This window comes from Pinus tabuliformis, chromosome 9 (assembly GCF_031772625.1).
Source record: "Pinus tabuliformis cultivar Carrire ecotype Pingquan chromosome 9, CPIR1, whole genome shotgun sequence".
NCBI classification, from domain to species: domain Eukaryota; kingdom Viridiplantae; phylum Streptophyta; class Pinopsida; order Pinales; family Pinaceae; genus Pinus; species Pinus tabuliformis.
Window position 1 is genome coordinate 1,438,016,967 of NC_142307.1, and position 72,089 is coordinate 1,438,089,055.

General features: G+C 35.2%; 3 protein-coding genes and 2 long non-coding RNA genes across 5 annotated transcripts; all 5 read right to left on the reverse strand.

Annotated features, from left to right (window-relative positions):
• Positions 1 to 33,912: 33,912 nt before the first annotated feature.
• LOC149153970 (uncharacterized) lies at positions 33,913 to 34,537 on the reverse strand. The gene is made up of 2 exons (XR_016262928.1): positions 34,422 to 34,537; positions 33,913 to 34,249 (listed from the first exon to the last, which is right to left on the reverse strand). It is a non-coding gene; the product is annotated as an uncharacterized LOC149153970 (long non-coding RNA).
• On the reverse strand, positions 34,424 to 42,499 carry LOC149153971 (malate dehydrogenase, mitochondrial-like). Its single transcript, XM_089440880.1, has 2 exons — positions 42,282 to 42,499; positions 34,424 to 34,537 (listed from the first exon to the last, which is right to left on the reverse strand). The coding sequence occupies exons 1-2, from the start codon at positions 42,436 to 42,438 to the stop codon at positions 34,527 to 34,529; spliced, it is 168 nt and encodes a 55-aa protein (XP_089297006.1). The 5' UTR covers positions 42,439 to 42,499; the 3' UTR covers positions 34,424 to 34,526.
• Positions 36,608 to 38,486, reverse strand: LOC149153972 (malate dehydrogenase, mitochondrial-like). Its single transcript, XM_089439358.1, has 4 exons — positions 38,325 to 38,486; positions 37,318 to 37,486; positions 36,895 to 36,956; positions 36,608 to 36,739 (listed from the first exon to the last, which is right to left on the reverse strand). Exons 1-4 carry the CDS (start codon positions 38,484 to 38,486, stop codon positions 36,608 to 36,610), a joined length of 525 nt encoding a protein of 174 aa, XP_089295484.1.
• Positions 42,500 to 44,882: 2,383 nt separating the features above from the next.
• Positions 44,883 to 45,580, reverse strand: LOC149153973 (uncharacterized). The gene is made up of 2 exons (XR_016263236.1): positions 45,422 to 45,580; positions 44,883 to 45,249 (listed from the first exon to the last, which is right to left on the reverse strand). It is a non-coding gene; the product is annotated as an uncharacterized LOC149153973 (long non-coding RNA).
• Positions 45,581 to 46,423: 843 nt separating this feature from the next.
• On the reverse strand, positions 46,424 to 50,907 carry LOC149153974 (malate dehydrogenase, mitochondrial-like). Its single transcript, XM_089443996.1, has 5 exons — positions 50,483 to 50,907; positions 48,139 to 48,312; positions 47,134 to 47,302; positions 46,711 to 46,772; positions 46,424 to 46,555 (listed from the first exon to the last, which is right to left on the reverse strand). The coding sequence occupies exons 1-5, from the start codon at positions 50,750 to 50,752 to the stop codon at positions 46,424 to 46,426; spliced, it is 807 nt and encodes a 268-aa protein (XP_089300122.1). The 5' UTR covers positions 50,753 to 50,907.
• Between the last annotated feature and the right edge of the window lie 21,182 nt (positions 50,908 to 72,089).

Genomic DNA, 72,089 nt, shown 5'->3' on the forward strand with positions numbered 1-72,089 from the left:
CTTAAAACATAAAATGGCCAAGTTTTTGTTTCAAATTATAACATTAATTGACCATTGAACAGTATCCTTCCTGTGGAAACACTCCTTAGTAGATATTACGTTGATACCAATGGCAACATTTCCTTAATTTACCAGTCAAGGAAACCCCTCTGATGGGAATCCTAGTCCTTTTCCTTCTTTTGGAAATACTAGTGCTCCGTATATGGCGACATTGTCCCTTCCTAGATTGACCATTGGTCTGCCAATTTGGCTGTTTGTGACCTTGATGGTTCCAAGTGTTGAAACTTCTTTTCAACCGAGTTCTCCTCCACATGAACAACATCGACCTCATGTTGATCCTAAAGTTGACCCCTTCCCTTCTTCGCATATTTCTTCACCTTGTTATTCCTCTTCGCCTAGTGAAAGTCTAGATTCTAGTAAATAGGAAGCTAAGAAGAAGAAGAAGTAAAATAATCAAGGGGGCAACGAAGTAATCATTGCTATGGATGCAACTTATGTAGTAAAATCTTCCAACCAACCTCGAAAAGTAAAATTCCCTTACATGTTATGTAAGGGTGACCACCTTCTTGGAATTCTCATAGTATTCCCAAGGTCTTAGAAGTGTTGTCCACATGTTCACATCGACCTTTGTCTTCAGCCTTTGGCGATCATGTTGGTGACAAACCCTCAACTAGTAATAGTAAATCTCACGGGAAAACGGGAAAAGGAAAATTTCCCTGTAAGTTGTGTGAAGGTAATCATCCCATTTACCTTTTTCCTTTAATGGTTGAAGCTTCCAAAGAGTTGGAAAACCTTACATCTTGTCAACCTTTTCTTCCGGCTGAGTATCGAAAGCTTTCTCCTTATCCTTCAGTAGTTGATCTAGTGATTGATCAAAATTTACCTTTATTCAATCCCACTCTCTCTAAAAGTGAGTCTCATGAATCTTGTCTCAACCAACCATTGGTCAAGAAAATGGTAAACTTGGTCCCACCTTCAATTAATCATACCTTTCCGGTAGAGAGTAAACCTCAAACTACTCAAGCTCTTCTGCTTTCTTCAGTTTTGAATGAATTGGAGGGACATCCTCCTGTTCACGAGGTGCATAAGAGAATTTCTCCTGTTCCATCGAGTAAGAGGGTAGCTCTCATGTTCCTATGACACCCCCTCCAAGTAGTCTAGTCATTTCTTTTTATTGGAGTCGACTAGCATGGAATATTCTTCCGTCTTATGTGCCTTTCCAGATTATAGTACAGGCTTACCATATGGTCATACCTAGCACAATCATAGATGAGGGCACACCTATTAGCATCTTGTCCTCAACTGCTTGAAAAGCTTTGGGTTCTCCTCAGCTTATCCCCATCACCTAGAATTTTTTAGCTTTTAACAGAGGAACCAGTCCACCATTAGGGATCCTTCCTAAGTTACCTATTACTTTGGGAGGAAAGATTGTCTATATAGACATGATGGTTGTCCAAGGCTAGTTGGATTTTAATCTAATCCTTTGCCTTGACTTTTTTAATGTCATGGGAGCCCTTGTTTCTTCCCTCTTTCGAATGATGTGTTTCCCGCATGAAAGAAGCATTGTGATCATTGATCATCTTACATTCATTCATCCTGAATCAACTCCTGCTCGACCATCATCTTACATTCATTGGTCCTGAATCTTTTGCGTGTTGGGTTTGGGACATCCTCACTTAGTCAGTTGTCCTTCCGGGTTTGGGTAATCCATTTTTCCTCTCATCTGACTATTTTATTTCGTCATTATGACCCTTGGTCCTATGTTGAGTCTAATGTTGGCACACTCCAAATTCGTGTCGCTAATATGTTCAAGAGAGGTCCTATCTACAGTTTACTACCTATACATTGTCTAATCCTTTGCTACAGTCTTGGATTCTATTCATTTCATTCCACTTTATTCCTCGTTTCGTTTTGATTATGATGGAATCATTATGATCCTCTTCCAATGGGTCACTTCCTATATACTTTAGCTCACTATCCAAGAAGATGACTTAGAAACTCCCTTTCAATACCTTAGAGCTTGCATGCCTAAATGGAAATTTCTTTGCATCCGACAATAGGTTTTCATCATTGGCCTTCAATCGAATGATTCCACAGGTGTTCGACTTCATCTTCATTATCACATTCATGGATTGTACTATCATACGTTGAGAGCCATTGTCATTATGGGTGGTTCCTCTCATGCTTGTTAATGGTCCACAAAAATGGCCAGTAATCAGGTGGTTTTCTAACATGTTTAACTGTGACACATTCATTCACATGTTAGAATTTGTACTTTGATCGGGTCGAGATGGAGCGCAAGACCCTGAGTCTTGTCAGATATGACTGAGGATGCGTGGAGTTATATGCTATTCAGGATTGTACAAATGTTTTTGATATACAGATGGTTGTGACCATATTGCGAGACTTTATATTTATGATGATGATCCTTATATATTGGATGGTTGTGTCCATACCTTGGATCTTAGATTATAGATGATCCTTTTGTATTGGATGGTTGCACCCATACCATGGATCTTTTCATATAGACTTCATCATTCGGATGGTTGCGTCCATGCTGTGGATTCATGTCTTCATCTCAGATATCTATATGTATATCCGTCCTGGATTTGTAGGTCTCCTGCCAGTGCGTGTCCTTGTCCTTGCCAAAATCTCGTAAAGCATCTCATCCATCACTCATTCTACCTTCATGCTTTAGGGGGCATTTGTTACACAGTATTTTGTCACGCCTCTTGCACTTCCCTGTGACATACCGTGAGGTGCCTGGACCATGATCATTATATAGTATACTCATCCATGTATAAAGTTCAGATTCCTCCTTTAATTTTTCTTGGAAAATATCTGGAGCTTTCCTTGAATAAATAGCTCTTAAAACCCTAAAATTAGGGTCATCTCCCTTATGAATTTCAAAACCATGATGGTCACCTGTTGCACTTTGTTTGACTTGCGATGGCATCTATAGTATACCTAGGAGAGATAATATGGGGTATAGAGCAAGCTACCCAAGGGAATAATGTAATAATGGGATGTCCCATATTTACTAAATAAAGTGGTTAACCCGCATCATGTAAGGGACCACAAGTAGTTATCAATAATGTAATAAGTCCATTGTATTAGATATATGGTATTGAGAGGACCATGGTAATGACCCATGTTATTGTATGTATGAATCATATATAGAGGCTAGAGACTCCCCATTGAGTGATTTCAAATATTATTGTATTGGCAAGCATATGGCTTGTGGAGTGTTTTCCTTCCTTAAGGAGTGATTGTATGGTGTTGCCCTACCTCAAGGGTTGATATTAATAAATATCTAGAGTTTATATATTTTTTCTCTTGTATTGGCTCTTCAGTTTAATTGCAGTATTGGGTATATTCCTATTTTTATATTTTTTTAGGTAAGATATATTATAAGTGGTATCAAAGAGCTTTCTTGGGCAAAGCGGAATTATTTATTTATTTTTTATTTTTTGAGGAATTTTTTGGGGTGACGAGTTTGCAAATCATATCTGTAACTTTTGGTGCAAAATTTGAAAAAAAAATTGTGTATCTGGATTCTTTTTGAAACAATACCAAATTAAAAAAAAAACAAAATTTTCGAATCGGAGTCCGGATGAGGGAGATATCGCTGATTTAAAAATCAGGTGTGTTGCAGAAATTTTGTGATGAAAATTTGCGGACGGTGGATCTCCAGTTAACTTTTTGTCAACTTTATAGGGAAATTTAAGAAACTAATTACATATCTGAGATCCTCTTTAAAAATTACCCAATTTAAAAAAAAAAGACATCGGTTGAATCGAAGTCCGGATGAGGGAGATATCACTGATTTAAAATCAACTCCTTTTTCAAAAAAAAATTGTGACGACGGAAGAGTTACAATGCAAATTTGAACTCCATATTGCCTAGATCGGGATTTTTATCACACGAGAAGATGCAGAATGGTCGTTCCATTTCCGAAAATAGGTCATAATAAATATTCTGAGCAATATTGACTGGGTTGTGGCCATTGTAATTTTTCAACAAGTAAGTGAATTTTTTTTCAAAACCCTCTTCATAGCTTCTAACAATATGTTTTTTACAACAAACGTTGATGGGCTGACTATTGAAAAATTAATACAAGATCATAAGTGTGATAGACCATGGTTTTGGAAGGACTCCATAAGGTATTATTTGAGATATGAGACTACTGTGTGGTGGAAATCACTTGACAATGAGATTCTGAAGTAATGTTGTGCTCACAAAATTGAAAAACTATTTTTGGACAAATGGTCTCATACTGGAAAGAAGGAAACAAAAACATCTTGCAAAAATTTTATTTTTACAGGAAATAAGGAAACCAAGAAACTGAAAGGGTAATTTTCTGCTAGTATCTCCTTATTATAGGTTCATGTATTGATTTAGAAGGAGAAGATCATTGTGTCCAGAAATCATAGTTGCAAGCATAATTTTATCAATGTTAATTTGACAAAGGAATTGCAAGTTCTAGCAAAACACATTGAGAGCACACAGGTTGATAATGAGGATGTTCAAGTTTATAAAGATTTGAAGCTTTCTATGGATAAATATGTATTGCATTATGATTTTTATACTTTAGATATGGATAACATTGATGATGTTTTGGGATATCATTGGATGGAATCTATGGGTACTGTCAATCTTAATGTGCAAAATAAATTCATGAAGCTCTCGTATAAAAAGAAGAAAATTATATTGCAGGATCTTTCCATTAAGACCCAAGCAAAGACTATGGAGGCAGAAGCACAAAGCTCTAATGACACTGACACATCAGATGCTGAGCCTTTGATGGTCAACAACCAAACACAAACATCAAACCAGGTACCAAAAATACAGGTAGAGTCCAAGGAGGGTGAAGCAGAAAATGTTATGGGTACTAATACATCAGATGAGGAATCCGTGGTTGAAGTAATACTGGAATATAAGAAACAACAGCAGGCACCACAAAATGTACCAGATACCAATTAGGCTCCATTAGGTGGTGAGTTAAAGAAAGATACACCATTGGTTAAAACTTCAGCATGTCTAGTTGATTGTCCCTTCACTTGCTAGACCCACTCATTGGGCTAGAGTGATCATCTATGTCCACAGAGACGACTAACCTTGTCACACTACAACAAAACCAGCGATTTGCGCCAGATTTAGCGCCAGATTTTAGTGCATTTTTTTTGTAATTGTGATGAGCAACCTGGCGCTAAATCTGGCTCTATTTTACAATTTTTAAAGCGTCCTTTTTTGCACCTGATTTTGCATCCTTTTTCACGCTAGATTTTGCATCATTTTTTACACCAAACTATGCATCATTTATTGCGTCAAATTTTGAACCAAGATTTGCATCTTATTTTATGACAGGTTTTGCTTCTAGTTTTGTGTCATTTTTTGCATCTATTTTTCATTCTCTTTTGCTTCCTATTTTGTGTCATTCTTTGCTTCCATTTTTTCACCATCATTTGCATCAAGTTTACACTGTATTTTGAATCCAATTTAACGTCTTTTTATGCATCCATTTTGTGTCAGTTTTTGCATGTAATCTTACGCCAGGTTTTGTATCTAGTCTTACACTAGTTTTTGCTTCTATTTTTGCACCAGCTTTGGTGCCTATCTTTGCACCATGTGTTGAATTTGATTTAGCACCAAATTTTGCATCCATTTTTGTGCCCATTTTTGCATCTTTTTTTGGACCATTTTTTACATCCACATTTACGTTTGATTTGTCTCCATTTTTGCCATCTCATTTTGCACCATATTTTGCGTCATTTGTTTCATCCAATTTTGCATCATTTTTAACACCATCTCTTGAATCTAATGTTACATCATTTTGAGCATCCAAATTTGCATTTATATTTGCATCTTATGTTGATTCATGTGTTGTGTCCACCTTTGCATCTTATTTTGTGTCTAATGGTACATTCAATGTAGAGCCATTTTTTACGTCTAATTTTGTATTTGTTTTTGCACCAAGTTTTGCATCCAATTTTAAGCTATTTTATGCCCCTTTTTGCACCATTTTTTGTCTACTTGTGTCCAATATTGCACCATTATTTACACTGACTTTTTCATCCAATTTTGCATTTCTTTGGTGTCTAGTTTTACATCGTTTTCACCATCCAAATTTGCATCTTTTTTTGCCTCATTTTGTGTCCACATTTGCATATAATTTTGTGTCTGAGTTCGAGCCTAAATTTGCATGTGATTAGGAATCATTTTTTACATCCAATATGGCATCCTTGGTTTCACCTTTTTTCAGCCCCATTTTGCATCTTGTTTTATGTCTTTTCTTACATCTTTTTTTTTTCCTTTTTTGCACCCAAGTTTGCATCCCAAATTTACACCATTATTTGCATCATCATTTGGCATATTAATTTGTAACGTTTTTTGCTTCTTTTTAACGCTCAACTTTGCATCTTATTTTACATCTAGTTGTTGTCTTTTTTTGCATCTAATTTGGTGCCCATTTATGTGTCCTTGTTTTTGCCCAATTTGATATCCTTTTGTATGCCATGATTTGTTCCCTTCTTTGTGTCAACTATTGCACAATTTTTCACTTCTAATTTAAAACACTTTGTATGTCAATTGTTTGCATTTTGTATTAATTCCTAGTTTAACATCCAATTTTACTTTCAATTTTGCATCCATGGTTACATCCGCATTTGACTTCTTATATAGAGTATATTTTTCTTTACATATATGACCCCCTTTATAGATTCATAGTGAAATATATGATAGTTTCTAAATATCATTAAAGCAGATATCACAATTCAAAATCATTTGTAAAGAAATTTAAGAGAAATTGACAACATCCATCCAAAAAAATAACAATGTGCCATTAACAATTTTCAAAACATGTATAAAATAGCAACATAATACTAATAAAATCAGTATTATTTTTAATCAAAACAACTAAAATTCAAATATGATTAACAAATCAAAATATTTCATGAATATTGTTATGCTACGATAAATTAACAACATACATAAATCAAACTCATCGTATGATTACAAAATCAGAATGTCTCATTGATATAGGGTAAATTCACAACACCCATCTAAACATAACAATGTCATTCTACACAATAATTTCTTCATAAAAAACAATGCATGTGCATGCCTAGCTACCACCACCAAGATCATCCTCATAATCATCTTGACCATCCTCATTACTATGATCCACATCATCACCAACACCGCAACTATCATCATCATCTCCTCCTTCACCACCATCATCCTCATCCTCATCCTCATCCTCATCATCTCTTGATATATGTTGAACATAATTTGGATCATCGTCTTGGCAATCATTACCTATAGCATTCTGACAAAAAAAATCAATATTACATGTTAGTATTAATTACATAACACAACGCATGTTTTTGTTATACAATGTTAACCATAAAATGAGGTAAGATATAATATCTAATAGTACTAAAAAATAAAATGAAAATATGGTTTAAAAGTATATTGGAAATCCAACTAAGATTACATACCATAGAGTCCATCCAAACAACAAATTCAACCCATCAACACAAATATAACTTGTTAAGTTGAATTTATGGAATTAATTAACACAAATATATTAAACTACATGCAAAAGTTTGGTACACTTGCCTACCAAACTACTACCCTAAATTTGCCTATCAAGAACCTATGCCTTTGAAGTTTGGTACACTTGGGCTCCTCCCAACACTGTTGTTTTTATCTTCTAAATTTTTTGCACTTGGAGTACTTCCAAGTCTTCCAACATCTTCTTCAAAGGAAAATCAATAGCAAAATGATTCTGATAATAAAGGAAACAAACAACATTCTTAACACTAGATTTGGGCAATTTCAATTGCTTCATTGTCATCACATACTCTTCTTTTGCACCATCCATCTGCATATACGTATGGGCAAAGAATCTACCTGAAGTCTCAAAGACTCAATCTACTTTACTACCTCAGCCTACTTTTGTCAACCTGCTTAACTTGCCACCGAAGCTTGAAGCGCCCTTCTAAGTCATGGTTAAGAGAGGTTGAAGTATTCAACTTTTGTGCAAAAATGTAGTCTTGATTGATTGATTAAAAAAGGAACAAAGTTTTTGTTCCAACCTTTAAGTCACTCTTGTGGTTGATTTTGTCCCCAAACCTACTAATTTGCCTCAAGTTTGGTCAAACATAATGAACATTTGCACTGCTTTGATACGATTTGTCATGAACCTACAGTTTGCTAGAATTTTTCTACAAGAACCTAAGTTTCCCCAAGCCTGTTTTGACTCTTGAGGTTGTGTGACACTAGTTTTACTCAACCACAGTCAGTTGGCCAACATACACCTACAACAACCACACTACACACTTTAAGTTGAGGTCTAATCATAACTCTACTGTAAGCTACAATGTATCAAATGAAAATGAATCCAACTTAATCAAATTCATTAAAAAATAGGCACATGTCCCACCACAACCTTTAAAACATCCCAACAATACTTAACACTTAACCAACAAAATACATTGCAAGGAACATAACATTCATTCAAGTAAACATATTATAACAACACACAAAGTAGAGGTAGCATCCAAGGCAAGTGCCTTATTGTTATCATATAAAAAATGTCACAGATATATAACAACATAATTGCAACTTTATTCTAGATATACAATGAGTCAAAGAAAGTATTTCCTTAACTACTACCCAATAGACTTTCACAATCCAAACCCTTTAAAAAATTGAAAGATTGCCTCTTGTAATTCTTGTCTTCTTTTTCTTCTCACTCAGTTAGTGCAGTTTCACCCTACCATGCCAACCTTGAACTTAGCACGATAATCGAGCTCATTTACACTCTTGGTGAATTATCAATGGATGATGCCTTAGCAACTTTGAGGTGTCCACTACTTATACAAGACTTGTCTCACACTTGCATCCTTCTTTGGCATATTACAAACCTCTCTATGCTTAAGTGGACTCAAGTGTCCACATCACCAACTTCTATGATCAATGATGCATTTAACCCCCTTCATTACTTGATTTCAAATTGTCCAACATCTAATGGTGTTGTGCTTAAGTCACAACACACCTAACAAGTGTGCCCAAGGCACCCAAGCACACATGGCAAGGGTGCACCCAGTAAGCATGTCTAACATATGTGTGCCTATTAGTCTCTAACCCTTCTTGTCCATCCACTATCTGACATCCAATGGTGTTGTGTAGAAGGTGCCCAAGCACAACCAACAAAGGTACACCCAACAAGTGTGTCCAGTTGATGTGTGCCTGACGAATGTGTAGCCAATGGTGCCTAAGGGTGCACCCAGTAAGCATGTCTAACATATGTGTGCCTATTAGTATCTGCCCCTTCTTGTCCATCCACTATCTGACATCCAATGTTGTTGTGCTGAAGGTGCCCAAGCACAACCAACAAAGGTACACCCAACAAGTGTGTCCAGTTGATGTGTGCCTGACGAATGTGTGGCCAATGGTGCATTTTCCCACTTCATTCTTGTTCCATCAACTATCAAACATCTTTATCACGTTGGGCCCGAGATGCCACACACCCAAAAAATGTGCCTATCACACCCAAGTGTGCTTAGCAATGGTGCACATAAGAAGTTCATCTAGTGGATGTGTGCCAAATGAATGTGAACCCAACTAGTGCATTGTACAATTGTACTCTCGGATGCTTACGCCTTAGGGCACTTCTACCCATCCATTGCAACCCTAAAATAGCAAATCCCCAACTCTTGGAATCTACATGTATCCTAGGATCACAAGTCTATAAAATCTAATCAAGTTCTTTATGCCAATCTTGTTCATCATGCGTCATACTTGCAAATCACCAAGTTCCCTTCCGAGCTTCTCTTAGTAGGCCTAACTAATGGGAGCTACACAAATTTGCAACGTGCCAAGTTTGACAAAGGGCAATAGACATGTCCATGGTGCACCTTGCCATCAACAAGGGTACCTATAAATTAACTATTTTTAGCTATCAACCTTTTGTCATGTCCATCCGTGCCAATCAATAACCACAAAGGTTATTGTCTTGTCTTAGTAGCTCAAGTGGTTGGGAGAATAGTTTGTTCTCCTATCCACCCAGGTTCAATTCCAAGGGGCATGTTTCGCCTGTTGTGATAAGGCTAGAAGGTTAGGCACCCTCACTACAAAGGACATCTCAACCCTTGCTAAGTCATAAATTATTGGTATATCCAGTTTTTGCATTGTTGGATATACCATTGGTGTTATAATGGCAGCCAGTAAGTCGAAGGTTGATATGTCATTACATTATGAAACTTTATCGTTTGGATTACAAGATAAAAGACGCTACTTATAATTAGTACATCCCACTCAAACTATATGTTATGAAATGCATGTGACGGCTCTACGCCCATCATATGCATGTGAATTCAATGAAGGTTTTGTCAGTTCTGTTTTGTTGTTTTTTTAAATGGAAATGCATTGCACAAATAGTTGTCAACAATAAACAACAACTTTGCACGATAATATAATGTGTTGGAAACATTTAGGAAGTATGAAAGTATCCCTTTGATTAAGAAGTCAGAATTGGTACCTAGCATCATCTCCACACAAATATGTGAACATTGTTTTTACTAAAATGTAACAAGAGATTTGCATGGGACACCATTAGCAAACATAAATACAAGTACAATAGGAGATATTCTAGAAAGCTTTGCATGGGACACCATTAGCAAACATAAATACAAGTACAATAGGAGTTATTCTAGAAGGCTACAGTATGTATACCACTGTAAATTAAACAATGAAAACGGCACAACCAGAGTTAGTCTAGATATACACTATTATAAATTAAATAATGCAAATGTTATGTGGAGAGGGTTTTTTGTCTCACAAACAAGTGGGTCTCATACATCATTTTAGTGTCTAGCTAGGCCATGAGCTTGAAATAAATTATAAATATACAACTATCTAACTTTACAGCCAAAGGATGCCTCTTGTGGAAAGATTTCGAAAACCGTGTCCTTGGAAACCCTTCAAATATCAAATCTGGAATTCTCTCGATTTAGAAGATGGTCTAAAGTTAACAATCCTTCTTTTTTGGCACATATATCCTCCTAGGCTGATTCACATTCTTCCCCTTTAAACGAAGTGGATCTATCCCATTTCCCTTCTTAATACTCTGAACACCCTTTGGACCTTTCTGACCCAAGTCCTGGATGGGAAAGCTCCAATAAGAAAGGAATAAGTAAAACAGGGCACCCAATCAAGAAAATAGATTGTTAAAGAAGGATACCTCAAACTTCGACCCAAGTCCCGGATGGGAAAGCTCCAATAAGAAAGGAATAAGTAAAACATGGCACCTAATCAAGAAAATAGATTATTAAAGAAGGATACCTCAAACTTCTTGGAAGGAGCGGATCCTTCCTCTCTCTAGAAATCAAATGAAACAAGATCGAATTGAACTATTCCATCTCCAAACTTGACTTTTAATGTCTGGCCAAATGAGACACTTTTAACAGAGGAGAACCTGGTGAAACAAGGAATCAATGATCCTTCAAGATGTGACTATTGTTTTGTAAACAACGAAACCCCCTTTCCTACGTTCTTCTGTTATAGAAATGAGTCTCCCCTCCTCTATTACAGCATCTTCTAAAGAAGAACTGTTCAGTAACTGGTTTCTTTTATTGCTTGAAGGATTCAAAAACAAGCCAATTATAAAGGTAATTTGGAATATTATTCTCTTTCGAAGATACAGCTGATCAAAATGACAAGATATTCAATGAAAATAGGTATATCCCCAATACGTCTAAAGAATCAATGCCAACTTGATTAGAAAAATTCAAAAATTAGGCAGAGTGAATTAAGCCAACAAGAAAAAGGTTGGAAGAATAGTTATGATTTGGCAAATTGGGAAGAGAAAGGGAGGGAAACCAGCACCAAAAAAAGTACATGAATGTAATCCCATTTAAGTAATCTCCTGCAAATCTGATTATATTAATGATTGGATGCGAAGATTTTAACAATGCTCTTTGATGAACATCAAAAGGAGATCCAAGCCATTCGTTCATGGCATGGATAATCTTAACAACAAAAGGAAGATTATTTGAAAATTTAACTTGGGACATTGGAGTAGCAACCAACAACTATGTAGAATCCTTGGCATCACTCAAAAGGAATACTTATATTAAAACTTACAAAAGAACACCTCAGAAGATCTAACAGTACTTAGAGACTGACAAGTAGTAGTAGCTTCATAAATGGGAATTTCAAGTTCTTTGAATGTTGAGATAGAAAGAAACATAAACAGATTTAGAGAGACTCTAAGGAAATTCCACGTTTGGGAGGAAAAGCACCTTGTATTGGAAAAAAATATAAACATGTCCGAATTTTCCATGAAAATGAAACACAAAAAACAAGGAGCTGGAAGAGGTGTGGTGTCCTTGCTTCAACATATGACATTATGACTCAGCTAGCAGGCTATATTGGGAACGCTTTCCTTCTCTCCGTGCTTCCTCTGTTCTCAACTCTCTGTGAAGGATTGGCTTCCAGCATTAATTCCTTGCAAGTGAGACCAACAACTATTGAAGTTCTCACTCCCTACAAAGCAACTTCACAAGACCAAATCCCAGATTCAAAAGGCTCTCAACTTCAAGAGACCAAATCCTAGCTTCAAAAGGCTCTCAACTTCAAGAGACGAAATCCCAGCTTCAAGAGGCCTCTGTACAGAGATTATGCAACAGAAAAGTTCCATCGAATAACTCTGTTTTCTTATCCCAATATGCTAGAATCTATGGTCAACTTTCAAGGAAGTACCTCCCATCATAGTGGAGCGAAGGCTTTGATTCAAGCACTTCTTACTCTACTCCAAATGAAACTCCTCTGGAGGATACCCTGTTGGGGGTTCCTGTAAGGCAGACAAAGATATACTTCGACATATTAACAAGTGGTGAATAGTTTTGTCAATCACGGCAAAGCAGTATTGAGAAATTACAAACTATAAGGATGACTGTCTCAGGAAGTCGATTTCAATGCAGCTGTTTATGTAGCTAAGTGTCACTCTAAGTATGTTTTGCCTCTAAACAAGACTTCACAGTATGTAAACTATCTTTTGTAATATAAACATAAATTTTTCTTGTTTAAAAAATAAAAGAATGAATTCGTGTTCGCTTTTATATCCCAGAACACTATAGATGTTGGACCTAGATTTGCTAGCATAATTTTGGCTATACCTTTCATACTTTTTTCCAAATTCGAATCAGTCAACCTATGGTGTTGTTCAAGATCAACATAAAAACAATATCAAATTCCATTAAATATAGCATCGAGATGGGGAGAAAGGGAATACTGTGATTGTAAGTAGTAAATAATGAGAACGACCAAATTTTGTTTTATGCATAAGTCATTCCTCATGGAAGTAAAATTCCCAAATTTTGCTTTCCATTCTCTTGTTGTAGTCCTATTCACCAGTCATTCTTGATGGTATTAAGCCTTAGCAATAATAATCAGCACAATTTTGATAAATAAAGATGTTTTCTTCCTTTGTTCTTTATTCTAGTTCTGTTTCTGAATGAAACGAATTCCTATGCATTTCCTATGTTTGTGTGTAAGTGAGTGAAGCTTAGATGCAATAAAGCTGTTGAACTTGAGCAACAATGGAATGAAGGAAATTATATTCCAAAGCTTGAAACACAGGACTGAAGCATGGACAAGTGAAAAATACCAAAAAAATCCACCAACAAAGTGATCACTGGAAAGGAAAATATAATTATAGTATCTTTGGAGCCAATCAACCATCCACTGTCAACCTAATCTTCTATATGCTGTATTTGGATTTTCATTACTAATCTCTATGAATAAACTTGGCATAGCATGCTCACTACATCTTTTATCCATAACAAAAAAGAAAACTGAGAACTGAGAAATAATGCATAACTTCATATTCAGGGAATAGCTACTTCCTAAAAGAGATTCTGGAAATACAAACAACCTCATTAAACAAAGTGAAGGAAGCATCAGCTGATCCTGAACTCAATTATATGTCTCTATAAAATAGCATTAAGGAAACTATTTCTATAAAGCATTATGTGCAACTCAGCATGGACAAAGAATCAAGGTTTGACTTAAAATCAGGCAAGACTTAAGACTTAATTCAGGAAAGTTGGGCAAAAGAAAATAACTTGGACAAAACTTTTATTTTCTAGTTGTCAAGTTTTACCTGATTCTTGCCAAGCCCAAGTCAGATCCTAAGATAACTCTCAAGTTTTGTTTGAGTCTGAGTTAGACCCTGAGTTCTGACCAAGTTAAGCTTCAACTCCGTCTGATCTGCTCATATTTAGATCCCAGCAGAGTCAGACTAGCCAAGTTAACTCAGCTGAGTCTGGTAACTATGGATACAATTATCTTTACCAGCTAACGTAGCAATGGCCCAAACGTGATATGAAAAATAAATACAATGTGATAGAGTCATCACATTGTATGTTGGTTAAAAACACAGTAATAGTGAATTCCATGCATGCAGCCATTAGCCGTAAGAGAGAATATGGATGGCTAATTTATTCTCAATTGCTAGCGGGCAAAGACCAATGGAGGGAACAAAGATTGATAGTAAACAAACTTAATTCAAATAATGAGGATTAAGTCAAAGATTATAAAACAAATTGAATGGAAACACTAAAACCCTGTTGAACCCTGTTTTTTAAATTTTATTTGCTGATGATTAAAAATGCTGAAGCTTTTTTACTAAAAGACCAAACTTGACAGCTGAATACTGGAAGACAAAGTTTATGGAAATTTTTTATATTTTAAGCTAGTAGGACAATGTTCGCTGCTAAGGACAATACCCCAAGGGCCTAACCAATATTCTCTCGCCAGGCCATAAGACTGGTTTAGGGCAATGTACCTTGCAGATGATGCATCGCCTCTTATGAATCCTAAGTTGTACGAATGGTTGATGAACAGATAAATGCAAATTGGGAGACTGGGGGTTATCCATATAGACATTCTTAGTCTCTATTCAGAATTATCTTTGTGATATCCATATCCACAATCACTGCAATTCTTATTGCTACAGTGGCATGTCCCATTAATAGCCCTCTTACTCTTAACACAAGCTTTTAGGAGTAGAAAAATGAATTACTTCCACTAAATTTGTAACTTCAAATTTATTAGGCATTTACATTACTAATATGAGAAAGCAACTCTGATTACTATTACGAAAAAGCAACTCCTATCACTAATTTACAAAAGAGGGAAGAAAACCTGAACACCTAAACAATGGCAACCAAAATAACACTGACAAAAAAGCCATGTAGAACGTAAAAAGTTGTCCTCCAGTTGTAGAACAGGCAATGGTAACCAAAATAACACAGATACAAAAGCCATGTAAAACATGAAATGTTGTTCTCCAGATGTAGAACATAAAATGCAACCAGTAAGGTAGTGAGTGCAACTAGTAGGTTTATCAGCGCAGCCAACAAGTTTATGAGTGCAACAGCAGTTGATGGTTACTTTCCAATGATTTCCAGCATTGAAATGGTTACATCTTCATCTCAAAGTGCTAGCCAAGTCATTAAATCCCAATTGTTCAAAGTAATTATCCTCTTTTGTCACCATACCACCAAATTGACTCTCAGGCCAAGGGAAGAACACACGAATTTAATTGTCACAAAGTGATAAGTTTTGCCAAGAGTCTTGCACTCCCATAAGGGCCCACTTTTTGCATGAGTGGTCATGGAGTCTAGCTCCACCCTAATACACTCAACATGCTGAACAGGATGCCTTATATAAGAAACACAAGCCAAGTCGAAATTGCAGACAAAGCAACTCAAGGAGAATGCATCCCCTAGAAGGAGGACCCACCATTCAACAAGTATCTCTGATTGTCTAAGTAGCAAGGTAGGAACAGTAGTCAGATGGCAGAAAGGATGCCATGTGGTACAGTGAAGGAAAAGAGGTTGATAGGAAGATCACAGGGTGCACTTTTGCATGTTGGAACATCTATGTGTAGAGCCAAAGACACATCTATATATATACAGAGGATAGTGAGACACATATGTGCAGTGAAGCCTACTATGTCGCAAAGGAACAATGTCTCTATGTCAATGTGACCATTGATGAATGGATGAACAGTGTACAATGTAGTATACAAGAGATGGGAGACTGTAACTGAGAGCAATAACAAGGTCCCTTAAGAACAATAAACATTTAGAGCAAGAGACTTCCTGTGGCGAGAGTCATGTAAAAAAACCTACAAACTTTGTAACCAGTCATTACATCAGAGGGAACAACACATCAATACTATCATTACTGAGACAATCCATCTTTTATCTGGAACAAAATCATACATATCTTGATGAGAGAACACATTCTTGCAGTCTACAAAATCGATTGAAATGTCTGCTTCTGTTTCAAGAATAGAATCAGTTATACCTGAACAAGGGAACATATCCCACTGCCTCCCTGACCCGTGCACTTTCCTTCTCTCCTGCCACCAATAGCTTCAATAACTTCAATCTAACGATGATCTGGTATTGCTGGCCCTTTTTCGTTCCCATCGCGTCCTTTTCTATTTTTGGTAATCCTCCCAAGTCCCCTCCTTCCACCTTTTTTCCTATTCCAAATCAGGGTTTTCCCAGAGCGAATGTTCTATGGTCAGCATATTGAAGATGGAGCAGATCCATAGGTTCCAGTGCTAGCCCTTTTTCATTCCCACCGCGTTTTTTCTGGTTATCCTCCCAATTCCCCTCCTTCCACCTTTTTTCCTGTTCGAAATCGAGGTTTTCTGGAGCGAATCGGAGTTTCCTGCCGCGAATGATCTATGAAGTTTTCTGGAGCGAATCGGGGTTTTCGTGTGCGAATGATCTATGATCAGCACATCAAACATGGGAGTGAGATCCATAGGTTCCAGCACTGGCTTTTTTTTCATTCCCGCCGCCTCTTTTTCGGGTTATCCTCCCAATTCCCCTCCTTTTCTTTGCCAATCCACTCATAACCTAATCCACTTTGGTGATGAAGGGAAACCAACTATAAGATATCAAACACCTTCCCTCATGCACAGTGCATAGAGGCTCTACCCCTATAAAGGTTTGAACATGTGTTGTTTACATTGTATTGCCCATAGTTGTACCATTTATACTTTACTCCTGTCTCTTTGGGAGGAATAGATCACTTAGGCATCATTTTAGGATTTATTTATTTATGCAATAATTCTTTTAGTCATTATTGACTTAGGTTGGAAATGCCATAGTGTTTTTTTTCCAATAAGAAAAAAATATTATTTGTGTATTAATATTAATGCAAAGGTGTAATTTAGATCATCTAACATATATTAAATATGCTTCACATGTATGACATGGTAGTATAATATGTTCAACATCTAATGTTCGCTAAATATTGAAATCTCCATAGGATTCAAACAACACTATGTTCCTAATGTACATTCAAACTAGATAGGCAACTTGATATCCATGTTAAAAACTAGTATATATCCAAAATTCAATAGATATGACCCTAATAATCAGAAGTGTAGATCTGCATGAAAAGTTAAGACTTCAACTCGGGTTCAATCATTATCATAAGAGTGTCACAACAATGGTGGAGAATTTCATAATTGAAAATGCAAATAGCTAACATGAAAAATAGAATGGTTGAAACAATGGAATAAGAAATAAGACTATAACAATTCCATAGATGACTTTAATAAAAATTGTTATCATTGTTGTGTATTGCAGGTGCTAGGAGAGGCCATGGAAACAAATGAATTTATTTCCAATGAAGACACACAACATGATTTAGGGCATCAGGTACTTGAATATTACATTAATTTATGAAATATAATAAAATGAAATTTAGTTCCTGATCCTTGTTTTCCTAAACCTAGTAATTTATATAGTTTATTATTCAAACTTGAAAAAAAATAATGCATGTCGTTGATTCTTTTAGGTGGAAAATGTGTTTTCAACAAATACAAAGTTGAACCCTTTTACTGTAAAACAACCAAAATATGTACACAAGGGTGGACACCATACTGTTAAAGCACATCGCATGAGAAAGTGGGTGGAAGAAGATATGACAATTGACTCTACAAATACAATAGAAATTGGTGGCAATGAACAAGAGGTTAGTCATGATGATAATACATGGAATGAACACTTTGATACAATTGTTATACTTTGTGAGTGTTATAAAAAAGTTCAGTTATAAATTAATGGACGATATAAGTACATCATATAGTCTAATCTCTAACCTTGGAAAAAATAATGCATGTATCAATTATTTTAGGTTGGCAATGGAATCAGAACAAATGAGGAGTTTAATCATTTTGATAGACCAATACAAATACCTGCATATGGACGTGGCCTACGCCGTACAATTAAATCACGCAAAAAGAAATGGGTGGAAGAGGATATGACAATGGAGTTTGTAAATGAAATAGAAAATCAACACAATGAACAAGAGGTTGGTCATGATGATACTACATGCATAGATGAATAATTTGAGACAATTGTTGTTTTTGGATGTTCCTAAGGTAAAAAATCTAAGAATATGAAATTAATGTGGCTTGTTTTTAAAATAATGTGTTCAAAAATAATATTTTTAATTTATTGTATACATGTATAATGTTGTTTTGTTGAGTAATTTATTGCGTATATCTTTGAAATGGATCCATGTTCTATACAGTAATTGCTATCTAACATTAAATAATGGTTGCATTTAATTATAGGTAAACGATGTTGATGATACACCTATTAATGGTCAAGATCCAACTAGACCATTAACAATTCAACGAGATGATCCAATTCATCCTTTAAACCATACTAGGAGAAGAAGAGAAGCATTGAAGAGAGCACTACCACGTGAAAAATTTGAGGAATTGATGAAATTAGCATACATTGATGACATGCGATCCACTACTCAGAGTAGAGATGTCGATGGAAATGTAATGCATGAAGAAGGATTGAATGAAATGCTCACAAGTTTCTTTGGGGATGGAAACAATGATGAGGTTGATGATCCTATGCATAATAATGATGATGCTGATATAGAGGGAAACTACCGCCAACATAATTATGATGATATCAACATCAATGCATCAATTAAGCAAGCAGCAAAGACAGTGGTGTTCAAATCGGGTGCAAGTAGAACATCCAAGCTTTCATGCACATTAATATTATTGGAAATCAAGTCATTATTTGGTTGGTCAGACAAGAGCTTCACTACCTTACTAAAGTAATTATTTGAATTATTTTTCTAGTTTTGCATTGTCAATTTGTGTCCTCAATTAGAATATAAGTACTAACTTCATTTAATTTAATTTGAGGTGGATTTTACATTATGGTATATAAACAACGTTATAAATGACATTTTTAACGTGTAGGTTTGAAAAAAAAACTTGCAGGGCTCTAAAGGATAAAATATTCCCTGAAGATAATGTGTTGCCATCAACTTGTAGAGAAGCACGTCAATTGTTAGTCAAGTTGGGGATTGAATATAAGCAAATTCATGCATGTAAAAATGATTGCATCTTATATAGAGATGAATATAAAGACAATGAAGAATGCCCTGTTTGCAAAGAGAAAAGATATCGTACGGATGTACAAGGTTCTACAGTTCCAAATAAGGTTTTAGGACACATGCCAATTATTCCTAGACTACAACGGATGTTTCGTTGTAAATCTCTTGCACAATTGATGGATTGGCATGCAAAGAATAGGAGTAAAGATGGATTCATGCGAATTCCTATGGACTCCAAAGCAATGAAACATATAGAGGAAAAATGGCCAAGAAAATTCAAGGATGAACCTCGCAGTATTAGGTTAGGACTTGCAATGGATGGAGTGTGCCCTTTCTCTTTCCTAAGCTCAAATTATAGTGTTTGGCCAGTTGGACTAATAGTATACAATATTCCCCCATGGATGAGTGTTAGAAAGGAACACCTTATGCTAACTCTCATCGTTCCAGGAAAACATCAAGTGAAAAAAATGGATGTTTACATTGCACCTTTTATTGATGAGATGCAATTGTTATGGAAAGGCATAAGAATGTATGACATATCACATCCTCCATCAAATAGGTCCTTCATGTTTTATGGCATACTATGTTGGACAATTCATGATTTCCCAGGACTTGGTGTTTGTTCTGGTAAGAGATCAAATAATTTGCATATTCGTAGTACATCATAATTTATTTTCAATTCAAGTTGTATATAAGTATTACATTATTATTGTTTTCTTATGTAAGCTAGTTATTGATTATAGGGCTACAAACAAAAGGGATTTTTGCATGTCCAAGATGTGTAGAACAATTTGAGGGGCAATATTCTAAAGATCTACACAAAGTTATATATGCAAACAATAGGGTTTTTCTACAACCTGACCATAAGTTCAGAAGCCGCCTAAAGAATCAATTTGATGGAAAAATTGAAAATAAACCTCCTCCCAAGGTTATGGGTCCAGCTGATTGGCTTAAAATGTATGGAGATGCTGAATCAAAAGCTTGGAACCATGTTTTTCGTCATGATCATTCAATTGAGGAACCAGAACAAGTTATGGTTGAAATGCCAAAAGGAATGAAAAGGAAATCCACATTTTATGATCTCCCTTACTGGAAGGATCTACTAATATCTCATTTAATAGATCCTATGCATGTTTTCAAAAATGTCCCTGATTCTATTTTTCGACATATATCTAGCAAAGATAAAGACACTTTGTCATCAAGGAGGGATATTGCTCTTTCACGTACCAAATTTGATAGAAGACATTTGTGGTCAAGTAAGGAAAATGAATCATATGCAGAAGCTCCATGGATACTAAAAAGGAAAGAGTTAGATCAACTAAAAAATGTGATTCGTTCAATAAGAACACCCACTGGATATGGATCATCATTGAATAAAGCTTTTACAGTAGAGGGACATATCACAGGATTCAAAACACATGATTATCACAATTTTATGAAGGTATTAACATCAATTAATTGTTATTCTTATCATTTACTTACTAAAACTTATTTTGATATATTATGATAAATCAATACTAATGAACTATAATAATTTGGTTTGATAGCATATCATGCCACTAGCAATAAGAGGGGATTCATGCCTTACAACTGACTTAAGGAATGCCATATGTCGATTGTCAGCCTTTACGAGGTATGTGGTCACTTGATATTTACAAGGTTTTACATGGTATGAAATGTTCCTCTATATGATACAATGATATATTATATCTCATTCTAAATGTCACTAAAAATTCATACTAACTTAATGACAATATCTAATTAGGTGGGTGACCTCTAAAGAGATCCATGAGTCTGAAGTGCCGAGATGGAAGAAAGAAATCACAAAAATTGTATGTGTATTTGAAAAGGAGCTCCCTACAAGTTTCATGGACCTACAGGTCCATTTACTTATACATCTAGTTGATGACATTGAAATGGCAGGTATCATTTCAACAAGATGGATGTTTTTCTTTGAGAGATACATGAAAACCCTAAAAAGATATGTCCGACAGAAGGCACATCCAGAGGGTTGCATGGCTGAAGGGTATGTACTAAATGAAGCATTTTTCTTCCTATGTGAATTCCTTGGTAAAGATTTTGAAGATGGTGCACAATTTTGGGATCAAGAACGTGCATCTGATATTATAGATGGAGAAAAGCCTCAAACTAATGGTGTTCAAGAAGTAATTGGTATGTAAAATATTCATTATTATAGTTATTTTAGAATCATTTACTATATCATTTTGGGCTTCCCGAATTGAAAGAATAATATTTTAAGTTTGAATTATACATGTTGATTTTTAATAGGTGTTGATGAAAGTGTTGTGCTCAACAAATTTGTCCTCTATCAAATGGAATTCATGAATAAATGGATTGATATGTATGATATAAAAAGGAAAGAAGTGTTAGAAGCAAGGAAACAATTTAAGATATCAAACCCAAGGAATACCCCACTTCCCACTAATATTTCCGGTCAATGGGGAAAAGAATGCACAATAGAATGGGTTTCTAAACAAATTCAAAACCAAATAGATGAGGAAGGAATAGATGCAAACATAATAGAAGATGAGATCAACATGTGCAGAGGATGTGAAAAAAAGGTAAATTTTGAATTATTACAAAATGTTGCTTGAATACATTAATCACATTGTTAACTATTTAACTATGCACAATCATATTTAATTTCACTCAAGTAAATGGCTTGTCACAGGTGAGGAAGTATCCTGCAATGTGGGCATACGGTCATCATTATCGTGTAGAAAGAGTAGATGCAAAAAGACGATCCTTCGATTGTGGGGTCATGGTTGATTTCAAGCAATCAAGTCGAGCAAGTTCAAAAGATAAAAATGTTATTGAAGGGAATCTTCAATACGTTGGAAAAATACAAGAAATTATTGAGTTAGATTACCACTCTTTCAAATGTAGTATTTTTAAATGTAAATGGTATGAAGCATTTGACAGGACACGGAGACATGATATCCATAGTGGATTGTTTTCTATAGATTCATCAAAATACCTACCACTGGATAAGGAGCCCTATGTTCTACCAATTCATTGTGAGCAGGTATTTTTTCACTAAAACAATATAAGAAATATAAGAAATAACGGTTGTATGTAATTTTGTAATTCATTTTTTATTGTGGATATATACATTCTCATTGATAATAAAATTTGATACCACTGGAGATCTAATATATTTATCTTCTTCACATGCAGGTTTTTTTCTATGAAGATATTTTGGATCCAAAATGGATATTTGTCATTCATTATGATCCAAGATTAAGGCATATATTCGAAGATGCCTCAATCAATACAGAGAAAAGTAATGATGACCAACCAAATATAGTTCAAGAATCGGGGAACATAGAACAAATTGGCATCAATGATGATGTTCAACTAGAGGACTGTGAACTAGATGATGGTGACAACATTCCTTTAGCAGTATGGACAAGCAGGGCTAGAGGTGTATTTTCACAAAATGATAAATTAGATGAGGCAATTCACCATGACAACCAACAATTTCCAAAGGCAAATGATCTTATAGAAGAAGGCAATATTAATGATATACAATATGAAGATCAAATTAATAGATCTGGTAACACTGATATTTTTGATGACGAAACAACTTTTATTGATACAGAATATGACGAAGGTGAAGATGAGGATGATCACAATATGACTTTAGCATAATGGTTTAGGAAGAGTAATATTAATTTCTTGCAAGAACATATGAACATTGACAAGGAAGCATTGGAAGACATAGATGCAGATGATAACATAAATGAAGACTTCTAGATAATTTACAGGGTATGTCATTCATGTTTAAATAAGGACAATTATTATGTCCCATTTTGAAATGATTCATTGTTATTTGGTTGTAATAGTCATTTAATTACCATGTTTAGAACTCATAATCTAAATTGGTGTTTTGAATATTCTTATAGGTATACTCATTACTTGATGCAAATAATGTCATTAAAATGTATGTTAGTTAATATGGTTTGTTGGTTGGAAATAACAAGCTCAGTTAGTTAGATAAGAGTTACTATGGTTAGTTTCATCTATTAGTTGAAAATGGTTAGAAATAATATGAAGTTATGACTGAGACAAAATGAAAATAATTTATGTGTGTATAAATTGTCACATATTGTGAATATAGACAAATATAGCTTAACACACAAATATAACTTGTTAAGTTGAATTTATGGAATTAATTAACACAAATATATTAAACTACACTACAATAAAAATTCGAATTATTAAGGATATTTGGATGGGTAATGAAGGTGATTCAAATTTTCTACTGAGTTTATTCATTTTTGTGATCAATAATAACTTTCCCACACGCAGGTAATATTTTCCCCATATAGGGAATCCCTAATGGCATAGGGTCCCTATCATTGTATTGTTGTCATCGGTATCATCATTTAATCATCATCCTCATTGCCATTGTCATCGTCATCATATTCACCATCGCCACCACTATCATAGGTCATTTTTCATGACGATTATCATCATATCTTCCTTGGTTTCTAATATATATATGTATATGATGATGATGAGAAAAAAAAAAAATCATTGGTCATAAAAGGTTACCATACTAGACTATCTTTAAAGGTAGATCAAATTATTTTTTTGCACACTTCCAAAACATATGGTTTCTATTCCAAGGTAGATCTTGAACACATTGATGAATGCAACTTTGTCTTGGATGTATCATCCAAGCATTCTGTATATTTACAAGTTCACTTGTCATTTTCATTGTTTTTTAAAATGTTAAATATTTTCACGCATGATATACTGAATAGTTAATGGACACTACAAATAGTTTCCAGTACGGTTGATATTATTCTACTTATATGCTCTTTGTAACTCAACAAAATTATTAATTTTGTCTTGAAAATTAGACTTGTAGCACAAAGAAAATGGTTGGGAATTATTTAATGACTATATCAATTCACGACTACTAACAATTGTTTTTGCTTTCTCCTTAAGTTTTGCAACCCAATTTGACTTAAATTTGCTTAACAATGAAAAACCATTTGTCAATACTTCAGGTTTTACAAAATTCCTATAAACAACTATATCTACTTGGTAATCTAAAAAATATCAACAAATTCACAATCTCATATATTAGTCAGAAGAGGCCATCGTCAAAGTGAATCAAATACCAAGAATGATCTATGTCTGCTAAAACCTATAATCACATTGTTTCCTTAATAGCAACTAAAAACTTCTATACCTAGTTGTTGAACTTTTGCAACCAATTATAAACCTTCAACAAGAAGTAGTTTTCTAACGAGAATTATTGCCATATCTTCCTTTGTTTTACGAGGAAAAAGAAATAAAATTTCATTTGTTATCAAAGGTAAACCAAATTCATTATTTGCATACTTCCAAACCTAGGGTTTCGTATCCAAAGTAGATCCTAACCACATCAATGAAACAAACTTTGTTTTTATGTATCATCCAAACATTATGTACAATTACAGACTCACCTCTAATCCATTGTTTATAAAAATGTTGAATATTTTCATACATGATATACTGAACAATTGGACAATGAAAATAGTTGTCATCGCTATTATTCCATTTATATGCTTTTTGCAACTTATTTGAAAGAGCAATTTTGTCCCAACAATTATACTTGTAGCATAAAGAACATGGTTAATACATATGATTAGACCAAAAACTAGTTACTACCAAAATTCAACCAAAAAAAATATTACTTCATAAAAATAGAATTAAAAACAAAAAATATAAAAACAAAAATTTCCCAAATTAAAAATAAATAAATGATAAACTTTTTTTACCAAAATTTAGTGATTTTTTTAGTGCTAATACTAACATCACCATTACAACAAGATATTTTTCTAGTGCTAATATTGCCATTACCACAAGATATAAGAGGGATATAATGCAAAAAGTTTAATAATAATATGTATGTAGAAGATGGTCTTCAGACTGGTGAATTCATGATAATCAATGGGACTACAGTCAAAATAATTGGATGTTATTTACTTTTTTACATAGATTGTCAAAATAATTGCATAAATCGAATTTTTTTAACCAAAATTTAACAAAAACTTTGCTAGTGCTAACATTAGAACCACCATTACAACAAGATATCTTTCTAGTGTTGACAACACCATTATAGTAAGATACCTCAAGAGAGACATAAAATTTTAAAAGTATGATAGCAATACGTATCCAGAAGATGGTATTGAAACTAGTAATTGTTCACGAATCCATAAGATTGTAAGGTCATTCTCATTATCATAATCATTGTCATCATCATCACCATCATCCTTGTCATTGTTATTTCCATCATTACATTATCATCATAATCACCATTCATGCCATCATCATCATCATTATGGACATTGTTTGCAATTCTTCATAATTGTAGATGTTGTAAGAAATATCATCAACCCAAAAAATGTGATCAGTGCTAGAAAAGGGTTTTTTAGGACACATTGATATACGTAAGAGAAATAACAACTCTATTTTTGACAGATGATCGATGATGATCATCATCACCACCATTATCATCGTCATTGTCATTTTTATCATCCCCATCATCATCATTAATGTAATTTCTATCGACATTGTTGTAATAATGCATCATCATCATTCATGCCATTATTGTTTTTGATGATGACCTAGATGAAAATGATGATCATGACACCAAAGATAATGCTTATGATTATGACAATGACAACATCTAAAATTGGGAAGATTCGCCAACGTCATTAGCATCCTCATCATCATAATCATTGCCATCATCATCATTGTCATTGTAACCACTATCGTCTTTATCATCATAATCACAATTCATGTCATCGCCATCATCTTCATTTTCTTCATTGTCAATATTATTGACATTGTCATCAATTGTTCATAATTGTCAATGCCATAAGGAATATCATCAATGCAGAAAATATGATGAGTGTTGGAAAAGGGATGCAAAAGCGAACATAGAAATGGGGGCAACAATAGAAGTAAAATTGGATGAAAAGTGGATACAACATAAGTAGATGCACAACAACATGAAAAACCTGACACAAAAGTGGATGCAAAAGTAGATGCAGTTGTCAATGCAAACTTGGATGCAAACATGAAGGCAAAAGTGGAAGCAAACATGGGTCCAATGGTAGGTGTAAAACTTGGCACAAATTGTGGTGAAACAAATGCGGATGCAACAACGGAAACAAAAGTATATGCAAAAATGGATGAAACAAAAGTGGATGCAATAGGGGATGCAAACGTGGAAGCAAATGTGGTTGCAATGGTAGGCGCAAGATATGGTGCAACAAAAGTGGATGTAACAATAGACAAAAAATATGCAAAATAAGATGCAAAAATGGATGTAAAAGTGGAAGCAAACATTGATGCAACAGGCAAAACAAAATTGGATGCAAAAAATGGATATAATGTAAGTAGATGTAAAAGTAGATACAAAACGAGATGCAAAACCCAATGCATAAACCTGACATAAAAGTGGATGCAAAAATAGATGCAATATTTGATGCAAAAGAGGATGTGAACATGGTTGCAACATTGGAAGCAAACGTGGATACAACAGTGAGTGCAAAACATGGTGCAAATTGTGGCATAACAAAAGTGGATGTAATGATAGATGCAAAAAAAGAATCAAAGTATGATGCAAATGAAGATGTAAAAAGGGATGCAAAAAGTGAAATTTAAAATGGGTGCAACAGTGGATGCAAAATTGTGTGCAAAAGTGGATGCAATAGAAGTCGATGCAAAAGTAGATGCAAAACAAGACACAAAACCCGATGCAAATCCCAGTCCAAAATTGGATACAAAAAGGGATGCAAAAATAGATGTAGTAGTTGATGAAAACCTAGACGCAAATGAGTATGCAAACGTGGATGCAAAATTATAATCAAAAGTGGGTGCAAAAGGAGGTGCCAAACTAGGCACTAATTGTGGCACAAAAATATTAGATGCAATAGTGGGTACAATAATAGATGCAAAAGAGGATGTAAATATGGATGCCAAACAAGAGGGAAAAGTGGATGCAACAAAAGTAGATGCAAAACTTTATGCAAAACTAGACACAAAACTCGATGTAAAACTTGGCGCAAAAGGGATGCACAAATGGATGAAAAAATGGATGCAAAAAATGATTTAAAAAAGGATGCAAAAGTCGATGCAAAAGTTGATGCAAGTGTAGGTGCAAAAAGTGGATGCAAATGAGGATGCAAAAGTATGTCAAATGAAATTAGGTGCCAAACTTGATGCAAAACCTGGAACAAAACCTGGTGTAAAGGATGACACAAAACTTGGCATAAATTTTGGTGCAAAACGTGGTGCAAAACCTATTGCAATACCTGGTGCTATACTTGGTGTAAGATTTGGTGCAAAACTTGATGCAAATTTTGTGTGAAGTTTTGCACCATATTTGATAAATGGATGCAAATAGCACCAAAAATGGGCTCTAGATGCAAAAAAAAAAGTAAAAAGGGATGCTAATCGCTGGTTTTGTTGTAGTGTCAACAAACCCGCAACTTGTGATTCCACCTCACGGTCGAACATCACTTACCATCACCAAATTGATCTTTTTCCAAGTTTGCTAGGGCTACAAAGAATTTGTTCCATCCCAACTTGAAGGACTAGTAACTCAACCCATAATTGTTGTCAAGCTCTAGAGTGTTTGTCCAACCAAGGCTTCCTGGACTAGTAAGTCAACCCACCAAAGGCTCCAGAGTGTGTCCAACCAAGGCTTATAGGACTAGTAATTGAGCCCAAGTTGTTACAGGGCTTTCATAGTGTTTTTCCAACCAAGGCTCCAAGAACTGATAACTTAACCCATAGCCATAAGGAACATGAGCACCAACCAAAAAATAAAAGGGAAAACCTTCGACACCATGGCTATCCAGGAAATGGCAAGGCTAGGAAAAATCATTGTCAATCTAGACAATTCTCCATGCTAATGACAGATTATAACCAAATAACCACATGCATATGCCATGAATTCCAAAATTAGTAATTAAATAATACATGCAACTATGTACCTATAATCAAAACCCATTGTAATTGTTTATCCTAATGTCATCTTGCACTTTCTTTCTTTCCCTTTTCTTTCTTGCTCCAAAATCCCAAATATGCCACAATGCTCCAAGAGTGATCCAAGAAAACTCTAAGTGTGGAATAGTGTTAGATAGAATAGACAGAGAGATCCAAGCTAAAACTGACAAAAGTTTGTACTAAAAAGAGATGTGAACTAATCCTGAAAAGCCTTTTTAGCATTGAGCACTCTATTTTCTTCAATTTTCCATTATTTTCCTTCAATTTTCTCCTCACATGTTTCACCTTCCTTTTCTCCTATTTTCCATTATTTTCCTAAATAAAATGCTAATAAATGCCTCATGCCTTTTCAAAGCCTTTTGCATTTCCTTTTCCAATTTCCATAGCCATTAGTTCATCACAAGTGATTCTTGTCACTGTGTTTTGCCCAACATTCAGCTTGGAATATGTGTCCCATGATCTTGGATATTATTTTTCTTTATTGCCTTTATTACATGTATTTTGAACCTGAGGCTGTTACAGGCATATACATTAATGAGCTATATGAGTCTTTGGAATATGAAAGTTACATTGGTCCCATGCTCATTCATATTGTCATAACTCTTCACTTTTATGTTGATGATATTTTTCTTTAGGCAAGGAGCCATTTTGATCTTAGCAAGCAACTAAGAATCCTCAAGGACTTTTTCTTTGGGATGGGTATGATTATTGGTATCGACACAATTAAAATCGTGATAATTAAACTAAAAGTATCACTTACCATACTTTCATATATGATAACAACTTATTGGAGGAAATTCCTTAAGAAAAATATCTAGCAATCAAAATTCATCACAAGATCAATCGTAACAATGGCATTTTTTTGTAAGCTGAATTCCACTAACTGCAATTTTAGGTAGGTACACAAAAAATTCCATTAGTCCTTCGAGTCTCTCACATGGGAGACTAGATCATAACCAAAATTGTACCCTTCGAAGGGACACCAAATATATTTGAATAGTAAAAACATAAACATTGTGAAATCATGTACTAGGACATTGGCCTTTTTTGGCCATACACATAGTTGATAGAAAAAATAAAGATATGAAATTGATACATAATAGAATCAGGGAAGAGGTTCTGATTCTGAACCAGCCACTGGGATAATATCCATTGGTTCTGCTAAGGATCTTGTAACAACTGGAGGAATATCATAATACTTATCAATTCTTTCCAACTTATGGTTCACAATTTCCATTCTCCAATCATAATGATTCATGTGTCCATGCATGGGGTCCAATATTTGAATCAGATCCCTCATGGAATATTGTCTATCCAACAATGTGTTCCCCAAGAGGAACTTCATCTACCAATACAAATCGACAACTTTAAAATACCGATTTTATCTACCTCATATGTTTCCCATATCTGGTATCCAACGTCATGATTCTACTAACACTTCCAAGACTAAGGGAGAGGTTCTTCAAGATGAAGCCTCCCCTTTACCTCTTGTCAACTCCTCCTACATGTACATAAGGATTTCCTCCCTCTATTAAGCTAAAAAACCTACCACTCTATTATGTAATCAATAGTTTCCCCTATGACCTCTCTCCTCATTATAGGTCTTTCCTCTCCCTTCCTAGCCAATTTATCTCATTATTTCCATTAACACCCTTATAAGTTGGATAAGAAGTTGAAAACTCTACTCTGTGGTTAAGGTTTCACTCATATTGTACCACCCCACCTGTAAGATATATAACATAGTGCAGTACGTGGATTGTTGTTTAACCAAAGGGGTGCTCGGTTTAGAGTACCCCACATTAGTGGATAATTTTTTCACTTACCCTCCTCTACTAGCTTCCAATCGCATGTTTTATATCCCTTTATTCTAATTATTTTTGTGCCATCTAGGAATAAAATCCCATTCCCCACAGTGACAATATAACCTCCTCTCTACCAACTTGGTTTCATATATATAGGGCCAAATTCTCCTCCTGAACGACGCCAAAGAAAAATGAGCACTGTAAGATTTTAGGCACAAATTAACCCTCAATGTTATGCCCATACATCAATTCGTCCACCTTCCATACCACACCCAATACCACTACACCTTGGAAAGGCTACCAGCGACAAAGTGATATCCCTACAAGTTAGTGACCTCATACAACCAAAAAATTATCACCTATACAAGATCCAACGACAACCTATCACTTCCATTTTCCACCAAAGAAAACCCAGACTCTATGTATTTTAAACCCCTTACCCAACGACCATTCCAACTTATTATCAAATAAACAACTAGCATGAAATTCACAAATTTTCTCACTAACTGAATAAGGAAGGAGGAGTTACACCAATAGAATTAGAAAAAGGAAAAACTCCACACATAACCTACAAAATTATTATATATATATATATATAATACTAATTAAAAATTAAAATTGAAAAATAGCCTTGATTCCCTTCACGAACAATAATTTCTCAACAAACCAAACATTGTGAAACACCATCAATTACGATGCATTCCAACTTCTGAGTTTTTCCGCAGTGCCTTGATCTGTTTGTGCAAAGTCATTTGCAGCGTGACTTACTACACATTTTTCATCCACAATATACCTCCTCCTTGATCCCAAACTAGAAAGGAGATTACATAAACTATTAACACACATTACAGACATTACAGAGAACTTGTGGCCTCATTACATAAACCATCAATGCATATCATAGAGAACACCAAGCCATGCGATGAAAACAATGATAAGGTCATAATTCAATATGTCATGATCAATATGAAACAAATTCCCAAAAAGCACATGATGCCTATCTTAACACATGATATCCTCTTAGCCATGGAAGTTGGATTTACCATTGATCTTTTTCAGGAGCCATTACACACATGGAACATAAACATGTATCCAATTCATGTACGAAACGACACTAAGGGAAGAAAAAACTCTACAAGTAGTTTATGGTGGTTGTCCTTATATGTATATCGTTTATTTCTCAACTTTTCAGATGACCTGAGTTTTTACAGGTGTCCGTCAACTCTCAACAATGACTTCATATCCCTCCGGTCTTGTTTTTGCATTTAGTTGTATGATATGTAGCCAATGATTTCTTTGTTATTTAGTTGTATTATATATATCTGGATTCATGTTATTTTTATCTTATTATTTAGCAAGTTTACAACCTGCTAAACTAATTTGGAAATTTCTATTTAAGGACTCAATTTGTGTCAAAGCCTTATTCTTATCAATTTTTTTGGTGTTATCTATACCATGCATTTGAAGTATTATTATTTTGAATCTATAAAGAATGTAATAGATATTAATTTAGGGCCTTAAAACCCATAATACCACCATTCAAAACCCATGGTACAAAGGTGTGATTTAACCATTCATATGAATTGGGCACTTTAACAACTAATCTAGACAATCTTACACCTTTCACATAACTATACCCTTCTGTTCCTCTTTGGAGTGTCTCTTCAATTATTTCATTCTTGAACCTCCCTTGCCTTTGAAAAAACTAATTTACAAGTATACAATAAGGTTAGCTATCGATCTCCTTCCACCTCTCTCATGCTTATAAGACTAGTTGCACATCATCTCTAATGCCTCTATACATCTCTCACTACAACAAAACCAGCGATTTGCGCCAGATTTAGCACAAGATTTTAGTGCATTTTTTTTGTAATTGTGATGAGCAACCTAGCGCTAAATCTGGCTCTATTGTACAATTTTTAAAGCGTCCTTTTTTGCACCTGATTTTGCATCCCTTTTCACGCTAGATTTTGCATCATTTTTTACACCAAACTATGCATCATTTTTTGCGTCAAATTTTGAACCAAGATTTGCATCTTATTTTATGACAGGTTTTGCTTCTAGTTTTGTGTGATTTTTTGCATCTATTTTTCATTCTCTTTTGCTTCCTATTTTGTGTCATTCTTTGCTTCCATTTTTGCACCATCATTTGCATCAAGTTTACACTGTATTTTGAATCCAATTTAACGTCTTTTTATGCATCCATTTTGTGTCAGTTTTTGCATCTAGTCTTACGCCAGGTTTTGTATCTAGTCTTACACTAGTTTTTGCTTCTATTTTTGCACCAACTTTGGTGCCTATCTTTGCACCATGTGTTGAATTTGATTTAGCACCAAATTTTGCATCCATTTTTGTGCCCATTTTTGCATCTTTTTTTGGACCATTTTTTACATCCACATTTACGTTTGATTTGTCTCCATTTTTCCCATCTCATTTTGCACCATATTTTGCGTCATTTGTTTCATCCAATTTTGCATCATTTTTAACACCATCTCTTGCATCTAATGTTACAACATTTTGAGCATCGAAATTTGCATTTATATTTGCATCTTATGTTGAGTCATGTGTTGTGTCCACCTTTGCATCTTATTTTGTGTCTAATGGTACATTCAATTTAGAGCCATTTTTTACGTCTACTTTTGTATTTGTTTTTGCACCAAGTTTTGCATCCAATTTTAAGCTATTTTATGCCCCTTTTTGCACCATTTTTTTGTGTCTACTTGTGTCCAATGTTGCACCATTATTTACACCGACTTTTTCATCCAATTTTGCATTTTTTTGGTGTCTAGTTTTACATCGTTTTCACCATCCAAATTTGCATCTTTTTTTGCCTCATTTTGTGTCCACATTTGCATATAATTTTGTGTCTGAGTTCGAGCCTAAATTTGCATGTGATTAGGAATCATTTTTTACATCCAATATGGCATCCTTGGTTTCACCTCTTTTCAGCCCCATTTTGCATCCCAAATTTACACCATTATTTGCATCATCATTTGGCATATTAATTTGTAACGTTTTTTGTTTCTTTTTAACGCTCAACTTTGCATCTTATTTTACATCGAGTTGTTGTCTTTTTTTGCATCTAATTTGGTGCCCATTTATGTGTCCTTGTTTTTGCCCAATTTGATATCCTTTTGTATGCCATGTTTTCTTCCCTTCTTTGTGTCAACTATTGCACAATTTTTCACTTCTAATTTAAAACACTTTGTATGTCAATTGTTTGCATTTTGTATTAATTCCTAGTTTAACATCCAATTTTACTTTCAATTTTGCATCCATGGTTACATCTGAATTTGACTTCTTATATAGAGTATATTTTTCTTTACATATATGACCCCCTTTATAGATTCATAGTGAAATATATGATAGTTTCTAAATATCATTAAAGCAGATATCACAATTCAAAATCATTTGTAAAGAAATTTAAGAGAAATTGACAACATCCATCCAAAAAAATAACAATGTGTCATTAACAATTTTCAAAACATGTATAAAATAGCAACATAATACTAATAAAATCAGTATTATTTTTAATCAAAACAACTAAAATTCGAATATGATTAACAAATCAAAATATTTCATGAATATCGTTACGATAAATTAACAACATGCATAAATCAAACTCATCGTATGATTACAAAATCAAAATGTCTCATTGATATAGGGTAAATTCACAACACCCATCTAAACATAACAATGTCATTCTACACAATAATTTCTTCATAAAAAACAATGCATGTGCATGCCTAGCTACCACCACCAAGATCATCCTCATGATCATCTTGACCATCCTCATTACTCTGATCCACATCATCACCAACACCGCAACTATCATCATCATCTCCTCCTTCACCACCATCATCCTCATCCTCATCCTCATCATCTCCTGATATATGTTGAACATAATTTGGATCATCGTCTTGGCAATCATTACCTATAGCATTCTGACAAAAAAAATCAATATTACATGTTAGTATTAATTACATAACACAACGCATGTTTTTGTTATACAATGTTAACCATAAAATGAGGTAACATATAATATCTAATAGTACTAAAAAATAAAATGAAAATATGGTTTAAAAGTATATTGGAAATCCAACTAAGATTACATACCATAGAGTCCATCCAAACAACAAATTCAACCCATCTCTTTTGCTGCAGCACCTCCTTTTCCAAATGATTTGGAGGTCTTCAGGGTAAAAATATATATCCCATGGTTTATATTTGGCCTTAAAAAACAGTAGAAAAAAAAAAATTGAGAACACAGGAGCAAGATGAAAAAGGAATTGCATGTCTAAACATTTTGAAGTCTCAAAAAACATTCATCAACAAAGAGAAGACTACAACACTACTCTTCACTTCCAAGTTTTCAACTAATGGATTTAACTGACCAGCAATGTTTTTTGCATGAACCATGCTCAAATGCTCAAGATGAGGTAATGAATGGATGTTATGCGCCTATCTGTGAATTGCAACCACAGGCATACATGTAAGTGCAAATTTGTAAATCTCATACCCAGATTTACCCATCATCAAGCACACAACTTTTGCGGGATCCATTTGACATATCTTATGTTTAAGAAGGAATAACATCCTTGAAGAAACTCATGGCTTTTCTTAGGGAAGGATCTTTGCATGCAGAATCTAGATTAACTCTGAACATTTCAATCAAACTAAGGTAAATGAAAGGCAACAATCCATCGGTCAAACCTCACAGGTTAAAAGCACCCGCTGAGTTTCACACAAATGAGAAAGCCTAAGGGAAAAGATTTGAGACATGCATGCTACATGATTTCATGTAGGATAAGTACCTAAGCCTAAGGCAAAAGATTTGAGACATGCAGATGTATGAAGTACAAGATTCAGATAAAGAGAAAGAAGCTCCTTCATGCCATATTCTCACTGACAGTGAATCTCAGACAAGGATAATTTTAGGGGCGAATGTTCGCCCTTTGGCGAAATTAAGGGGTTTTAAATTTTTAGTGGGCGAATATTTTGTATCATAGTATATTTTTACAAATCACCTCAAATAGCCCAACTTATTTTAAGGGAGAGGGTAAAAAAGGTAAATTTAGCCCTTGAAATTAGGAGTTACAACCTTCCATTCGCCCATTTTCAAGAATAGGTTTTATTTAAGTGAATCCTATGGTCCAAATACCATATTTATAAAAGAAGTATGGTAAATTAATAAAAATATAAACAAATGAGAGGTATGGTAAATAAATAAAACATTTTTTATATTTACTCCATAAGTCACCTGGTGTAAACAAATAAAAATACAAGTAAAGTGGAGGTACGGTAAATAAATAAAATGTCTTTTTATACTTACTCAAAAGGTATGGTAAATAAATAAAAATATAAATAAACTAGACGTATGGTAAATAAATAAAACCTCTTTTTATATTTAGTCCATAACCCTCGTTCTATTTATGAAGGCTCAAGAAAGAGGTTTTATTTAAGTCAATCCTATGGGCCAAATACCATATTTGTAACAGAGGCATGGTAAATTAATAAAAATACAAATAAACTATAGGTATGGTAAACAAATAAAACATTTTTTTATATTTACTCCATAAGTCACCTTATATTTACGAACACTCAAGAAATGGGTTATATTTAGGTGAAACCTATGGGAAAAATACTATGGGGCAAATACCATGCACTAGATTGCTATTAATACCATGCAAAAAACCATTATTAACCCTAATATTAGAATTAATAAAAATAAAAATGGCACATGGTATTCACCAAAATGGCACATGGTATTGACCCATGGTATTCAACTGGAATGTGGCCTATTTAAATGGGGGAATTAAACTAGCATAGACCCATTTTTACTCTTCTCTAAGAGTTCACAATGCTAAGATTCACTAGGACTTTACAAAGTTTTATTATTTAGTGAAAGACTCGCCAAGATCTTACAAGATTTTATAATTGAGTAAAATATTTGCCATGCATGGTGAGAGATTCGCCAAAAAATTATATATACATATTATATTATTGATAAAATCGCCTTCCATTTTTCTTATATACCATGGAGATTCGCCCATTTATTATATTTATAAATTTAGGGGGGGTTCTTAAAATTTTCCCTGATCTCAGATTAGGTACTTATCAAGCATGAAATCATGTTGCATGCGAAGCATGAAATCATGAAGCACACACCATGATAAGATTATCTGACTCCAACTACTGCATCAAGATGAAAAATTCAGCACTCTAGACAGTCACATAAGAATAAAAAAACATTCAAAACATATGAATGCATATTAGCCACTATAGAGGACCAAAACATAAACTTACGCCATAGACAGTGTGGCTGAAACTTTCCCTGCTTTTGCTTCAACAACTTCAGTTCCTCCATCCTGTGTGCTCTTTGTCAAGGCTTTAATGTCCTCCTCAGACAATACAGAGTTTGGCTTTGGTGTTGCCTAAAAAAATTATCAAAACAAAAAAGTGTATGTTCCCTTTTTAACTGTATTGAAGGGTAGGTAATTATGATCTCATTTTATCTTTGACAAATTAATCTTCTAATATCCAAGAGTAAAGAACAAACTCAAGATGAGGATCCAACAAAGTCATATACATGTGAAAAAAGTGGAAGAATTGTAACACTCGCATGTCCACCTACAACAGGAACGTCAACTTCTGCAGACAGCATAGGATGACATCAACAACAAACATAAAACTGAGAATTGTATCTAATGTTAAAAAAAGCATGATGTTGGTAAGATCCTGCAGCATATCATGTATTGGGTCTAGCCCAGATGGTTGTGTGCAAAGACTGCTATCCTTCCCATCCAGGTTCAATTCCCTCAAGTGACATCTTGAGCTGACTATATTTCTGATGGCCTTGAGCCCTATGATACCATCCTTGAAATGAGGAGAAGTGCCTGGCATGTTTGCCCAGGATGCATATTTCATGATTAAATTATAAAAAATAAAAATATTTTACAGAATACTAAATATTTGAGAGTAGCTAAGCATAACGAGCCAGAATTTTAAATACCTTCAATAGGAACTCCTGCTTTTGAAGCATAGAACGTCTTTGTGCGGACAACATCAAGAGTAGTAACACCAAAGAGTTTCTTTTCATTATAGGTCCCTGCCTTCTTAAAAACCTCAGCAACTATTGGTACAGTAGAATTTACAGGATTGCTGATCATATTTACAATTGCCTGCCATGGATATCAAGTCCTCAGCAATGCCATAAAAACCAATTCTAGATGATTTCTTGAATCCAAATATACCATTCCTGATAGAAGGAAAACATTATCCAGTACACTCTCCCCCCTCTCCATATCTCTATCTATATAATATGTAAAATATACTATACATACTGTACACACACACCAGTACATGAACAAAACAAATAATTGTGAAACATACTTCTTTATCTATTAACTTGCCACACTAATGGTAGTACATACTGATTGTATGTAATATATAATGTTATAGAGGATACCTCGTGATCAAGTGGATTTGTGCACAGTTAAATAGAAGACCAACGATATTTTTTATATTGATATTCATATGCCAATTTTCTCAAAAGTCCAAAAGCTAAGTTACTAACTACAAGAGGAGAAACAAGAATAACAGGGCTTTAACAGTGGCTGCAAACTTGCATTGGACAACACAGCTAATTACTCTTAAGTTCATTTCAATTATTATTTCCTTCTTATGGGCAAAAGTTAGCTGCAATTTGTCTAAATAAAGAGTCAATAATGAGTCAATCACCTATTCGTTTGACTCAAAGAAGTCTTCAAGCTTCGTTAACCTCTCCAGTAGAATTGATTATATACAAGAACAGTATGTAAATCTAGATCAACAACTTGCTTAAAGATTCTTGCAAGTATGTATTTGTATATATTGCCATCTCTATAGATCTCAAACATACAAAGCCTAATTGACAAAGCAACTTACAATGAACGTCATGCTTATTCCTATGAAATAGTCAATAAGAAAATCGCATGAAAACAAAAACTTCAAAGAAGATCACAAATCATGACAACTTACCTCTGAGCAGTATTTTGCAATTGTAGAGCAAAGAGATTTAACAATCCCTGCATTGATGTTGAAGAGATCATCACGGGTCATGCCAGGTTTTCGAGGCACACCAGCAGGAACGATCACAACATCTACATTCTCCAATGCCGTGCCAAGTTGTTCCTCTCCCATATATCCTGCAACCTGCACCCAGGTCACACTGCTGTGAATTACTGACAAGGTCGTGACACAAGCATGATAAAATCAATATGGCAGTACCAAATTAAATGATAAATATGTAGACCAAAAAATAAGAAAAGAAATTATTATCGCAAAGTTCCAAAAGAAGTAAAACTTGTTATCCTTGTTCCATGACCCAAGCAATGGTATGTCCTCCTCATAGTGAACAAGAATAGGATTATTTATATTCTATAGTAAAATCCACCTTTTGGCTTTTACCGAGGAGATAGAGCACCAAAAGCAATGATTATGCTCGTAGGAGATTAAAGAACTATACCAACCCACGTTTCAATCAGGGTATAATCTTGTCCAATCCAGGTATACGACATTTCAATCAGGGCATAGTCTTATCCAATCCAGGTATAAAAGTGATGCTGTGATAAATAATTAGCATCTCACAAGCCACTTTAGGGAGTTTATTCAACCTTAGTTTAATTTACGTTGTGAAGACTATTTTTCTTTAATCTACTCATGGATAAAGAGGCAAATCTAAATGACCCCAAAAAGGTTGGATATAGAGGCAAATCCAATATGCAGAGGGTCATCAATTCAATCCTCACAAAATAACAAATTGACAATGCAATGAGACTATTCTAACTTCTAAGTAGTCATTAGGCCAAGTATGACTTAGGTCCATCAGATAAAAAATTCCTATTAAGCATAGGCATATGATCCAGCCGTGGATTCTGCTAAAAATATAGATGCACTTTTCATCAAAAAAATATGAACTACCTCGTCGATTGGGCTGTGGTTTCATGGCAAGTTGTAGGGTGCTTGTCATGAGGATGACCCAGGTTCAAAACCCAGGAGGCATATTCCCATGATAATGCGGCTGCCCATGTCATTCCAAAATATGAAGTCGGGTTAACGTGATAAACACCAGTTCAATGATAATGCAGAGGCGCTGTTAATGATGACCCCTGTGCTATTGAGGTTTGCACAGATGAGCCCATCTGCAAGTCATGCATGACTTTGATGAATAGATGCAATTAAGGTGTTTCACCCACGCCAGTCAAAAGTCCTTGACCAAACAAAAACAATAATAGTGAGCCCAACCTCAATTTCAACCTTCTCCTATCAATAGCAAATACTACTACTGCTAATAATAATAATAAGCACATCCCAAATTTCAATCTAGCCATAAATGTTAGGCAGATTGTAGTCAAGTAGTTAAATCATAGCACTTTCAGTGCCCTCTTAGAATTATGTTGCGGCATTATCTCCCCATCGGAGTTAACTACCATATTGAGATTCAACAGACAAGATCAGGTGCAAATCCTGCATGAAATTGGTGGAATAGAGATTCTATGTTTGTAGCATCTACAATGAGGGAAAAACCCACTATGTTAACAGAAAGACATTTTCCAACAAGAAAACAATCAAAAATAATAATAATGTAGCCCTCAATATCTGCCTCTTTTGAAATGGCCCAAAGAATGTCAGGTATAGTCAAATCCAATATTCACGGTGTACAATACAATCGTTTTAGAATGACAATGCGATGGGCGTTGCTTCAATGGATTGTTGGGCCAAATGTCACCTAGATCCATAAAATTAAAAACCCTAATCGAGTAGGTGCACATGATGCAGCCATGGATTTCCATGAAATAAATATCTAGGTGCTTTTTTCATTAATCAAAATATGCACAAACACATTTACAAACTGACCATGAAAGTGAATTGAGTTGACCATTAACGTGAATTGGGTTGTGTTTAAGAAATTAAATCATTGCGCTTTCAGGGCTCAAACCCACGTTCGAAAGCCCCGGAAGCCATATTTCCTGCAAAAATGTGGCCAAAAGAATAAATTCCACATTCGAAGAATCCCAGAGACCTTGACAGGTTATAGCAATGGAGTCTAAGCCTGGTATAAGGCCTGGTTCCTTTAAAAAAATAGGCGCTTACCAAAATAAATAAATTATCTGACCATGGACAATATCAGAAACGTAAAATCAAAGAACTAATAACAGGTAAAACACTAACGAAAAGTAGATCCTACCAAGTGGGTCGTCGTATGATCGATCCCAATGCAGATCCCTTGAAACTAAAATCAAAACATCTCTATCGTTCGCAGAGAGAACAGATCCAGCATACAGAGAACGAAAAAAACGCGGTAGGAAAAATATATATCCCATGGTTTATATTTGGCCTTAAAAAACAGTAGAAAAAAAAAATTTGAGAACACAGGAGCAAGATGAAAAAGGAATTGCATGTCTAAACATTTTGAAGTCTCAAAAAGCATTCATCAACATAGAGAAGACTACAACACTACTCTTCACTTCCAAGTTTTCAACTAATGGATTTAACTGACCAGCAATGTTTTTTGCATGAACCATGCTCAAATGCTCAAGATGAGGTAATGAATGGATGCTATGCGCCTATCTGTGAATTGCAACCACAGGCATACATGTAAGTGCAAATTTGTAAATCTCATATCCAGATTTACCCATCATCAAGCACACAAATTTTGCGGGATCCATTTGACATATCTTATGTTTAAGAAGGAATAACATCCTTGAAGAGACTCATGGCTTTTCTTAGGGAAGGATCTTTGCATGCAGAATCTAGATTAACTTTGAACATTTCAATCAAACTAAGGTAAATGAAAGGCAACAATCCATCGGTCAAACCTCACAGGTTAAAAGCACCCGCTGAGTTTCACACAAATGAGAAAGCCTAAGGGAAAAGATTTGAGACATGCATGCTACATGATTTCATGTAGGATAAGTACCTAAGCTTAAGGCAAAAGATTTGAGACATGCAAATGTATGAAGTACAAGATTTAGGTAAAGAGAAAGAAGCTCCTTCATGCCATATTCTCACTGACAGTGAATCTCAGATTAGGTACTTATCAAGCATGAAATCATGTTGCATGCCAAGCATGAAATCATGAAGCACACACCATGATAAGATTATCTGACTCCAACTACTGCATCAAGATGAAAAATTCAACACTCTAGACAGTCACATAAGAATAAAAAAACATTCAAAAGATATGAATGCATATTAGCCACTATAGAGGACCAAAACATAAACTTACGCCATAGACAGTGTGGCTGAACCTTTCCCTGCTTTTGCTTCAACAACTTCAGTTCCTCCATCCTGTGTGCGCTTTCTCAAGGCTTTAATGTCCTCCTCAGACAATACAGAGTTTGGCTTTGGTGTTGCCTAAAAAAAATTATCAAAACAAAAAAGTGTTAGTTCCCTTTTTAACTGTATTGAAGGGTAGGTAATTATGATCTCATTTTATCTTTGATAAATTAATCTTCTAATATCCAAGAGTAAAGAACAAACTCAAGATGAGGATCCAACAAAGTCATATACATGTGAAAAAAGTGGAAGAATTGTAACACCCGCATGTCCACCTACAACAAGAACATCAACTTCTGCAGACAGCATAGGATGACATCAACAACAAACATAAAACTGAGAATTGTATCTAATGTTAATAAAAGCATGATGTTGGTAAGATCCTGTAGCATATCATGTATTGGGTCTAGCCCAGATGGTTGTGTGCAAAGACTGTTATCCTTCCCACCCAGGTTCAATTCCCTCAAGTGACATCTTGAGCTGACTATATTTCTGATGGCCTTGAGCCCTATGATACCATCCTTGAAATGAGGAGAAGTGCCTGGCATGTTTGCCCAGGATGCATATTTCATGATTAAATTATAAAAAGTAAAAATATTTTACAGAATACTAAATATTTGAGAGTAGCTAAGCATAACAAGCCAGAATTTTAAATACCTTCAACAGGAACTCCTGCTTTTGAAGCATAGAACGTCTTTGCGCGGACAACATCAAGAGTAGTAACACCAAAGAGTTTCTTTTCATTATAGGTCCCTGCCTTCTTAAAAACCTCAGCAGCTATTGGTACAGTAGAATTTACAGGATTGCTGATCATATTTACAATTGCCTGCCATGGATATCAAGTCCTCAGCAATGCCATAAAAACCAATTCTAGATGATTTCTTGAATCCAAATATACCATTCTTGATAGAAGGAAAACATTATCCAGTACACTATCCCCCCTCTCCATATCTCTATCTATATAATATGTAACAATATACTATACATACTGTACACACACACCAGTACATGAACAAAACAAATAATTGTGAAACATACTTCTTTATCTATTAACTTGCCACACTAATGGTAGTAGATACTGATTGTATGTAATATATAACGTTATAGAGGATACCTCGTGATCAAGTGGATTTGTGCACAGTTAAATAGAAGACTAAGGATATTTTTTATATTGATCTTCATATGCCAATTTTCTCAAAAGTCCAAAAGCTAAGTTACTAACTACAAGAGGAGAAACAAGAATAACAGGGCTTTAACAGTGGCTGCAAACTTGCATTGGACAACACATCTAATTACTCTTAAGTTCATTTCAATTATTATTTCCTTCTTATGGGCAAAAGTTAGCTGCAATTTGTCTAAATAAAGAGTCAATAATGAGTCAATCACCTATTCGTTTGACTCAAAGAAGTCTTCAAGCTTCGTTAACCTCTCCAGTAGAATTGATTATATACAAGAACAGTATGTAAATCTAGATCAACAACTTGCTTAAAGATTCTTGCAAGTATGTATTTGTATATATTGCCATCTCTATAGATCTCAAACATACAAAGCCTTCGACAAAGCAACTTACAATGAACGTCATGCTTATTCCTATGAAATAGTCAATAAGAAAATCGCATGAAAACAAAAACTTCAAAGAAGATCATAAATCATGACAACTTACCTCTCGGCAGTATTTTGCAATTGCAGAGAAAAGAGATTTAACAATCCTTGCATTGATGTTGAAGAGATCATCACGGGTCATGCCAGGTTTTCGAGGCACACCAGTAGGAACGATCACAACATCTGCATTCTCCAATGCCGTGCCAAGTTGTTCCTCTCCCATATATCCTGCAACCTGCACCCAGGTCACACTGCTGTGAATTACTGACAAGGTCATGACAGAAGCATGATAAAATCAATATGGCAGTACCAAATTAAATGATAAATATGTAGACCAAAAAATAAGAAAAGAAATTATTATCGCAAAGTTCCAAAAGAAGTAAAACTTGTTATCCTTGTTCCATGACCCAAGCAATGGTATGTCCTCCTCATAGTGAACAAGAATAGGATTATTTGTATTCTATAGTAAAATCCACATTTACGTTTGATTTGTCTCCATTTTTCCCATCTCATTTTGCACCATATTTTGCGTCATTTGTTTCATCCAATTTTGCATCATTTTTAACACCATCTCTTGCATCTAATGTTACAACATTTTGAGCATCGAAATTTGCATTTATATTTGCATATTATGTTGAGTCATGTGTTGTGTCCACCTTTGCATCTTATTTTGTGTCTAATGGTACATTCAATTTAGAGCCATTTTTTACGTCTACTTTTGTATTTGTTTTTGCACCAAGTTTTGCATCCAATTTTAAGCTATTTTATGCCCCTTTTTGCACCATTTTTTTGTGTCTACTTGTGTCCAATGTTGCACCATTATTTACACCGACTTTTTCATCCAATTTTGCATTTTTTTGGTGTCTAGTTTTACATCGTTTTCACCATCCAAATTTGCATCTTTTTTTGCCTCATTTTGTGTCCACATTTGCATATAATTTTGTGTCTGAGTTCGAGCCTAAATTTGCATGTGATTAGGAATCATTTTTTACATCCAATATGGCATCCTTGGTTTCACCTTTTTTCAGCCCCATTTTGCATCCCAAATTTACACCATTATTTGCATCATCATTTGGCATATTAATTTGTAACGTTTTTTGTTTCTTTTTAACGCTCAACTTTGCATCTTATTTTACATTGAGTTGTTGTCTTTTTTTGCATCTAATTTGGTGCCCATTTATGTGTCCTTGTTTTTGCCCAATTTGATATCCTTTTGTATGCCATGTTTTCTTCCCTTCTTTGTGTCAACTATTGCACAATTTTTCACTTCTAATTTAAAACACTTTGTATGTCAATTGTTTGCATTTTGTATTAATTCCTAGTTTAACATCCAATTTTACTTTCAATTTTGCATCCATGGTTACATCTGAATTTGACTTCTTATATAGAGTATATTTTTCTTTACATATATGACCCCCTTTATAGATTCATAGTGAAATATATGATAGTTTCTAAATATCATTAAAGAAGATATCACAATTCAAAATCATTTGTAAAGAAATTTAAGAGAAATTGACAACATCCATCCAAAAAAATAACAATGTGTCATTAACAATTTTCAAAACATGTATAAAATAGCAACATAATACTAATAAAATCAGTATTATTTTTAATCAAAACAACTAAAATTCAAATATGATTAACAAATCAAAATATTTCATGAATATCGTTACGATAAATTAACAACATACATAAATCAAACTCATCGTATGATTACAAAATCAAAATGTCTCATTGATATAGGGTAAATTCACAACACCCATCTAAACATAACAATGTCATTCTACACAATAATTTCTTCATAAAAAACAATGCATGTGCATGCCTAGCTACCACCACCAAGATCATCCTCATGATCATCTTGACCATCCTCATTACTCTGATCCACATCATCACCAACACCGCAACTATCATCATCATCTCCTCCTTCACCACCATCATCCTCATCCTCATCCTCATCATCTCCTGATATATGTTGAACATAATTTGGATCATCGTCTTGGCAATCATTACCTATAGCATTCTGACAAAAAAAATCAATATTACATGTTAGTATTAATTACATAACACAACGCATGTTTTTGTTATACAATGTTAACCATAAAATGAGGTAACATATAATATCTAATAGTACTAAAAAATAAAATGAAAATATGGTTTAAAAGTATATTGGAAATCCAACTAAGATTACACACCATAGAGTCCATCCAAACAACAAATTCAACCCATCTCTTTTGCTGCAGCACCTCCTTTTCCAAATGATTTGGAGGTCTTCAGGGTAAAAATATATATCCCATGGTTTATATTTGGCCTTAAAAAACAGTAGAAAAAAAAATTTGAGAACACAGGAGCAAGATGAAAAAGGAATTGCATGTCTAAACATTTTGAAGTCTCAAAAAGCATTCATCAACAAAGAGAAGACTACAACACTACTCTTCACTTCCAAGTTTTCAACTAATGGATTTAACTGACCAGCAATGTTTTTTGCATGAACCATGCTCAAATGCTCAAGATGAGGTAATGAATGGATGTTATGCGCCTATCTGTGAATTGCAACCACAGGCATACATGTAAGTGCAAATTTGTAAATCTCATACCCAGATTTACCCATCATCAAGCACACAACTTTTGCGGGATCCATTTGACATATCTTATGTTTAAGAAGGAATAACATCCTTGAAGAGACTCATGGCTTTTCTTAGGGAAGGATCTTTGCATGCAGAATCTAGATTAACTCTGAACATTTCAATCAAACTAAGGTAAATGAAAGGCAACAATCCATCGGTCAAACCTCACAGGTTAAAAGCCCCCGCTGAGTTTCACACAAATGAGAAAGCCTAAGGGAAAAGATTTGAGACATGCATGCTACATGATTTCATGTAGGATAAGTACCTAAGCCTAAGGCAAAAGATTTGAGACATGCAGATGTATGAAGTACAAGATTCAGATAAAGAGAAAGAAGCTCCTTCATGCCATATTCTCACTGACAGTGAATCTCAGATTAGGTACTTATCAAGCATGAAATCATATTGCATGCGAAGCATGAAATCATGAAGCACACACCATGATAAGATTATCTGACTCCAACTACTGCATCAAGATGAAAAATTCAGCACTCTAGACAGTTACATAAGAATAAAAAAACATTCAAAACATATGAATGCATATTAGCCACTATAGAGGACCAAAACATAAACTTACGCCATAGACAGTGTGGCTGAAACTTTCCCTGCTTTTGTTTCAACAACTTCAGTTCCTCCATCCTGTGTGCTCTTTGTCAAGGCTTTAATGTCCTCCTCAGACAATACAGAGTTTGGCTTTGGTGTTGCCTAAAAAAATTATCAAAACAAAAAAGTGTATGTTCCCTTTTTAACTGTATTGAAGGGTAGGTAATTATGATCTCATTTTATCTTTGACAAATTAATCTTCTAATATCCAAGAGTAAAGAACAAACTCAAGATGAGGATCCAACAAAGTCATATACATGTGAAAAAAGTGGAAGAATTGTAACACCCGCATGTCCACCTACAACAGGAACGTCAACTTCTGCAGACAGCATAGGATGACATCAACAACAAACATAAAACTGAGAATTGTATCTAATGTTAAAAAACGCATGATGTTGGTAAGATCCTGCAGCATATCATGTATTGGGTCTAGCCCAGATGGTTGTGTGCAAAGACTGCTATCCTTCCCATCCAGGTTCAATTCCCTCAAGTGACATCTTGAGCTGACTATATTTCTGATGGCCTTGAGCCCTATGATACCATCCTTGAAATGAGGAGAAGTGCCTGGCATGTTTGCCCAGGATGCATATTTCATGATTAAATTATAAAAAATAAAAATATTTTACAGAATACTAAATATTTGAGAGTAGCTAAGCATAACGAGCCAAAATTTTAAATACCTTCAACAGGAACTCCTGCTTTTGAAGCATAGAACGTCTTTGTGCGGACAACATCAAGAGTAGTAACACCAAAGAGTTTATTTTCATTATAGGTCCCTGCCTTCTTAAAAACCTCAGCAACTATTGGTACAGTAGAATTTACAGGATTGCTGATCATATTTACAATTGCCTGCCATGGATATCAAGTCCTCAGCAATGCCATAAAAACCAATTCTAGATGATTTCTTGAATCCAAATATACCATTCCTGATAGAAGGAAAACATTATCCAGTACACTCTCCCCCCTCTCCATATCTCTATCTATATAATATGTAAAATATACTATACAAACTGTACACACACACCAGTACATGAACAAAACAAATAATTGTGAAACATACTTCTTTATCTATTAACTTGCCACACTAATGGTAGTACATACTGATTGTATGTAATATATAATGTTATAGAGGATACCTCGTGATCAAGTGGATTTGTGCACAGTTAAATAGAAGACCAAGGATATTTTTTATATTGATATTCATATGCCAATTTTCTCAAAAGTCCAAAAGCTAAGTTACTAACTACAAGAGGAGAAACAAGAATAACAGGGCTTTAACAGTGGCTGCAAACTTGCATTGGACTACACAGCTAATTACTCTTAAGTTCATTTCAATTAGTATTTCCTTCTTATGGGCAAAAGTTAGCTTCAATTTGTCTAAATAAAGAGTCAATAATGAGTCAATCACCTATTCGTTTGACTCAAAGAAGTCTTCAAGCTTCGTTAACCTCTCCAGTAGAATTGATTATATACAAGAACAGTATGTAAATCTAGATCAACAACTTGCTTAAAGATTCTTGCAAGTATGTATTTGTATATATTGCCATCTCTATAGATCTCAAACATACAAAGCCTTCGACAAAGCAACTTACAATGAACGTCATGCTTATTCCTATGAAATAGTCAATAAGAAAATCGCATGAAAACAAAAACTTCAAAGAAGATCATAAATCATGACAACTTACCTCTCGGCAGTATTTTGCAATTGCAGAGAAAAGAGATTTAACAATCCTTGCATTGATGTTGAAGAGATCATCACGGGTCATGCCAGGTTTTCGAGGCACACCAGCAGGAATGATCACAACATCTGCATTCTCCAATGCCGTGCCAAGTTGTTCCTCTCCCATATATCCTGCAACCTGCACCCAGGTCACACTGCTGTGAATTACTGACAAGGTCGTGACAGAAGCATGATAAAATCAATATGGCAGTACCAAATTAAATGATAAATATGTAGACCAAAAAATAAGAAAAGAAATTATTATCGCAAAGTTCCAAAAGAAGTAAAACTTGTTATCCTTGTTCCATGACCCAAGCAATGGTATGTCCTCCTCATAGTGAACAAGAATAGGATTATTTGTATTCTATAGTAAAATCCACCTTTTGGCTTTTACCGAGGAGAAAGAGCACCAAAAGCAATGATTATGCTCGTAGGAGATTGAAGACCTATACCAACCCACGTTTCAATCAGGGTATAATCTTGTCCAATCCAGGTATACAACATTTCAATCAGGGTATAGTCTTATCCAATCCAGGTATAAAAGTGATGCTATGATAAATAATTAGCATCTCACAAGCTACTTTAGGGAGTTTATTCAACCTTAGTTTAATTTATGCTGCGAAGACTATTTTGATTTAATCTACTCATGGATAAAGACGAAAATCTAAACGACCCCAAAAAGGTTGGATATAGAGGCAAATCCAATATGCAGAGGGTCATCAATTCAATCCTCACAAAATAACAAATTTACAATGCAATGAGGCTATTCTAACTTCTAAGTAGTCATTAGGCCAAGTATGACTTAGATCCATCAGATCAAAAAGTCCTATTAAGCAGAGGCATATGATACAGCCGTGGATTCTGCTAAAAATATAGATGCACTTTTCATCAAAAAAATATGAACTACCTCGTCCATTGGGCTGTGGTTTAGTGGCAAGTTGTAGGGTGCTTGTCATGAGGATGAACCAGGTTCAAAACCCAGGAGGCATATTCCCATGATAATGCGGCTGCCCATGTCATTCCAAAATATGAAGTCGGGTTAACGTGATAAACACCAGTTCAATGATAATGCAGAGGTGCTGTTAATGATGACCCTTGTGCTATTGAGGTTTGCACAGATGAGCCCATCTGCAAGTCATGCGTGACTTTGATGAATAGATGCAATTAAGGTGTTTCACCCACGCCAGTCAAAAGGCCTTGACCAAACAAAAACAATAATAGTGAGCCCAACCTCAATTTCAACCTTCTCCTATCAATAGCAAATACTACTACTGCTAATAATAATAATAAGCACAGCCCAAATTTCAATCTAGCCATAAATGTCAGGTAGAATGTAGTCAAGTAGTTAAATCATAGCACTTTCAGTGCCCTCTTAGAAGTATCTTGCGGCATTATCTCACCATCGGAGTTAACTACCATATTGAGATTCAACAGACAAGATCAAGAGCAAATCCTGCATGAAATTGGTGGAATAGAGATTCTATGTTTGTAGCATCTACAATGAGGGCAAAACCCACTATGTTAACAGAAAGACATTTGCCAACAAGAAAACAATCAAAAATAATAATAATGTAGCCCTCAATATCTGCCTCTTTTGAAATGGCCCAAAGAATGTCAGGTATAGTCAAATCCAATATTCACGGTGTACATTACAATCGTTTTAGAATGACAATGCGATGGGCGTTGCTTCAATGGATTTTTGGGCCAAATGTCACCTAGATCCATAAAATTAAAAACCCTAATCGAGTAGGTGCACATGATGCAGCCATGGATTTCCACGAAATAAATATCTAGGTGCTTTTTTTCATCAATCAAAATATGCACAAACACATTTACAAACTGACCATGAAAGTGAATTGAGTTGACCATTAACGTGAATTGGGTTGTGTTTAAGAAATTAAATCATTGTGCTTTCAGGGCTCAAACCCACGTTCAAAAGCCCCGGAAGGCATATTTCCTGCAAAAATGTGGCCAAAAGAATAAATTCCACATTCAAAGAATCCCAAAGACCTTGATAGGTTATAGCAGTGGAGTCTAAGCCTGGTATAAGGCCTGGTTCCTTTAAAAAAATAGGCGCTTACCAAAATAAATAAATTATCTGACCATGGACAATATCAGAAACGTAAAATCAAAGAACTAATAACAGGTAAAACACTAATGAAAAGTAGATCCTACCAAGTGGGTCGTCGTACGATCGATCCCAATGGAGATCGCTTGAAACTAAAATCAAAACATCTCTATCGTTCACAGAGAGAATAGATCCAGCATACAGAGAACGAAAAAAACGCAGTAGGAAAAGAGGAACCCACCTCAGCACGGCTGTTGATGTGGCCGACATCTGCAGCCACACCTCGAGTGCCAGTGATATCATAGAGTGCCAACTTTGACACCAGAGGATTGAGTTTCATCAGAAGAGCCAATGGCTGCCCGATACCCCCAGCAGCTCCCAACACAACAACCTTGCGTGGCGGACTTCCACCACTCGAATAAAACCTTCTCGGCATAACATTAGTTTTGAAAGAAGAAGATGATGCATTCTTCAGTGCAGATCCCACCAATCGTCGCATTGCAGAACTCATTTTTGCCGCTGGTAACACTGAAAGAATGCAAGCTGAAGGCAGATGAAGAAGAAGGGGGAGATTCCAGAGCTTAAAGGCCGAATCAATGGAGATGTGTGGATACGACTTTGTTAAAAGGGATTTTAAAGCCTCACGGTACTATGCAGGGCTTTGGTTTAATCTATTTTATTGCGAAATTCTTAGTTATTGACAATCAGACAGCTCGTGATAGAAATCCCTCTTTTGGGGGGACGAGGTTCGGGAATGGAACATCATGTGATCGAAATTTTCAGTTGGTCAAATGTTAATTAAGTTATTATAAAATAGAGATATTTTTTATTTTATTTTTTTAAATAAATTTAATAATATTAGGAGATTTTTATTAAACTCTGGTTAGGGGTCAGACTAGTTTACAATGTATTTAAACATTGCAAATCTCGGTGTGTTTAAAAGGAAAGTGTTTTTTTTTTTCAGGGGTGTTAGTTATTTATGGAATATGTCATATTGTGGATATTTTGATTGATATTGGACCATTTTAGTTGTTTGTTATGTATGTCGAATAGTCCAATCCCAAGGAATCCTCGAAAGTGGTGAATCTTTGCAGAGAATCTTTAAAAGTGGTGAATATGATGTTAGGGTGTTTTTTAAAAGGGAGTGATAATTGAGATAGCTATATATTTTAAAATAATATGTTTTTAGGGGTTATAAGAGTGCGAAGGACCATTTTCCATTCTAGGGAAAGGGAAAGGTTTATATTTAGGGATTAGGATAGTTTTTAATTTTTATTTCAAGGTAATAAGATCATTGAGGAAAGATATTATAAAAATATAATTGTTGATGGAGATTTATAATGATAATTAAATCTTTTTATAAACGTATAAGGTAGGGTTAAAGAATGTTGTTATAAATAGTTTACAGGATAAATAAAGAGATAGAATTGTTTGAAAGAATGGAGTTATTTCATGCGCTTAGCGCAGTAAATAACAAGGTAGTTGGGTTAATGTAGCAAGTAAGTTAGATAAACGAGTATTTTAAAATAAAATCCGGTAAGTAAGGGTATTAATCCCATAAGAGTTCAGCCTTGAGCTAATAATGACATATTTTTGTAAGATTAGAGGATTTAGAATATATTACTGCGAGAAAAAATGTGATTATAACATAGATGGATTGGTTTGGTCTATCATTAGGGAGGTCAAAGCAATAGCACGTAAACAAAATTTTCATATTGCTCGCATTCTTTCTGACCTGAGAGTCTGGGAATTTAAACCAAAAACAAGGATATACATAGACAAAATTACATAAACTAAGAGATCAAAATACATTCTGAAAAAAGTAGAAGAATAGAGACGGTATAGAGAGAGTTATCATTTTTCCTAGAGTTGCACTTGAGTTGTCATTCTATAGGGTGTTAAGTATGAGCTCGAGGGTGAGAGTCATCTCCTGTGGTTGATGGAGGCTGGGTAGTAGATAGAATTTGGTTGAGGTTGTCATCCATGTCATTCAGCATGTTCTCCATGTTGTTCATTCTGTCCAGGAGTTCTAACATCAAATAAGGAGCTCTTGTTAGGTGTCAACCCTGTCAGTAAGTACCCGGCCCATGAGTGTCTCAGTATGCCATTATAGGTTAATATTCTTAAGCAGAGGCCCTCGCCCTGGTGGAGTTTCTGTTATCATGAATATAATCTTGTGTTTCTCGCTCCACGTGATGATTTGGCACGTATCTTCTAGCCTAGCGAACTTTCCCTTTGATGTAAGCGATAGCTCACTACATGACCTCAAGAACGAGACGTTGATAATGGTCCACGATGGCTCCGGTGGAATCCTGAGCATGGGAGGCATGCAGGGAGGGAGGAGTAGGAGAGGGGAGTTGACTCGATCTGCCCCTATGTTCTGCCTATGTGGAGATGGTGGTGCAACATCAAACCATGACTAAGTGAGAGGTAGGGGCGGCAGAAAGTCGATTGAAAGGAGGAACAAGTCGATGGCCGGTAAAAATAAACTAGATAGAGGTTAACCTTTCTAACTGAAAGTGGGGGGGGGGGGGGTTAAAATTGTGAGGAGGCTCAGGTGAGGAAACCTGCAACAAAAATAAAGCCAAGCATGGGGACAGAGAGACAAGATCCGAAATTCCAAATCGGAGCAAGAAGAGAGGTTGTGGAAAAGAACCAATCTTGAAGTGAGTTGCAAGGGGAGTAAAGGAGAAGACCAAACTTGATTGATAGAGATCCTTGTAAAGGAGAGGCATGGATGATAACCGAAAGTGGAGATCCTAAGGGGTTGATTGCAAGTGCAAACGTCGGGGATTACATGGTGCTTGCAAGCTAGAGTCATTGATAGAGTGTTGCAGGACCCCATGACCATATGCCCTATTTTAAAGGCTTCTAGAATTGGCTGTATTTTTCTCTTAATGATCCAACATGATATGCTTTGCTTCTTTAAATGACAGTGGTGTACTCACCTACACAAAACCATGAATGTGTGCTCGATTCGAAGAGTATGAGATCTACGAAATGATAGTAGCCCACCTCCTTTCGTACAAATGCCTCTAATACCATAAATATCATCCTCTACTGAGAATTGTGATGGTGGTGGCAGATATGCCATGCAGGTCGCTAGGTGTGGGTATCTTGCCTCCCTCTCATATGATTATTATAGATCATGGTCAATCAGGAAAATTAATGTTGTGCACCCACCTTAGGGAACTTTGTCTTGTTCAACAATGTCCTGACATTCATGCTTCCATTGAGCAACAAAAATTTGTTCCCATAGAGATTCCATGACCTCTAAAGTGAAGTTGAACCCTTCATTAGCAAGCATGTTTACCAACTTGTTGCCCTTTCTTAGTATGTGTTGGAAAGCGAGTGCATTGAAGTTTAGGAGTTGTTTTGTGATATTCTCTAGACTAGCCAAAAGTCTCCAACTCCTTTAGCTCGAGTAGCCCCACCTGCCACCATCTATTTGATCTCTGCAAAGAAATGTAGTAAGATCATTTCACAGACTAGGAAATTTGTTTTCCTTATGATTCACCCTCAGGACAAGAAGAAGATTGTGGCCACAAATTCCAAACATGTCTCCTCCGCACAGTAGTAGCAGATGGACAAGGTCATGGAGGAGTACAAGGACATTTTCACCTCACCTGTGGGGGTACCTCTCCATTGTCAGGTCAAGCACTCCATCGATCTGATCCCAAGCGCGTCATTCCAAATGGATCAATATATCGACATTGTGTTCTAGAGAAGAATGAGATCAAGAGGCAAATTCAGGAGTTGTTGCAGAAAGGGCACATTAGGAAAAGCTCATCACCCTGTGGGAGTCTGATTGTATTGGTACATAAGAAGGATGGGACCTGGAGACTCTATATTGACTATCGGGTGCCAAACAAAATCATTGTCTATAATAGGTACCCAATCCCATGGATTGATGACCTTCTGGACCAGCTCAAGGGGGCCAAATATTCCAACAATATTAACTTGAAGTTTGGTTAATTCTGATGTGTGGAAGACTGCCTTCAAATCCAAGGAGGGACTTTTCGAATGGTTGGCCATGCCTTTCAAGTTGACGAATGTTACTGCAACCTTCATGAAGTTGATGGATGACATCTTGTGACCCTTCACCAATGCATTTGTGGTGGTGTATTTAGATGACATCTTAATCTTCAACCAAAGTTGGGAATGAACAAGAGGTTAGTCATGATGATAATACATGGAATGAATACCTTGATACAATTGTTATACTTTGTGGGTGTTATAAATAATTTCAGTTATAAATTAATGGACGATATAAGTACATAATATAGTCTAATCTCTAACCTTGGAAAAAATAATGCATGTATCAATTATTTTAGGTTGGCAATGGAATCAGAACAAATGAGGAGTTTAATCATTTTGATAGACCAATACAAATACCTGCATATGGACATGCCCTACGCCGTACAATTAAATCACGCAAAAAGAAATGGGTGGAAGAGGATATGACATTGGAGTTTGTAAATGAAATAGAAAATCAACACAATGAACAAGAGGTTGGTCATGATGATACTACATGCATAGATGAATAATTTGAGACAATTGTTGTTTTTGGATGTTCCTAAGGTAGAAAATCTAAGAATATGAAATTAATGTCGCTTGTTTTTAAAATAATGTGTTCAAAAATAATATTTTTAATTTATTGTATACATGTATAATGTTGTTTTGTTGAGTAATTTATTGTGTATATCTTTGAAATGGATCCATGTTCTATACAGTAATTGCTATCTAACATTAAATAATGGTTGCATTTAATTATAGGTAAACGATGTTGATGATACACCTATTAATGATCAAGATCCAACTAGACCATTAAGAATTCAACGAGATGATCCAATTCATCCTTTAAACCATACCAGGAGAAGAAGAGAAGCATTGAAGAGAGCACTACCACGTGAAAAATTTGAGGAATTGATGAAATTAGCATACATTGATGACATGCCATCCACTACTCAGAGTAGAGATGTCGATGGAAATGTAATGCATGAAGAATGATAGTAATACGTATCCAGAAGATGGTATTGAAACTAGTAATTGTTCACGAATCCATAAGATTGTAAGGTCATTCTCATTATCATAATCATTGTCATCATCATCACCATCATCCTTGTCATTGTTATTGCCATCATTACATTATCATCATAATCACCATTCATGCCATCATCATCATCATTATGGACATTGTTTGCAATTGTTCATAATTGTAGATGTTGTAAGAAATATCATCAACCCAAAAAATGTGATCGGTGGTAGAAAAGGGTTGTTTAGGACACATTGATATACGTAAGAGAAATAACAACTCTATTTTTGACAGATGATTGATGATGATCATCATCATCACCATTATCATTGTCATTGTCATTTTTATCATCCCCATCATCATCATTAATGTAATTTCTATCGACATTGTTGTAATCATGCATCATCATCATTCATGCCATTATTGTTTTTGATGATGACCTAGATGAAAATGATGATCATGACACCAAAGATAATGCTTATGATTATGACAATGACAACATCTAAAATTGGGAAGATTCGCCAATGTCATTAGCATCGTCATCATCATAATCATTGCCATCATCATCATTGTCATTGTAACCATTATCATCTTTATCATCATAATCACAATTCATGTCATCGCCATCATCTTCATTTTCATCATTGTCAATATTATTGACATTGTCATCAATTGTTCATAATTGTCAATGCCATAAGGAATATCATCAATGCAGAAAATATGATGAGTGTTGGAAAAGGGATGCAAAAGCGAACATAGAAATGGGGGCAACAATAGAAGTAACATTGGATGAAAAGTGAATACAACATAAGTAGATGCACAACAACATGAAAAACATGACACAAAAGTGGATGCAAAAGTAGATGCAGTTGTCAATGCAAACTTGGATGCAACCATGAAGGCAAAAGTGGAAGTAAACATGGGTCCAATGGTAGGTGTAAAACTTGGCACAAATTGTCGTGAAACAAATGTGGATGCAACAACGGAAACAAAAGTATATGCAAAAATGGATGAAACAGAAGTGGATGCAAACGTGGAAGCAAATGTGGTTGCAATGGTAGGCGTAAGATATGGTGCAACAAAAGTGGATGTAACAATAGACAAAAAATATGCAAAATAAGATGCAAAAATGGATGTAAAAGTGGAAGCAAACATTGATGCAACAGGCAAAACAAAATTGGATGCAAAAAAAGGATATAATGTAAGTAGATGCAAAAGTAGATACAAAACGAGATGCAAAACCCAATGCATAAACCTGACATAAAAGTGGATGCAAAAATAGATGCAATATTTGATGCAAAAGAGGATGTGAACATGGATGCAAAATTGGAAGCAAACGTGGATACAACAGTGAGTGCAAAACATGGTGCAAATTGTGGCATAACAAAAGTGGATGTAATGATAGATGCAAAAAAAGAATCAAAGTATGATGCAAATGAAGATGTAAAAAGGGATGCAAAAAGTGAAATTTAAAATGGGTGCAACAGTGGATGCAAAATTGTGTGCAAAAGTGGATGCAATAGAAGTCGATGCAAAAGTAGATGCAAAACGAGACACAAAACCCGATGCAAATCGCGGTCCAAAATTGGATACAAAAAGGGATGCAAAAATAGATGTAGTAGTTGATGAAAACCTAGACGCAAATGAGGATGCAAACGTGGATGCAAAATTATAATCAAAAGTGGGTGCAAAAGGAGGTGCCAAACTAGGCGCTAATTGTGGCACAAAAATATTAGATGCAATAGTGGGTACAATAATAGATGCAAAAGAGGATGTAAATATGGATGCCAAACAAGAGGGAAAAGTGGATGCAACAAAAGTAGATGCAACATTTTATGCAAAACTAGACACAAAACTCGATGTAAAACTTGGCGCAAAAAGGATGCACAAATGGATGAAAAAATGGATGCAAAAAATGATTTAAAAAAGGATGCAAAAAAGGATGCAAAAGTCGATGCAAAAGTTGATGCAAGTGTAGGTGCAAAAAGTGGATGCAAATGAGGATGCAAAAGTATGTCAAACAAAATTAGGTTCCAAACTTGATGCAAAACCTGGAACAAAACCTGGTGTAAAGGATGACACAAAACTTGGCATAAAATTTGGTGCAAAACGTGGTGCAAAACCTATTGCAATACCTTGTGCTAAACTTGGTGTAAGATTTGGTGCAAAACTTGATGCAAATTTTGTGTCAAGTTTTGCACCATATTTGATAACTGGATGCAAATAGCACCAAAAATGGGCTCTAGATGCAAAAAAAGAAGTAAAAAGGGACGCTAATCGCTGGTTTTGTTGTAGTGTCTATAGGATCTTGTTTGGCTAGCTTAGTTGTAATATTTTATATTTAATTAGTTCAATACATTGAAAGTTTCAACCCTATAGTTCACTAGAAGCTCTGTCACAACTAGGCAAATTGATATGTCATCCCCTCTATGTATTTGCATGTTTTATGATTTATATTTAAAATAATAGATCTATTTTTTATTGTCTATGTGTGTGTGTGTGTGTGTCTGTGAGAGAGAGAGAGAGAGAGAGAGAGAGAGTATCTCCTTTAACAAAACCAAGTCTTTTATTCGCGTGTATTTATCTTTGAGAGTGTAGGTCATTCTAGGATGTGGATCACTCTTGGAAGATAATTATGATTCTTCAATATCTGAAAGAGTATGATGATCTATTGCGGTGAATTTCAAGTAAGTTTTGTTCCTTCTTCTCTTTCCTTCCCAAGCATTAGGGTCTCTTTCTCACTAATGGAATTACCAAGTAATTAACCCTAGTTTTTTGGTCTAATTTACTTTGTTAATAAAAACTAATCTAAATCCTAATTGAATTACCTAAGTCGCATATATAGGTTGTTATTAACATGATATTATGATCTTGATTAATAAAGTCATTTTTCTCCTAGAAAACCTATTCTAAATCCCAATTAAATCACCCAAGTCACATATAAATAGAGGTTTTCATTACAAATATCTTAAAGTTGTAATTAATATAGTGGATTTCACTCTTATTTTCAACTTATTTTATCATAACCTAAAGTTATTCACTACTTGGATCCAAAAACAAAGAGAATCTCCACTATCCTCTTTACATATTTTAATTGTGTATGTTGGGGTGTGGTGGTCCTCCATCACCCTCTCCCCGCCCCTCCTCACACTACTTGTAATTTAGAAGCCGGAGAACCCACAGTGATAACCATTTTTCATCAATGTTTCGAATCCCAACAAGGATCCATCATCAGGACATTCTTGAATGATGATAGTAGAAGAGCTTTAATGAGGGTATTAAGTAGTTTATAATAGTATGAAGTGGGAATATTAATTATAAATAATAATTTTGATTAATTATTAATTTGATCTATTTGAAAAATACCTTAAAATTCTTAAAATTAATTAAAAATTTATTAAAAAATAAATAATAAATAATAATGATTAAAACAAATAGCCGGCATTCATTTAATCTTCCCACTTCATACTATTATAAACTATTTAATACCCTCATTAAAGCTCTTCTACTATCATCATTCAAGAATGTCCTCATGATGGATCCCTGTTGGAATTTGAAATGTTCATGCAAAATGGTTATTACTATGGGTTCTCCAGATTCTAAAATATATTGATCATCTACATTTTGGTGGCTTCATTGGGGAGCATTTAATAGCCCTTCCCCCCCATTGGCAAAGACACCCTTTTCTGTTTCATTTTCAACCGCTACTCCCACCATAGTGGGTATAATGTATTTATTTATTGAGAGAGGTAAAACCATACTTCGCCCTATATCAATCTATTCCAATCTACTCTTTAAGATAACCTTCTTCTTTATCCTTTATATTTCCATGATGGAATTCATCTAGGTTAACAACATTGACTTGACGAGTGATGTGGCTTCTCATGGGGCCCTTTCCTAGCCTTTCCGTTTAGCATGCATTGATAATGCTAATCCTAACTTATATTAAGGTCTCACCGATTTACAAGGTTATTTCTTATGGAATTGAGGCACCTTCTACCATGGTGATCCCCCTCTCCCTATAGAGAAAGAAGTTGGGTAGTCCCCTCACGCCTCTAATCAAGGAGAATATTATAGGTCTCAACCTGAGAACCTCGTTCTCTTAGGAGAGTCTATCTTTCCTTTCTGTAGGGACCTTTCTAAATAAAAACAACACCCCCATATCCCAAATGACCTCTCCCACAACAAACCATATTCATCCTAGTCTTGTATGCATTCCCATATCATTTCCTTGTCCTCAAATACCATAAACATTAACATTTTGTGATGGAAATATAATGCACCTTAACACAATTTCTAACCCACATAAACCATATAGGCATATAAGTTCATTAGTGTTAACCCCAAAACGATTTAAATGTTGTCCAAAGAAATCTAAGTATCCTTAATGTGGGCCAATTTTTCTTAACAATAATAGCGTGAATTCCTTAATAAGTACATATTCTAATGTAAATTGCACAACAGACACACAACCCAACAATTCCCAAAGGAAAAGCATATATTCCAAATTTCTATGAACCATAAGAATAAGTGTGCAATCCAATAACTTCATAATTCCTTAGAAAAGTATCCTTCCCAACCATGGCACCTCATCAAACATATTTTCCTCAATTGTATGATAAGTATTTACTCCAAAATTATTCTATCCATAAATATTATGTTTCCTAGAGGTGAAAACTAAAATTGAGTGTAAAAAAAAACCTTTCTTTATTCAACTTCATATCCTCCGCTAAACCATGTATGGGGAATAGTAGTGTGATGTCCCATCTTAATAACAATATACCCAATTTCCAAAGATACTCTAATAAAAAAAATTCATACAGGTAAAAAGAACATATAACATCACATATGTAATTTTATTAAATTGTTAAGAGATATTTCCCCATATTACAAAAATATGGGTACATCTAAATCCATCCAAATCAAAAATATGGGTACATCTAAATCCATCCCAATCACCCAAATTTAGAGGCAGCTTAGGAGAAATCCCGAGGACCATTTGAAGGTTTTCTACATGGATCTCTTTAAGTCCATGGGAAGTAAAGCCATTTTGGTTAATCTCTCTCCACGTTCCCTATTGGGTGATGTCATTAAATGGTTTCAATGTCTCCTTGGACCAAATGCTCAAAATATCATGCTATCGTCTTGGATTGCCGTTGATCTTTTGAACAAACATACATTCAATTCATGCATAAAACGACACTAAGGGAAGACAAAACTCTGCAAGTAATTTCTGGTGGTTGTCTTTATGCGTATATCGTTTATTTCTCAAATTTTTACAAATGTCCATCAACTCTCAGCAATGACTTCATTTAGTTGTATGAATCCAGATTCACTTCCTAAGTATGTGTTGTGCGGAAGGTTAGGGTTAAGTCTATGTGGATTGGAGAGCAATTTCTTATGTTCCCCTGAACTCACCAAACTATATAATTTGTCTAACGTCATTTTGTGTTATTTCAGTGTCATTTATATTTTAATCCAGAAAATATAGGTTTTTTTTTAATCAAAGTTGCTTTTTTGTTTTTTTTTTGTTGTTTGTTGTTGTTTGTTTGTTTTTTTTTTCCGGGTTATTTTGGATGTTTGGTTAAAGTTATATTTTATTCTATTCATAAAATTTGAATCAATTTTTATAAAAATTAATTAAAATATTTAAAAATAAATAAATTTAATTATTAAAATAAAATTCCAAAAATATAAAATATAAATTCATTTTAGTTCACCCATTTAACCATTAAAAATGCATATTATAAAATTTTAAGTTAAACCTCTCTCGAAATCAAATTCTAAAATTATTTAAAAAAAAAAATATCATAATACTATATATTAAAAAATATCATAATTAAATTAAATATAAATTATGTGTGATGTCAAGGGACCAAAAAAATATCATAATATTATATATTTAAAAATATTATAATAAAATTAAATATAAATTATATGTGTGATCGTTAAAGGACTTTTATTATATTAAATATTTATAAATATTATGTTTATCATAAAAAAAAATTATGATGAAGTTTTCTTATCTAACTATGATTATAGAGTAAATCTGAATGAAAAATTCCAAATGTATATATCTATATATAATATTAATGTAATTTATTTATACAATTTTAATTTTGGAAATATGTTAATTCCAAGTAGATGTGTAACACTTAAAATCTGTAGTCGGGTATTTAAATATGCAAGAGGTCCCTTGTGCAATTTATTTATGTGTCACTTTCATATAAAACTCATTCATTGATACCATAATGTCTTTCAATTACTATGTTAATATGCTAGATCACATTTCTATAATCTCTTTCACCCTAGCGTAGACATGGGACCTCACTAGCATGTCTAGGACTTGCATGAATTTTTTAGGTCTCTATTACCTTTTAGTCTTAGCCATGGTTTCCAATTTTTTGACACCTCATAGCACCCATTTGGGGTCTTTCTTAGCATTATAAATCAAGTTGTACAAACCCCCAACTTGGGTCCATTACACATAGTCTACCTTAATTTAGGTTCAAGTCATACTAAACCAATTTGGGCCTTTCTATTTCAGGAGTCAATTTGTGTCAAAGCCCTAATTTTGTAAATCTTTTGGTGTTATCCAAACCATGCATTTACTTAAAGTATCATGATTGTCAATCTAGAAGTCAGGTAATAAAGATTCATTTTGGGCCTCAAAACCCATGATATCACCATGAAAAACCCATGCTACAAGGGTGTGATATAATAGTTCCATATGAAATGGGCACTCTAACAACTAATCTACTCTCTTACAACTTTCACATATCTATACTCTTCTATTCCCCTTTGGAGTTTCTCTTCAACTATTTGATTCTTGAACATCTCTTGTCCTTTAACAAACTAATTTTCAAGTATACAATAGGGTTAAATATTGATCTTCTTCCATCTCTCTCAAGCTTATAAGACTATTTTCACATCATCTCTATTGCATTTATGCATAACTATGGGAATGTCTTTGGGTAGCTTAGTTCTAATCTTGTCAATTTAATTAGTTCATCATCGAGCATCATCACTTACATAGTTCTTCTCATACCTTGAATGTTTCAACCCTAAAACTTCAATAGAGGTTCTATCATAGTGAGGGAAAGTGAGATTTCATCCTCTGTATGTATTTACATATTTTGTTATTTATCTTTAAAATAGTAAATAATATATATATATATATATATATATATATATATATATATATATATATATAGAGAGAGAGAGAGAGAGAGAGAGAGAGAGAGAGAGGTATCATCTCCTCTAACAAAACCAAGTTATTATTTGCATGTTTTATTATTTATATTTGAGTGTGTTGTCATTCTAGGATGTAGATCACTCTTGGAAGATCTTCATGACTCTCCACTATCCCAATGAGTATGATGATTTATTTTGGTGAATTCAAAGTAAGTTTTGTTCCTTCTTCTCTTTCCTTCCCAATCATTAGGGTTTCTATCGCATTAATGGAATTACCCAATAATTAACCCTATTTAGTTGCTCTTACTTTGCTAATATGTTAATAAAACCTAATCTAATTGCTAATTGAATTACCTAATTCAGATATAGTCATAGCTTATCATTGACATGATATTATGATCTTAATTAATATAGTTGATTTCCCCTAGAAAAATGAATCTAAATCCAAATTAAATCAACAAAATCACATATAACTAGAGGTTTTCATTACAAATATCTTAAATTCCTAATTGATATAGTGGATTTTAATCTTATTTTTAACCTTATTTCATTCGACCCTAAAGTTATTTTCTACTTGGCTCCAAAAACAAATAGCATCTCCACTTTCCTCCTTCTTTTAGTTGTGTGTGTGTGGGTGTGTTGGTCGTCCATACCCTCCCTCACACCACTTGTGGTAGAAATAATCTACTCATTATCTACATCTTGGTGGATTAATTGGGGATATTTTAACACCACTTCCCTCTCATTAGAAAATACTCCCTTTTCTCTTTCATTTTCAACCACTGCTCCCACCATAGTGGGTATTATATATTTATTTGTTGAGAGAAGTAAAAGCCTCCTTATCCCTATCCCACTCTATTCCAAGAGGCTATCTTTCCTTTCTCTTGGGACCTTTATATAGAAGAAGAAAACCCCTTATCCCAAATAACCTCTCCCAAAAAAAACCATTATTCATCCTAGTCTTGTATGAATCGCCTTGTCATTTCCTTGTCATCAAATACCATCAACATTAATATTTTGTGATGGCTACACAATTCACCTTATCACAAATTCCAACCCACATAAACCAAGTAGGCATACAGGTGCATTACTGACAACTCCAAAATGATTTAAATGTTGTCCAAGGAAATCTAAGCATCCTTACCTAGGCCTTTCATCAACAACCTAGCACAAACAAGTGTCCACATAACAAATACCCCACATGTGAGCCAATTTTTGATAACAATAGTAGTGCAACTTCTTACTAAGTACATGCCAATCACTTCATAGCCCCTTGGAAAAGTATCCTTCCCAACCATGGCACCTCGTCAAACTTATTTACCTGGATTGTATTCTATGTATTTATTCCATAATTATTCCATCCATGAATATTAGGTTTCAAGGGGGTGGAACCCAAGAATGAGTGTAAAAAGAACCTTTCTTTATTCAACTTAAAACCATCCCCTCAACCATGTATGGATAATGGTAATGTGATGTGACCTATAAATAACAACATTCCCCAAGGATACTCTAGGGAAAACCCTCATATAGGTAGAAAAGGATCACATAACAAAAAGTATTATAATTTTATCAAATTGTTAGGAAACATCTCCCGCTAGATTACAGAAACATGGATTAGTTTGGGTTAATTGGAAATAATGTCATCTTAGTTAATCTCTTTCCACATTCTCTATGGTATGATTCCATTAAATGGTTTTAATGTCTCAATCAAGGGTCATTCTATAGTATCCACCTTTTAGCAGACCAGTATTGCGTCCATTATTTTCACATGCCTAGGTGGAATTGTTGTGGTATTTTTTCCCTCATGGGCTCAAGCATGAAGAAAGGGAATCATTTTCAACAATCATTTGCTAATCGTGTAAGGATCTACTCAACTACATGTATGATGTGTATAAATATAATATTTATGATAATTACACATGGGTTTAAACCAAGAACATAAGGCCAAAGTATTTCTTAAAGACCTCAAATCACTAGAAGAAACCATAAACCTTCTGCTTTACTCGAGAATCACTACATCTAAGTTTATATATGAAGAAAAAAACCCAAAGAACCTAAATCCCTTCCCTGCAACCAAAATTCAATAGATGATGGCAAGAAAAAATCACCCCTACTGAAAATCTAGACTTCAACGATCCTCCATATTGAATTAATGGATAAACCTAATGCATCTACCTATATCAATGGTGCGTGGTGCAAGTACCACCAATGAGGCACAAAATTACGAAGAGTGGAAAAAAATCAAACAATAAATTATTGAAAATGACCAAATTAATGAAAATTCTAAACCTAAAATAATTTTCATAGAACATTATGCCAAAATTAGGATGTACAAGGGGCCTCTACTAAACCATGACCCTCCTTCCAACAATAAAAATAAGGTTTTTGTCTAGCGAGCCTCTTATTCATTTAATAAATAATAGGAAGTGGCTAGCTCTATAAGTTCATAAATAAGGTCGTTATGATGTAAAATAACATTACTGAACCTAGGAAAAACCTAGGGCCTTGACTTATAGCAGTGTCATCCTAGAAGATACATGTTCCAGAGCATCTGTAGCTGTGTTGAACATTCTTGGTACAGAGATGATATTAAAATCTTGAAAATTAGGGACAAGCCTCCATACTTCTTGTTGGTAACTCTTGAGACAAGGTGAAACACAATGTATGGTGTTATGTACTTGATGTACCACAGTCTCTGAATCACGTACCATTTTTAGAATAACAACATTGAGACTGAGGGCTTTCTGTAAACACAAAACGAGTGCTTCGTATTATGTAGTATTGTTCATGCTCTCAAACTCCAAGCAGCTCGAGACTAAGTGTTTCTGTTATCTTGGGTCTTTCAAAACACACTCGACTACAGAGCCATCCTGTGTTTTAGATATATTGAAATACAAGGTGCACAAGTCATCTATACATGGACCTCTTGCCATGATAGTACTTCTAACAGTACTGCTACTACTGTTACAATGTATTGTACAAGTTTCATTTCCACTAGCTGGGCAAGGAAGGAGACCCAACTATGTATCTGTTGGGGTGGGGCTTGGCTATGCAAGATAACACCTCAATAGTATTTCCAGAAACCAATTGTCGAACAAAATTTTTGTGAAATCCAACGGTTCATTCTAACAATCCAAGGGAGTAATGTTATGTTTCATATATCTCTCCAAAAACACCTGGATATGGTTTTTTCTACCCCTGGTATAGAAGCCATAAGTGTGACGACTCTGTAGAAAAATATCCTTGCAACTTATTGGACCAGTCTCTGCTGAGCAATAAGTCATATGCTTCCAGGATGTCCATGATCACAATGTTAATGCACTAGTGAACTCGTCCATCAAACAATAACCGAATGATCACATCCCAATGTTCACCAAAGTTTGGTACACATGTTCAGTCAAGTTGGATGATTTGCATAGTTGTAATGATCCATTGCGCATTTATTTTCTTAGCGCCGGAGAGTGGCATGACATTGATTGATGCGCCAAAGTCAATCAAACAGTTGTGGACATTGAAGTTGAATATTTCAAATGATAAAAAAATGGTGGGCAAAGCGAGTTGGCTTCTTCCATGTGAAGTGTGTTGAGTACATATGCAAGTGATCCGGGAGACTTTCTTGGTCCCTTGGTGGAAAAGGAAACATTTTCTATGGAGGTTTGCCCCAGTGCATGCAAAAGAATATCCTACTAACTCGTGAGTTTTGTTAGCTCGTATAGAGAAATGTTTGCACAAGTATTCGTCATATCTTCAACAATATTGTAATCCAAAGTGGGAAAACTCATCGAGTTGTCTTGGGGAATATTTATGTTTGTATTGTCGGTGGAGTGTTTTGGATTTTTTTTCTCATGGATTTATCTTTCGCTATAGCTTTCTTCCTGGACTTGCTTTGTGTTTTCTGTGGTGAGGATGCCATTAGATCAATTGTTTGGAATAGTTGCTTGAATTTTTCTTTCGGTATCTCAATCACAGTAGGATCCCCTTGACTTCCCAAGTTGTATCGACTGTTCTGCTTTCGGGTCTCCTTCTTGGTGGTTGTTTTATTTTGGGTGGCATTAAGACATTGATACATGTTAACTATGTGCCCAGAACTTGGAGCTTCATCAAATGCAACATCCTCTTCATCATCTTCGTCTTTTGAATGAACCTGCTCACTGGATTTATAATTATCATTTAACCTTGAAGCCATAGTTCCCATAACTCGGTTCCATTCTGGACAAGACTTCTCTGAATGTCATTCTTCGTGTATAACACAGAAGTTATCCTTCACAATGTTGTTCACTTGGAACACAACATTGGAGCTCTGCGCATATTTAGTTGAGTTACTATTGCTGCTACCTGATGTCACATTTGTCCTTTGTGAAAATCTTGGAGGCCTCCTACTCACTGTTGTCTCAGCCATCCATTACTTGAGTTCTTCTACTTCGGTTTTCAAGGAACTGAGGAGACGAGTAATGGTCTCAATTTCACTTGTTTCCTTTACCTTACTCACAATAGTCTAAGACCTCCTTCCCATGTCTTTGGATTCCTTAGATGGTTCGTCATCTACAATGACTCCAATCACACGCAAGTCTTTCTCCACATCAATTGCTTCTTCGAAATTTTCTAAAAGTGTTTGTTTCATGGCTCGCTTGACGAACTCCGCAATAATGGTTGGCAATTCAGACGTGTACTTGTCAAATGTGATGGAGTCATGAGGATTAGTGTCTGCATTGAACTTTTTCAAGAGATGCTTAAGCCTCTGGTTAAATTCCTTCACTTTTTCTCTATGCTCCATTTTGAGACTACCCAACTCTTTTGACAACATGGTGGGGGTTTTGTCCTCAGCAAAATTCTCAAGGAAAATTCTCTTAAAACATCCCCCAGTTCTGAATGGAGTTGACAGGAAGGCTATGGTACCATACAAATACTCTACCATCCAACGTACATGTAAAAATCCTACATGCAACATCATCATAACGTACCTCGAGTGTCTGCAGATATAAGTAGAACGTGTCTAGATGGTCTTCTACCTGCACTGTTATTTCAATGTCGAACTTCACTAAAAACTTCTCAACGTGCCTCGACATCTTGTACTAGGCACCCAGGAGTGCCAATGGGCCCTGTGTCATCCATTCGATATTTTGATCAGCCATATTTTCCTCTTCTTCGTCATCCTCCTCTTCTTTTGAATCTGACGGTTTAACATCTGAATCTGTTGGTTCATATTTGCCTCCGCCTCCTATGCTCCCTTCCCCTTCGCTGCCTCCACTAGAACCTAATCCCAAGAGTATGTTGTTAACTTCTTCTCCTTCTTGGAAAATAGGAAGTTCCTCTTCGTTCTCGACAACTTCTTCCAGCTCTTCAAGAGTGGAAATGATCACTTCTTCAAATGACGAGAGTACCACTCCTGTGGTGTAGTCTTTTGCTTCCTCTATGAAGAGGGAAGAGTGTGTACTCCTGGAATCACTCTAATAGCTTTAGCAAACTGATGGGTGATGGGACAAACAATGCAAATTTTTTGATATGAAATTTCTTTCTTAGGTCTAGGAGGTGAGGAGTAACCAAATTCAGATTTGTGCGTGGGAGAGAGGGAGCCCATGTTAATGTCGTGACAAGATGATGGATACGTGGAGTTGAGAGGACATTCAACCATAAACTACTAGCAGCCCTCCTTCTAGCACCAGAAATTTTGATGGTGCTGAACCCACCAACATTCAAGGGATCTCCACGGTATGAAGTCCCAAGTAGACCTCACACATTTTGGTGTAGGAGTCCCATCCAGTACGATGGCCCAGTTTCCATTATCTTAGAGATTTTCCTTCAATATCGGTGTTCAACACATGAGAGTGTTATGATTGTAACTTCAGGAAAGTGAGGCGAATATGCTTGGTGATTTCGTAATGTAACTTTGTGTATGGGTTCTCTTACTATAAGGGAGAGGGTAAAAGTGAGCCTCTAGATGAGAGGCAGTAGCACAACCTAGGGAGAGACACAAGTGAAAACAACAAGGATCTATCCAGCATCCAGTGGAATAGTCCATAATTGATGTGGCAATCGTTAAAACCAAAGTTCAATGAGAAACACGTACACATCCAACATAGTAGTCCATAGGGGGTGACAATTGTTAAAACCAATAAAACCAAGGATAGTCGATCTAATGTCTGATGGAGTAGTCCATACGGACGAGAAAATAGTGATAAATAATACAACACATCTTCGACAATGTAAGTACTAAAATAACCTAAGTAGTTCAACTATATTAGTACATGTTAAGAAAACGTGCATTAGAAACGTTTAAATAATAGTCTTACAAAAGGATACAAAACATGCATTAAAATGTGCTAGCTTGAGACAGGCTTCTGAATTAAGAAAAAGTCCCAAGACACATCTGTACACCATACATCACCAGCCCCATTAGTGGGACATTGGAGCCACTCCTCTCTCCTCAAAGAACAGACTATAGAGTCTCAACACTATGTTGGAGGAGCCAAGGTGAAAAGTCCCTTCCTCATACAATGAGGGGGTATATATAGCTAAGGGGGCTAACTGACCCTTGTGACTCTTCGACTTCCCTCATGACTGTTTGACTTCCTATGACTTTTTAACATAGGTGACTCTTCAACTTCATATGTGCATCTCTTGGACGTTCACATTACATTACACTTGATTACAACAAGTATGGCCCATATTAGTGATGTGGCTGAGACAACTAATGGCACAACTCGACATGACACTACTGGCATGTACTCACTGACTATGGTGTTTGTTTCGAGCTATTGTGTTGCTGAGTGATGGGTGTGCTCTCAGTGTAACATGTCTTCACCTCCACATGAAAAAGTCTTTGATGGTCTTGGTCTTTGCTTCATGGTGCTCATGTATGTGTCCCTTTCGCTTACTACTTGATGTGTTTTGTACGTTCATTTAACTGCGAGCAAGTCTTCTAACATGTTCTCCTTCTTCATCTCATTTTTCATTGTGCCATGTTTTATCAATGTACCTATTCTTGCAATCACTCATGCTGAGATGACATCAAATCCAAAAGTATCATATTCTAGCATGATGCATTGTTTTCCATTTTGTCTGTAAGTGATTGGGAGAGAGGACAAGGCACTGAAACTATGCAGAGCACAACTCAGGCCAGGATGCTAGGCTTTGGAACACTATCAGGAAAAATTGTGCAGATGTCACTAGGAGGTAGATTTGTGCAATCCGGGATAGCAGTGATAGTTGCAAGGTAGAAATCAGTTGGGAGGAAGAATTGTGTAGTTCTTGGGAGGAAGACAAGGTAGGGTGTCCAGAGGAACTACTACGCAATTTTGTGTAATTTTCAAGATGAAGACTAAGTAGGTCATCCGGGGTTCCTGCTGGGAAACTGTGCAATTTTTTTGAGGAAGACAGAGTAGGCTGTGAGAGGCACTGGCAGAAATTTCTGCGCAGTTTTCCAAAGAAAGTTTGGATAGGTCTATGGGAAGCTGCTGGTCATGACTACATATTTCTGAGAGACAGTGTCAGATGGGAAGTTTCTACACAGTTTCGAGGATGAGTACAGAGCAAGGCAGCAGGGAGAGTGTCATTCAAAACTACACAATTATTGGAGTGAGAGTAGGTCAAGCCAGCAGAGGGGCCTACCAGTCAAATATGCACAATTCCTTGAAACAATGTAGTGACAGGGAGCACAGGCCTGACTCACATGACTACGTAGTTTCTGCAAACAGTGCAAGACAAGCTAGTCGAAAACTTTTGCACAGTTTTGTGGAGCAACGCAACCCTGGGTTGCAGTGCTATTTTTTTCCTGTATACCAGAGGGAGGCTTGATGAGTGATCTTACGAGAAGTGCAAATTGGATCGAACTTGGGGAAAACTTCTACACATGTATGGAAGATAATCAGCTTGCTCATTTCCAGGATTGCATAGTTCAGGCTACCTCAAAGGATAGTCGCAAGATCTACATATATTTGGGTAGTAGAGAAGGGTCACTGAGAGATGATATTGCGTAGTGCATCTCAGTCAGGGTCTAGTTGAAGGAGGGTTGTCTAGTCGATAGATTTTCAAGAAAAATGGCTAAGTGTGAGAGTAAGTGGTCTTGTGCATACATGACATTGTGATTACACACGTATCATAACTCAATAGTAAGAAACCTCAAACCAACATGACAAACATGTGCTCAGTGAGACCGACTTAAAAAAGTGCATCACTTAAGATAGGTCTTTGAACTACCGTGGTGACAATTGTGTGGAACTGCGTGCAACTTTGTGTGTAAGCGCGATCGATGTTCACAGAGTGAAAACAACTAATGCACACAAAGACAAACCTTCAAAATTTTGAGAAAAAACTCGCAAGCATGATATATCCATCAACATGCCAAAAGACGACCAATGGTCAATCGTGCAAAAGGGGTGTAAAGTCTTGACAAGAGCTCATGGAATGAGCCTGAGTGTTTGTAACCATCAAGGGAAAAAGAAAGGAAGGCTCCAAAATTTGGATTCAAGCCAAAATTTTGGAGGGTGTTGCAGCCACTGCAACACACCTCTTAACTTATATGGATGAAATTGAAAACATCTACCATAATTTACTACAACCCTCTCTGTTACGATTGACAAGTTCTGTGTTCAGGTGTCATATAAAAAATTCTATCCTAGATCCATCCATATTTGGATCTATCATGCACTGAGAGGGATCAAACCCCTCGAGGTGCAAACCTTCATTTGGGAGTGCTGAATTTGAGAGGAGGTTTTCACCTCAAGGGATTTGATCCCTCTCGGCACATGATAGATCTAGAGTTAGGTGGATCTAGGTTGGTTCCAGTTGAGGGAAACAATGATACATTTTTAGATTATTGTTATTATGTATATGTTTTAGATAAAATTCATACTTTGAAATTTACATTATGTTTTTCTTGTTTGACATGACTATACCATTCCCTTCTTTAATTTTGTTTTTGTTCCTTGCCTTGAATGGTTTGAACGTATGCTCTTGGATTCTTTGAGTGGTTTATGTGTTTATGTATTTGGATTTGGATGGTAATGTTTGTGAATGTTACAATCGTTGTTTTATATTTCTATATGTGTATGTAATTGTTTGTCTGTAATTAGTTGGTGATGAAGAAGGGAGACAATCTTGTCAATAGTTTGCAAGAGGATTGATAGTGCACATATATTTCATTTAATTTTAGGTATGACAAATTTTGACAAGTAATAATTCTTAATAGTGTCCCTCCATGTATTACTAAATATATTTTGAAGAGTGTTTTTACTAATTTACTGCATCAAGATTACTCTTCAAATCATGTTTTTCATTTCTAATGTTTGAAAAAAATTATTTCCTTCAAAATATTTTCATGATTTTTTTATCTATAATTTCTTTTGCAAAAGTCAAGAAATAATGTAATTTTGGTTTTTTTAATGAGTGGTCATATTTACAGAATATTTACATCATTTATTAGTTTTTCTATCTTTTCATATCAATTATGTGAAAAACATAGTTGAGATTGTAGTAAACATCATACCTTGTCTCTCTTGCTCTCCAATATTAATAGGTTGAATTACTATAACACAAAAATCAATGCACATTGTTAATCTCACCACTTTAAGATAATGTACCATCATACATTGAGTTACATAAAATCGGAAATAATCATCTA

Bases quoted from the DNA above. Each gene is read 5' to 3' on its own strand.
- LOC149153972 (XM_089439358.1), bottom strand. From the start codon at position 38,486: ATGGGAGAGGAACAACTTGGCACGGCATTGGAGAATGTAGATGTTGTG. The intron at 37,487-38,324 runs GTAAGTTGTCAT...TATCCATGGCAG, and splicing joins TTGCAAAATACTGCTCAGAG to GCAATTGTAAATATGATCAG. The intron at 36,740-36,894 runs GTATATGACTTT...TAATTTTTTTAG, and splicing joins TTCTTCCACTTTTTTCACAT to GCAACACCAAAGCCAAACTC.
- LOC149153971 (XM_089440880.1), bottom strand. From the start codon at position 42,438: ATGATCAGCAATCCTGTAAATTCTACTGTACCAATAGCTGCTGAGGTT.
- LOC149153974 (XM_089443996.1), bottom strand. From the start codon at position 50,752: ATGAGTTCTGCAATGCGACGATTGGTGGGATCTGCACTGAAGAATGCA. The intron at 48,313-50,482 runs GTGGGTTCCTCT...ACCTGGGTGCAG, and splicing joins ACATCAACAGCCGTGCTGAG to GTTGCAGGATATATGGGAGA. The intron at 46,773-47,133 runs GTATTTAAAATT...TGCTGTCTGCAG, and splicing joins AGCAGGAGTTCCTGTTGAAG to AAGTTGACGTTCCTGTTGTA.